The sequence below is a fragment of the Phocoena phocoena genome, chromosome 8, assembly GCF_963924675.1.
Source record: "Phocoena phocoena chromosome 8, mPhoPho1.1, whole genome shotgun sequence".
NCBI classification, from domain to species: Eukaryota; Metazoa; Chordata; class Mammalia; order Artiodactyla; family Phocoenidae; genus Phocoena; species Phocoena phocoena.
Genome location: NC_089226.1, coordinates 31,806,396 through 31,878,484, shown reverse-complemented (window position 1 = coordinate 31,878,484; position 72,089 = coordinate 31,806,396). Strand labels below are relative to the sequence as shown.

The following is a 72,089-nucleotide window of genomic DNA, read 5'->3' as shown; positions in this document are numbered from 1 at the left end:
AAACTAAAGACTTCTTAAATCAAAACACTTTTTAAAGCAACATTAGTAGCAAAATTGGTCATTTCTACATCCTGGAAACAAAGGATAATGCTATCTATTTTTTTTAAAAATTGAAGTATACTTGATTTACAATATTAAATCAAGTTAGTGTTAGTTTCAGGTGTACAGCATAATAATTCAATATTTTTGCCGATTATGCTCCATTGTAGGTTATTACAAGATAATGGCTATAATTCCCTGTGCTATATAGTATATCCTTGTTGCTTATCTATTTTATATATAGTAGTTTGTATCTGGTAATCCCATACTCCTAATTTGTCCCTCCTCCCTTCCCTTTCCTCTTTGGTAACCACAAGTTTGTTTTTTATATCTATGAATATGTTTCAGTTTTGTGTATACATTCATTTGTATTATTTTTTAGATTCCACATATAAGAGATAACATACAGTATTTGTCTTTGTCTGACTTATTTCACTGAGCGTAGTATTCTCTAGGTCCATCCAAGTTGCTGCAAATGGCAGTATTTAATTCTTTTTTATGGCTGAGTAATATTCCATTACATATAAAGTAATATTCCATGTGTATATAACATGTCTTCTTAATCCAGTCATCTGTTGATGGGCTCTTGGGTTGCTTCCATGTCTTGGCTATCATAAATAGCGCTGCTGTGAACATTGGGGTGCAAGTATATTTTCGAATTAGTGTTTTCATTTTTTTCCACATATCTAACCAAGAGTATTTCTACTTTTAGTTTTTTGAGGAACCTCCATACTGTTTGCCATAGTGACTGCATCACTTTACATTCCCACCAACAGTGTATAAGGATTCCCTTTTCTCCACATCCTTCCAACATTTGTTATCTGTAGATTTTTTGATGATAGCCATTGTGACAGGTGTGAGGTGATACCTCATTGTGGTTTTGATTTACATTTCTCTGATAATTAGTGATGTTAAGCATCTTTTCATATGCCTGTTGGCCATCTGTATGTCTCCTTTGGAGAAGTGTCTATTCAGGTCTTCTACTCATTGTTTGACATGGTTGTTTGTTCTTTTGATGTTGAGTTGTAAGAGCTGTTTCAATGTTTTGGATATTAACCCCTTATCAGTCATATTATTTGCAAATATTTTCTCCCATTCCGTAAGTTGTCTTTTCATTTTGTTGATGGTTTCCTTTGCTGTGCAAAAACTTGTAAGTTTAATTAGGTCCTATTTGTTTATTTTTGCTTTTGTTTCCTTTGCTTTAGGAGACAGATCCAGGAACATATTTCTACAATTTATATCAAAGAGTGTTCCATCTATGTTTTCAACCAGCAGTTTTAGGGATTCAGGTCTTACATTTAGGGCTTTAATCCATTTTGAGTTTATTTTTGTATATGGTGTTAGAGAATGTTCTAATTTCATTCTTTTACATGTTGCTGTCCAGTTTCCCCAGCACCACTTATTGAAGAGACTCTCTTTTCTCCATTGTATATTATTACCCCCTTTGTCACAGATTAATGGACCATTAGTATGTGAGTTTATTTCTGGGCCTTCTATTCTGCTCCATTGATCTATGTGTCTATTTTTGTGCCAGTACTGTATTGAATACTGTACACTTTTGTATTCTGTACAAAATTTTGAATACTGTAACTTTGTAGTATAATCTGAAGTCAGGGAGCATGATATCTCCAGCTTTGGTTTTTGTTTGTTTGTTTTCCTCAAGAAAGCTTTTGGAATTCAGGGTCTTTTGTGGTTCCATATAAGTTTTAGGATTATTTGTTCTAGCTCTATGTAAAGTGTAAAGGGTATTTTGATAGGAATTGCATTAAATCTGTAGATTACCTTGGGTAGTATGGTCATTTTAAGAATATTAAGTCTTCCAATACAAGAAAATCTTTCCATCTGTTTTTGTCATCTTCAGTTTCTTTCATCAGTGTCTTACAGTTTTCTGAGTATAGGTCTTTTGCCTCCTTAGGTAGGTTTATTCCTAGGTATTTTATTCTTTTCAATGCAATTGTAAATTGGATTATTTCCTTAATTTCTCTTTCTGATAGTTCATTATTAGTGTATAGATATGCAACAGATTTCTATATATTAATTTTGTATCCTGCAATTTACTGAATTCACTGATGAGCTCTAGTAGTTTTTTAGCAATGTCTTTAGGATTTTCTATGTATAGTATCATGTTATCTGCAAACAGTGACAGTTTTACTTCTGGCTTTCCAGTTTGGAAGTGCTGTTGATTTTTGTACTTTATAATATAATCATAATAGCAAACATTATTATAAAGTTTACCATGTACTCAGCTCTAAGTGTTTTACATATTGTTAAATCCTCAAAACAACTCTGTGGTAGGTACTATTATTATCATCCCCTTTTATTGATGAAGAAACTGAGGTGTAGAGTTTAAGTAACTTACCCAGTATCACGCAGCTATTAAGTGGCAGAAACAGGCAGTCTGTCGTCTTCATCACTGTGTAACACTGCCTGTATCATGGGATGAAATATTGTTTCATAAATTATTTCAAGGTCATTTCCTGCCTCAATAGGACTACAAGGTTCTTGAGAGCAGGAACTTATCTTTTTTTGCTGTATGCTCCACTTTGAGTGTCCTCCAAGTACTTTTCTCTTTTCATATTTGCCTTAAAAAATCTTTTTAGTTTAAAATAATTTTAGATTTGTAGAAAGTTTTCAAAGATGAAACAAGGAGTTCCTAAATACCCTTTACTCAGCTTCCTCTAATATTAACATCTTATATAACCATGATTCATTTATCAAAATGAAATTAACATTGGAATATCACTTAGCTAATTTACAGACTTTATTTAGATTTCATCAGTTTTTGCAGTAATGTTCTTTTCTGTTCCAGGGTCCAATTCTGTATACCAAATTGCATTTGGAGTCCTTTCTTTTCTTTCTTTAAATCAGCAAATAAGCAAGAGAGGAAAGCTGACTATATGAGCCAATTTGATAATGATATCAAATGGCCTAACTCTAAATATTCAGAATTTTTAACCACCAGGTTCTCTTCCTTAGTTTTCAATGATACCAATAATTTTCTGTTTTTTAAATTAGGGCAGTATGACACACAAAATTCAACATTTAAAAATAAGTGGGTTTTTGTTGTATTCAAATAAGGAGAAAATTCAAATTGAGTGTGTAATTCTTGTAATTACATTGAACTCCATTCCCCTAAAAGCTTTGTTATTAATAAAGCTGCTATTTGTTGAGTGTTTATTACTATTTAGTAAGTGCTTTACATGGGATTTTGCTGTTAATCATCACATCAATGCTGAAAGATAATTATAGTGCAAATATGTTACTCTCTGTCTGCTTGGAAATTTTTCCTTTGAACTGTCTCTCCCCAAACTTAAGTAATTCTTCATGTGCTTTCACTGGCCTCCACACCCTTTTCCAAGGTTTGGATACAATGATTAGTCGAATGGGCAGGTATCCCAGAAGTACCAGTGAGAACCTTTTCTGGGTTTGATGCAGACAACTGCTGAGAAAGGGAACATTTTTGTTGTTGTTCTTTTTTTGGAACATGAGCTATATAAACCATGGAAGCTTGGAGCATCTAGCAGCCATCTTGCTACCACGTGGAGAAAAGTTGTCTGAGAATAAAACTAAGCAGAGGTTAGTCTTCAGATTTTCAGTCATATCATTTGATTCCTTGGGTGCAAACAGCTGAAGAGATTTCTACTACTTGAATTTCCCAATTATGCAAGCCAATGAAATTCCCCGTGTATTTGTTTGTTTGTTTTTTATTGTGATTGTTTGGGATGGTTTTCTGATGCTTTCAACCAAGTAATTCAGAAGGTATTATTATTTATATTTTAGCTTCAAAGTTACATGGATATTAAATGGTAGAGCTGGGAATAAAATCCAGGTCCACCTGTCTGTGAAGCCCATAGTACTTTCAATATTCCATGCTGCCTTTCATTCATTAATTTGGACGTTGAGTCATTCATTCTACAGACATATATAGAGTGTTTGTCTCATGCCAGGCACTCTGCTAGGTGCTAGTGCTATAGAAACATATGACAGTTTTTTTATTTTTATATCTTTACTGGAGTATAATTGCTTTACAATGTTGTGTTAGTTTCTGCTGTACAACAAAGTGAATCAGCTATATGTATACATATATCCCCATATCCCCTCCCTCTTGAGCCTCCCTCACACCCTCCCTATCCCACCCCTCTAGGTCATCACAAAGCATCCAGCTGATCTTCCTGTGCTAGGCAGCAGCTTCCCTCTAGCTATCCACTTTACATTTGGTAGTGTATATATGTCGATGCCATGCTCTCACTTCATCCCAGCTTCGCCTTCCGGCCCTGTGTCCTCAAGTCCGTTCTCTATGTCTGCGTCCTTATTCCTGCCTTGCCACTAGGTTTATCAGTACCATTGTTTTAGATTCCATATATGTGTATTAGCATACGGTATTTTTCTCTTTCTGACTTACTTCACTCTGTATGACAGATACTAGGTCCAACCACCTCACTACAAATAACTCAGTTTCGTTCCTTTTTATGGCTAATATTCCACTGTATATATGTGCCACATCTTTATCCATTCATCTGTTGATGCACACTTAGGTTGCTTCCATATCTTGGCTATTGTAAATAATGCTGCAATGAACATTGTGGTATGTGTAACTTTTTGAATTATGGTTTTCTCAGGGTATATGGGCAGTAGTGGGATTGCTGGGTCATATGGTAGTTTTATTTTTAGTTTTTTAAGGACCCTCCATACTGTTCTCCATAGTGGCTGTATCAATTTACATTCCCATCAACAATGCAAGAGGGTTCCCTTTTCTCCACACCCTCTCCAGCATTTATTGTTTGTAGATTTTTTGATGATGGCCATTATGACCGGTGTGAGGTGATACCTCATTGTGGTTTTGATTTGCATTTCTCTAATGATTAGTGATGTTGAGCATCTTTTCATGTGTTTGTTGGCAATCTGTATATCTTCTTTGGAGAAATGTCTGTTTAGGTCTTCTGCCGATTTTTGGATTGGGTTGTTTGTTTTTTTTGATATTGAGCTGCATGAGCTGATTCTATATTTTGGAGATTAATCCTTTATCAGTTGCTTCATTTGCAAATATTTTCTCGCATTCTGAGGGTTGTCTTTTTGTCTTGTTTATGGTTTCTTTTTTTTTTTTTTTAATAAATTTATTTATTCATTTTTGGCTGTGTTGGGTCTTCGCTGCTGCGCACGGGCCCTCTCCAGTCGCGGCGAGCGGGGGCCACTCCCCGTTGCGGTGCTCAGGCTTCTGATTGTGGTGGCTTCCCTTGTTGCGGAGCTCAGGCTCCAGGCACATGGGCTTTAGTAGTCGTGGCTCATGGGCTTCAGCAGTTGTGTTTCATGGGCTCTAGAGCGCAGGCTCAGCAGCTGTGGCTCACGGGCTCAGTTGCTCCACGGCACGTGGGATCCTCCTGACCCAGGTCTCGAACCTGTGTCCCCTGAATTGGCAGGCGGATTCCTAACTACTGTGCCACCAGGGAAGGCCCTTGTTTATGGTTTCTTTTGCTGTGCAAAAGCTTTTAAGTTTCATTGGGTCCAATTTTTTTATTTTTTATTTTATTTCCATTACTCTAGGAAGTGGGTCAAAAAGGAACTTGCTGTGATTTGTCATAGAGTGTTCTGCCTATATTTTCCTCTAAGAGTTTTATAGTGTCTGGCCTTACATTTAGGTCTTTAATCCATTTTGAGTTTATTTTTGTGTATGGTGTTAGGGAGTGTTCTAATTTCATTCTTGTACATGTAGCTGTCCAGTTTTCCCAGCAACACTTATTGAAGAGGCTGTCTTTTTCCATTGTATATTCTTGCCTCCTTTGTCAAAGATAAGGGGACCATATGTGCATGGGTTTATCTCTGGGCTTTCTATCCTGTTCCATTGATCTTATTTCTGTTTTTGTGCCAGTACCATTCTGTCTTGATTACTGTAGCTTTGTAGTTTATTCTGAAGTCAGGGAGCCTGATTCCTCCAGCTCCATTTTTCTTTCTCAAGATTGCTTTAGCTATTTGGGGTCTTTTGTGTTTCCATACAAATTGTGAAATTTTTTGTTCTAGTTCTGTGAAAAATGCCATTGGTAAATTAATAGGGATTGCATTGAATCTGTAGATTGCTTTGGGTAGTATAGTCATTTTCACAGTGTTGATTCTTCCTATCCAAGAACATGATATATCTTTCCATCTGTTTGTATCATCTTTGATTTCTTTCATCAGTGTCATAGTTTTCTGCATACAGGTCTTTTGCCTCCTTAGGTAGGTTTATTCCTAGGTATTTTATTCTTTTTGCTGCAGTGGTAAATGGGAGTGTTTCCTTAATTTGTCTTTCTGATTTTTCATTGTTAGTGTATAGGAATGCAAGAGATTTCTGTGTATTAGTTTTGCATCCTGCTACTTTACCAAATTCATTGATTAGCTATAGTAGTTTCCTGGTGGCATCTTTAGGATTTTCTGTGTATAGTATCAGACCCATGACAGATTTTTAATAGTAGGCTTTTGTGTCATTTTGATAATCATGGTGATTAATAATGAATAAATAATAAAATAGTTTCACCAACCAAATTACTGTCTGGTCTGATTCTCCTTCTACGCTGATCCTAGTATGGTTTTGAAAGGCTACCTAGTCTTTTTTTTTTTTTTTAACATATTTATTGGAGTATAATTGCTTTACAATGTTGTGTTGGTTTCTGCTGTATAACAAAGTGAATCAGCTATATGTATACATATATCCCCATATCCTCTGTCTCTTGCATCTCCCTCCCACCCTCCCTATCCCACCCCTCTAGGTGGTCACAAAGCACCGAGCTGATCTCTCTGTGCTATGCAGCTGCTTCCCACTAACTATCTATTTTACATTTAGACTATCTAATCTTGCTGTGGTGACTCTGACAGGGGCATGCATGCACTAATGGACAAAGGACAGAGGATTCTCTAAACCCACTGCCACTGCCCCAGTTATAGCTCTTAGTACCCCTCATTTGGGTGTCTGCATGAGTTTTTTTAACTTATTCGTTTACTTACCAAATATTTATAAAGCATGTGGTGTATGGTCTGGCCCTGTAATAGGGCTAGGAAACTCATGAAAAATAACACCTAGACTCTGCCATCAAGAAATTGGCAGCTTGGTTGAAATATACACAGAAAATTAGAATGCAGTATGGTTAGTGATAAGGTTTTGCTGAGATATTGAGGAATATGGAGGAGGAATATTTAGCACAGCGTGGTGTTGCTGGCTGATGCACTGAGGGTAATGAAGGCAAACTCATACCTGCAATATCTGATTTAATCAGATATATTGTCTCACGTAACCGGTTGGCCCCCTTGAGGAATGGTACCATATTGAGGGCTCAGATTCAGTCCTTAATACTGACAAGTCAAGTCTGTAGTAGCAGTGGCAGCAGCTAGGTGAACTATAGTTGGGCTCATGAATACCTTCCATGTCCATTACTATGCCATGTTGTTCATAGGCCCATTATGTTCATGGGGTAACTGAGGAGAGAGGCAGGCTGACCTCCATTATATGCATGGTTACATCCACACAGGTGTTCAGTGCTTCCTCCTAGGTAGATGTTCTCCTTCAGGCATTGATGTGAATAAGACACAAAGATCCACACATTTTGTGCTTACTTGTGTAAGTTCATTCAGGCGTTACTTTCCCAGACCTCCTTGTCCTTGGTCTTATAATATTTCTATCTTGTTTGTTCCAGACCCTTGATGAACCAGTCAAGTGACTTGTGATTTCCCAGGAATTTATGTATATTCTTACTTACGATCACTTCCCCCTCCAGGCTGAGTTGATGACTGCTTATCATCAGCAGCATCAATACCAAATGTACTGCTCAATGTTCTGCTTACTGGAATGATCATCCCTCATTCCTGTCTTTCAGAGTCACCCCCTGGGAAGCTAGAGTACACCAGCAGTCTACAGTGAGCTAGGCATGAATTTTTTCCCTGTCATCAACAGTGAAAGGGGAGCAGAATATGCCACCCCAAAATATGCCACTTTGGCATAAGGCTTGTTTTGAGCTGAAGGCAAGTGAGAAAAAACAGAGATAAGAAAAGCTCTCTGCCCTTTCCCTATTTGCCTAAAAGAAGGGCATAAATTTATAAAGTTATCCCCCCTCCCCTGTCTACCAGGAAGGACAGAAGTTAATCACCCAGGTCAACTCTAGACACCTATGAGCTCGGAGACAGCACTAGAAGAATATATTTAACAAACTTTACTCACTAGATCTTCTATTAGTTCCTCCACAATTTGTTGCCCTGGAAACTTAAAGCCCTTTTTCTTATCTTGTCATTTCTCACATTCATCTTCTCCACTGAATTAAACCATCATCTTTATCCTAAATTAAATGATCCTTGTGCACTCTCATGTAAATGTTTCAAGTATCCAGAGACATATAGGTAAGTTAAAAGCAAATAGCTAAACAAAATGTTTAGTATTATTCCATTTACATAAATAAATATATATTTAAATATAAAATATGTGTAATAGTGATTTCTTTTGAGGAGGGGAGAGCAGTGGAATACAGATAAAGGGAGATTTTCACTTTATAACAGGTAATAAAAGCTAACATTTATTGCATGTGGCAGACCCTCTCCTAAAGCTTTACCTGTTTCACTTCATGTACTCATTTCTACCCCAGGAGGAAGATACCAGTGGTTAAGAGTGTAGGCTCTTCTAGTCTACAGACATTTCAGAGTTCATATCTCACCTTACAGACTAGCTGTGTGACTGTGAGCTTTAAACAAGTTATTTAAATGCTCTGTGCCTCAGTTTTTTCATCTGCAAAATGTAAATAAAAGTGGTACCTAAGTAATGGGGTTGCCATGAGGGTTAATTGAGGTATACACGTTAGCTCATTAGAACAGGGTCTTCCCCGGTGGTCCAGTGGTTAAGACTCTGCGCTCCCAATGCAGGGAGCTGCGTTCCATCCCTTGTCGGGGAACTAGATCCCGCATGCCGCAGCTAAGACCTGGTGCAGCCAAATAAGTAAATAAATAAATAAATAAATATATATGTATTTTAAAAAGCTTATTAGATAAGCCCTTGACACGTGGTAAGCACTCATGAAATTATTATCATCATCTCCATTTTATAGATGAGCAAAGTGAGGCACAAAGGTTTTAAGTAACATGTTAGTAAGTGGTAGAGCCAAGTTTTAAATCCAGTCTGTCACCGAAACCTATGCTTCTAATTATTTAGTCAAACTGCCTTCTCAATTCTCCTGTGTTATTGAATTTTTTGTAAGCATGCTTATGAATACATGTGTCACTTATGTATCTTGGAGAAATTAAAAACTATGAAAAGAAATGTGAATGGAAAATAAGTAAATTTTTACAAGATAAAGAGAGAATTTTAAACTATCATCTGTGCAATTTTTAAGAGAGTCTCGAAGATATTAATAGCGTTTTTATAAAAAACAGCTTTATTGGGGTTTAATTTACATACCATAAAATTCATCTGTTAATGGTGGTTGGTTTAGAAAAACAGAAAAGTCTTGGTTAGAGAGTTTTGTTTTAGCTCATGGTAGTATTTTCAAATTCACTGCGGTATTTAGTTTGGTGTCCAATAATTTGGTTCAATTCAAACCCACTCATAATCGTTAAGCACCTACAGAGGAGAAGGCCTTGAGGGATATAGTAATGCATGTGAAAAGTCCCCATCTTCCCTTCAGTATAATAGCTGGTGTTTTTTTTATCATTTGCATTTGATTATTATTTTTGGCCTTTTTTTCTCTTGATGTAAATCATGATTAAATTAGACATGTAGCCACTGTTCTTTGTGTGTGACATTAGGTAACAAATTCAATAATTTTGCTATCAGGATTTTCTTTTGCCTACTTTTTTGTTTTGAAGAAGCTGAATTCATTTATGGTGAAGGAAAGACTTCTGTAATGTTCACTACATCCTTTAGAAGTAATTCTAACATCACGTCTTATTCCAGTCATTCTAAGTCTGAGAATTTCCCAAAGTGTACAGTCAGAAAGATTCCCCTTGGTTATTAGGAAACCCCACCAGTTCTCCTTTCATGGGGTCCTCTTCATTACTGAATTTCCCACATCCCATGTCTAGCCTTCATCACAGACTGGCCTGAATTGACATCATGTCTCTATATATTATAAGCCGAGTTATTTTGTGTAAGGGGTGGTCTTTGTCCTTAGGGACCTGAGTTTGGTGTATGTTATGAGCCAGACAGAGAACATCAGTTGGGGAGGCAGAATGGAGGTTACTGGAGGATTATAGATATTTGGGGTGGGTAATATCATGCTGGAAGGGTTACTGTAGCCCCCACAGAAGACTTGACTACATTTCCAAATCCCTTGATGGGGCAGTGACCAAGTCTGACCCTCTGTTTGTACTGATAGAGATGGTTTGTTGTCTGACAGGCAGGAGGCAATATAGGGTGGTAGAAAGAACACAGACTTTGGAATCAGATACATATCAATACATATTGATTCAAATCCCAGTTTTATCACCTTGGACAGGTTAGTTAACTTCTCTGAGCCCATTTTTTTACCTCTACAAAGAGGTTCTAAAACTCTCTTGTTTCTGGTCCCCTGGGTTTTGGTAATTTTTTTTTGCAGTGCCTCTAATCCAAAAGAAATGTCCAACAGTCCTGTTTTTTAAGTAGCTAGGTCCAAATCAACTTCATAATTATGTCCTAACAACTTAGGAGCTATTTGAAAAAAGAAAACACATAAATTGAAAGAAAAATAATTTATTTCATCCTTAAATAATCACAATTTCTTACTAATGGAATGTATGTGTGCTCCTGGTGGACACTGCACAACTTCTGGATTTTGGGGAAGATCAATCCACACTGATTTTCACACAGTACTTGCTTTTTTATCACAAAACCTGTGGGAAACCCAGTTTTGCAAAGTTTGATGACATCTAAAGGAATGTAGCATGATCTAATATTGAAACTGTGAACTACTTTAAACTACTACTTTGTCCAATTTCCAAGAAACATTAAGCACTGCTGTATTTCCCCTGAAAATTTAAGCTACCCCGTGAGTCCACTTGTGTGTCTGGAAGTTTGGGAACCATGGAGTTGGGAGAATTTAAGTGCAGGGATTTTGGAGGGATGAATGTAATAATGAGTGGGCAGTGCCTCAGTTAACAAGATCTAAATACTGTCCTATCTATAGTTCCTAGTCAGTTCAACGAAGTCAACTAGATCTGTGTAATTTATTTTATTTTATTCACTCTGCTGACGAAGGACAATAGGGTCATTTCCAAATCTTTGTTATTTCAAACAATGCTTTAGAGAACAGCTTTGTATATAGGATTTCTGGGTTGTATTTATGTTCACTTTTAACTTTTTAGGAAAAGCCAGCTTGCCTTCCAGTTTCCACCTCTATTGGCAGCGTGGGAGAGTTCTGGTTTCTCCATATCTTGACCCACTTTTTTATATTGTCAGACCTAATCAAAATGGGCAGAGAATAGCTTCTCTGATTGCTAAGGATCCTGCACATCTTCTTGTAGTTATTGGCCATTTGGATTTCCTCTTTTCTGAGTTCCCTATTCTAAAGCTCTGCCTACTTTTTTTGGTTTGACTATTTTTTGTTCTTGTTATGTAGAAGTTATGTGATATTCAGAATACTAATTCATTGTCTATTTCATGTATGATGACAAACTTCTCCTAGACTGTAATTTCTTTGAATTTTTGATGTCATTGTATTAGTCAGGGTTCTTCAGAGTAATAGAACCCATAGGAGATGTATGTATAGATCTTAGTAGGGGAACTCATTCATTTGGTTATGGAGGCTGAGGAATCCCACGATATGTCAGATGGGCCGTCTGCAAGATGGAGAATGGGGAATATGGTTGGGTCTGGGTTTGAAAGCCTGGGAACCAGGAGTGCCCATGTCAGATGTCCCAAAGCAAGAGAAGACGGATGCGTCTGCTCAAGCAGAGAGTAAATTCACCCTTCCGCTGCTCTTTTGTTGCATTTGGGCTCTCAGTGGTTTGGGTGATCCCAGCTGCAGTGGTGAAGGTGATCTTTACTCTGTCTACTGATGCAAGTGCTAATCTCTTCCCGGAACAGCCATGCACAACACACAGAAGTAATGCTTTACCAGCTATCTGGGCATCTCTTAGCCCAGTCTACATGTGAAATTAACCATTAGAGTCATTAGTTTGGAATCATTTAAATATATCCGACATTCCCATCATGGTGCTTTTGGTTCTCTAAGACATTGTTCCACCCTGAGTTCATAAAGACATTCTGCAATATTTTCTCTTAAAATTCTATGTTGTATCCATCTTTAATGCACCTCAAATTTATTTATGTAAGTGGCATGCGGTCAAGCTCCAATTCTACCCCCCACAATAGTGCCAATGCCACTACCACATATTGAATAGCCCATCCTTGCCCATTGCTTTGGTACACTACCTCCATCATAGGCAGACTCCCACATATCCATGTGTCTATGTCTGGTCTCTCTATTCTGTACGTAGATATATTTGTCCATTGCGGCTCAAATATCACAGTTCGGTGGAGGAGAAGTCACCCCTCTTTGTTCTTCTTTTAAGGAATCATCTTGGAGATTCTTGCTTGAATACTTCCCTACTTACTAGCTCTGTCACCTTGAGCAAGTTTCTTAATATCTCCTTGATGCGGTTTCCTCATATGAGAAACAGGATTCATAGGATTTCCCTTATAGGGTCACTATGAAGATAAGGCATAAATTCTTCTATGCAGAATGCATTGCACAGTGTCTGGCATTAGATAGTCATCATATATTAGTTTTTTTTTTTTTTTTGCGCCGACGCAAGGGGGCCCGGGGGCCATCCTAAGGGCCAGGACGCGATTCGGCCGCCAGGGCTCCACACGGGGTCTCACCGCCAGAGGCCTCCAGCGCAGGGGCTGTCCCGCGGCACCCAGGACGCAAACTGTTCTCCTCGGGCCCCCCCTCCAGGGGCCCCCCTCGCGGGACTCAGGACCACCACCGCCAACACCCACGAGCCGCGGCCGGCCAGCGACAACACTCTCCCGCGCGCACACCGGCCGCCCCACGGGCCCCACTCACACCTCCGCCGGGCCCGACTCCCCCGCCTCGGGAACCGTGAGCACTCCACCCGGGGACGCCGCCAGCCGAGGCGGCCGGGGGGCGACACCCTCACGTGGGCGAGGCCGGCTCGGTCCCAGACAGGGAAGGGGGCGCGGAGGGGTGGGGGCGGGTGAGGGCCGGCGAGAGGTGGCGGCACGCACACACGGCGAGGGCTGCGGGGCAGGGGCGCGGGGCGCTGCCCAGGGAGAGGAAGGGCTGAGACACGACCGGGCCACCAGGAAAACAAGCGCGGGGCCCCACCGCCACACACACGAGTGCGGTCCCACGACGGCTGAGACGCCGGGCGGCCCCAGCCACCCTGGGGCCTCCCACGACCCGGCCCCGCCGCCAGGGCCCGCGTGCGACGGTCCACCGCGTGGCACGGAGGGACCCGTCCACCCAAACTCAACCTCTTCGTCCTCGCCAGATCCGCCTTCATCTAAGTCCGACCCCCGAGGCTCGCGCCCCAGGGAAACGCTCCCGAGCGAGGCGACCCGCACAGTACCCGCACACCGCCACCGGCTGCGACTCGCGGAGAGGGTAGACGCGACGGGCTCCTCGCGGCTGCGGGACTGGGGAGGCGGGACATCCGGGCGTCCACGCCCCCTTGGGCCCGCCACCGGGATCACCGCACGCGCACGCACACGAATACCCGCGGCCCCGCGCCGGACGCAGGCCTGGCGGGACCCTCCCCCGACTCAGAGCGGGGCTGGGGGCATCCCGCGGTAGGCAAAGAGCGGCGCTCGGCCCCACCGCAGGGCCGGCGCAAGCCCTCCCGCGAAGGCGAGGGGCTCTGCCCACGTGGTCTGGCAGTCGCCACCGTGACCACTGCACGCTTGAGAGGGGCAGCGGCTGGGGGTCCGGTACCCCAAGGCTCCCTCTCGGACAGCTAGAGAAGTGAGTGACTCACCGACGACTCTCCCCTTTGGGCCCACGGAGGCGCTCCACGAGCCGCCAAGTCCACGACTGGGCAGGGGGTGGGCGGGGGGTCTGCGGTATGGGTAAGAACACGGCCCACAGGAGCGTTCGCGGCCACAGCCGGGGACACAACCTCTGCCGCCCCCAGGCTATCCATCAGGCTCCCGAAAGAGGGAGCACGCCCGAGAAGCGCGACAGACCCCCTTCTCACAGGCCCCGGCCCAACACGATTATATGGTTGAATATATTACAGCACTGAAACAGAAAAGTCCAGCTGCATGCAAGGGCGTAAGTGATGAAAAACTACACCAAAAATACACTAAAGAACATAAATACAATTGTGTTTCTTCAAGGTTATATAATGTTTTCAAAAATGGACAGAGTTTTAATTTTATAATGTTTACCAAAATTACTATGTGAATAGTTAGGATAAGGTCAGTCCAGGAGGCAGAAGGGGCTGTAATCTGGGCAAAAGAGCACAAGTCAGGCAGCCAGGTGCCTGGCAATGTTGCATTTCTTGACCTGGGTAGTGGCTCCACTTCTGCTCACTCTATAGTTATTTGTTGAAGTGTACATATATGCTTTATAGATTTCTGTGAACACCTTATATTTCATAATCTAAAATATTTTTAAAAGTGCTCTAAAAGATTATGTCACATAGTGGTTCACAGAATCATTTGCTTTATAATGTGCTGTATGGTAGACTGTTTCCAAAACTCAGATTATGTTTCAAATTATTTTCATTCTAATATTGTTTATTGTTTATCAAATGATTTTCATTCTAATATTGTTTATGCCTTCTCCTGTTTGTTTATTGTTTACAATATTATATTTAGTAATACCTAAATTTTTGGGCAGTTTTAGATTTACAAAGCATTGAGCACGTGGATCAGGGAGTATTGACCCGACCCCACTCCCATGTCCCCCATTAGTAACATCTTAATTCCCATGGTATATATATATTTTTTTTTTCCCATGGTATATTGATGACAATTAATGAACCAATGTCAATATGTTATTGTCTACTAAAGGCTACCATGGTTTCAGATTTCCTCACCTTTTACCCAACGTCCTTTTTCTGTTCCAAGATCTCATCTAAAATATCAAATTACATTTAGATTTCATGTCTCCTTAGGTTTCTCTTGGCTGTAACAGATTCTCAGACTTTCCTTGTTTTTGACCAAAAGTTTGTATAGAAACCTGACAGTCTGGGGGAATACTGGTCAGGTATATTGTGGGATGCCCCTCTATTGGAATTTGATGCTTTTCTTATGATTATCTTGGGTTTCTCTGTTTTTTTGGAGGAAGATTACGGAGGGAATTTTGTCACATTTTAATCACATCATATCAAGGACATATACTATCAAAGTAATTTATGGCGTTTTTTTTTTTTTTTTTTTTGGCCACGCCTCGCAGTTCGTGGGATCTTAGTTCCCCGGCCAGGGATCAAACCTGGGCCCTTGGCAGTGAAAGCATGGAGTGCTAACCACTGGACTGCCAGGGAATTCCCAGTTTATGACTCTTGATGTTGACCTGGTTAAAATGGTGTTTGGCAGGGTCCACCTCTATAAAATGACTACCCCTACCTGAGTCCCATCACCACTTGCCACTCTGCACCAGCTTCTCACACGCAGGGAGTACTGTCTTCCTGTAGCCAGGAGTAATATATAATTTATTAACCAGTTCTTTCTTTATTTTATCTTTTAAGTAACAGACTTCTATTTTATTAGTCATTTATATTTTTGTATATGGTTGTTTTCCCTTTTGTTTTTTGAATTGTTTTATCATTTTTATCTTTTTTTTCTTTCAAATAATTCTGAGGTATTTTGGTTTAGTTTTTACTAACTACTTGCAGACAACATAAAAATCAATAGATTTTTAGCTATTATATGGATATTGTTGTAGATGTTATGTGGATATTCATTTTTAAATAAATATGGTGGTGTTCCCTTTTTTCATTATTGACTTTCAATTTTATTTCATGATTGAAATAAAAGATTGATCAAGAGGGTACTCGATACGTAGATTCAGTGGAATTTTTATTGAGATTTATTATGTGGTCTTAGCAGCGGTAAATTTTTGTAAATGTTTTATATGTGTTGAAAAGCATTTTGCTATGTGGTTGCTGCAGGAAATATAATCAAAGTTGTTAACTTTATTGTTTATACTGTTATAACATTATTAATTTTCTTCTCTCCTCATGTATCAGTTTCTGGAAGAATGGTGTTTGAAGAAAGAACCTCACACCATGATTGCAGATATGTCAGTTTTACCTTATAATTCTCAGTCTCTGTGTTCTGTGTCTCAGTGCTGTGTGTCTAGGTGTGTAAAGTGCATCACTGTAATCTTCCCCAGGAGGTTTTCTTTTTCATGACTAAAGTTGCCCTTCTTTTACCTTATAAATACATTCGATATTAATTGATTGTTAACTGGTATATGGGATCTATAGATTTCGTTTGCTAATCAGTGTCCAGAAACTTGATTGAACCCTATATTTCTTTTTTTTTTTAACATCTTTCTTGGAGTATAATTGCTTTAGAATGCTGTGTTAGTTTCTGCTTTATAACAAAGTGAATCAGTTATACATGTGTGCCCATATCTATTCCCTCTTGCAACTGCCTCCCTCCCACCCTCCCTATCCTGCCCCTCTAGGTGGTCACAAAGCACTGAGCTGATCTCCCTGTGCTATGTGGCTGCTGCCCACTAGCTAGCTATTTTATTTTTGGTAGCATATGTATGTCCATGCCACTCTCTCACTTTGTCCCAGGTTACCCTTCCCCCTCCCATATCTTCAAGTCCATTCTCTAGTAGGTCTGCATCTTTATTCCCATCTTGCCCCTAGGTTCTTCAAGACAATTTTTTTTTTTTAGATTCCATATATATGTGCTAGCATACGGTATTTGTATTTCCCTTTCTGACTTACTTCACTCTATATGACAGGCTCTAGGTCCATGCACCTCACTACAAATAACTCAGTTTTGTTCCTTTCTATGGCTGAGTAATATTCCATTGTATATATGTGCCACATCTGCTTTATCCATTCATCCTGTTGATGGACACTTCGGTTGCTTCCATGTCCTGGCTATTGTAAATAGAGATGCAATGAATATTTTGGTACATGACTCTTTGAATTATGGTTTTCTCAGGGTATATGCCCAGTAGTGGGATTGCTGGGTTGTATGATAGTTCTATTTGTAGTTTTTTAAGGAATGTCCATACTGTTTTCCTTAGTGGCTGTATCAATTTACATTCTCACCAACAGTGCAAGAGGGTTCCCTTTTCTCCACACCCTCTCCAGCATTTACTGTTTGTAGATTTTTTGATGATGGCCATTCTGACCGGCGTGAGGTGATATCTCAGTGTAGCTGAGATATGATTTGCATTTCTCTAATGATAAATGATGTTGAGCATTCTTTCATGTGTCTGCTGGCAATCTGTATATCTTCTTTGGAGAAATGTCTGTTTAGGTCTTCTGCCCATTTTTGGAGTGGGTTGTTTGTTTTTATAATGTTGAGCTGCATGAGCTGCTTGTAAATTTTGGAGATTAATCCTTTGTCAATTGCTTCATTTGCAAATATTTTCTCCCATTCTGTGTGAACCCTATATTTCTAATAATTTGTCTGTCAATGCAAATTAATGATTAGATTTTAATGAGAATGTTTCAGGTATTTACACATTAAGGATAATGCTTGTTAAGGATGTGTATATTTGTGTTCTGTACTTTTTTCCTGCTTTTGTTTACATAGGTACTCTTTCTATAATGGTAGATATTTATCTGCATCCCCTGTTTTATTATAACGTAATATGCTTGTACTTCTCTCTTCTGCTTATGGTTTTACACTTTTCATGGTCTACATATTGCATTTTGGTTTCAGTCATCATTTCTATTGGGTGTTATGTTTTCTTTTGTAATTGTTTCAGCTTATTTCATTGTTTTCCTTTCCCTAATTTATCTTTTGGGTTAAGCCACCCAATTTCTTGAGTTGAGTGCTTAACTCCTTTCCTTTCTAGCTTGCTTAATGTCCTTACTGTTCAGTTAAGTTTTAATTCCACTTTTTCTGTCTTATGATTTGTCCTAATCCTTTATTTTTAAATTTCAGCTTGATTGCTGTATAATTGACTTTTAAAATTGTAAAATATTCAGTCACCTTTGTGGTGATTTGCTATACATTGTGAAAGGATTCCCCCCATCTAGTTAATTAACACATTTCCTTCATATGTTTACTTTTTTTGGTAAGAACATTTAAATCCTACTCTTCTGGAAAATTTCAACTATACATTACATTGTTATCAACTATAATCACCATGGTTAACATTGGCTCCTGAGACTTTATTCACTGTGTACCCTTTTACCCTCCCTTCCCTGCCCTCCCCTGCAACCACTTTTCTACTCTGGTTCTGTAAGTTTTACTCTTTTTTTTTTTTTTAAACATTCCACATATAAGTGATACCATGCCATATTTGTCTTTCTCTGTCTTATTTTACTGGACATAATAGCCTCCAACACCATCCATATTGTTGCAAATGACGAAATTTCATTCTTTTTATGGCTGAGTAGTATTCCATTGTATCTGTGTACCACATCTTCTGTATCCATTCAGCCATCGCTGGACATGTTGGTTGTTTCCATATCTTATGCATTGTGAATGTGGGAGGGCAGGTAGCTCCTTGATATTCTGTTTTTATTTCCTTTAGCTATATACCCAGAAGTGAGACTGCAGCATCATATGGTGGTTCTAGTTACAATGTTTGAGGAACCTCCATACTGTTTTCCATAGTATGCACCATAGCTGCACCAGTTTACATGCCTACCAAAAGAGTGTACTTTTTGCCCTTAAATTCAAACTTTGAAATTAAGATTGCTATACGGTTTTCTTTTACTTGATGTTAAATCAGTTTGTTTTGTCATCCACTTATATTCAATATTTTGTACTTTCTTTAGGTTTGGCTTGGAAATTTCCATGAAGAGACTTTCTGCTACAGTGAGGTGAGAAGCCACCCATGCACTCAAGCCTGGGAATCTGGAGAGGTCTCAGGCACTTATACCCCCAACAGAGGAAACTCACAGAGCTGCAGGCTGAGTCAGGACTTGGCTCAGAGAGCCGTCTTCTCTGGGAAATAGTGGATTTCCTTTGGCTCCACAATGCTGACAAGAGTGGAGTCCTTCTGGTGGATTGACAAGCCTGGAGAAGATACCACCTCGTTTGTTTAAAAGTTCAAGTCTCAGTTCCTGCCTCTCAGCTGTAACAAAACTTCTTTAAAAATAAAGGAAGTATAGGGAAGAGGTTACTCCCCAGCATTCTCAGGTATCCAAAGCATACCTAAGAAGCTGGCAGTCCGTTGCTTATTCTGTTGCGGCCATGCACTCTAAGCACTTTGGGAGCCAGAACCCAAGTTGTCAGATTACGATCGTCCACCCAACCATGGAAGAATTTGAAGATTTCAGCAAATATATTGTTTACATGGAGTGGCAAGGTGCACACCGAGCTGGCCTAGCCAAGGTAATTCCACCGAAAGGATGGAAAGCCAGACAGATGTACGATGATACCGATGACATCTTAATAGCCGCTCCCCTCCAGCAGGTGACCACTGGGCAGGCAGGTGTGTTTACTCAGCACCACAAAAAGAAGAAAGCCATGACCGTGAGCGAGTATCGCCGCTTAACAAACAGTGAATGACACCAGACTCCATTCTACTCTGATTTTGAGGATCTGGAGCGAAAATACTGGAAAACACGCCCCTGTGATTCACCAGTATACGGTGGGAACGTCAGTGGTTCCTTATTTGATGAAAACACGAAGCAGTGGAACCTTGGACACCTGGGAACCATTCAGGACCTGCTGGAACAGGAGTGCGGAGTGGTCATCGAAGGCGTCAACACCCCCTGCGTGTACTTCGGCCTGTGGAAGACCGCCTTCGCCTGGCACACGGAGGACATGGACCTTTACAGCATTAACTACCTGCACTTCGGGGAGCCCAAGACTTGGTACGCGGTGCCCCCGGAGCACGGCTGGCGCCTGGAACGCCTGGCCAGGGAGCTTTTCCCAGGCTGCTCGTGGGGCTGTGAGGCCTTCCTGCGGCACAATGTGGCTCTCTTCTCTCCCAAGGTCTTCAAGGACAACGGCGTCCCCTTCGATCGGGTCACTCAGGAGGCTGGAGATTTCATAGTGACGTTTCCCTATGGCTACCACTCTGGCTTCAACTGCGCGGAAGCCATCAATTTTGCCACCCAGCGCTGGATCGATTATGGCAAAGTGGCCTGGGAATAGGGCTCTGCATGACCTTTGGAAAGATCTTCGTCAGAATAAGGGAGATTTCAGGTGAGCACCCTTAGGATATTAAAAATGGATGGTTGGGTGGGGACTCTAAAAGGGACCTATAATTACCAGCTGCGAAGGGAGTTGGATGTTAGAATAGTAACATTAAGACAAGAGCCCTGTAAGGTACTGAAATTGTGTGTGTGTGTGTGTGTGTGTGTGTCTGTGTGTGCGCCTTCTGTTTTCCTGAAGCAATATGGAATGGAGACTTCGTTTTCTTGGAGCAGCAAGGAAATAGGAAGGTGGGGAGGCTTTATCTTCCTATCCAGCCAGGCTTGGAGATGGAACAATAAGATGAGTGTGGGCATGAAGAGGTGAGGAAGATGGGCCGTGTCCCTGGCATGCACTATAGAGAAGAAAGGAGACTTGGGGAGGTCTGCATTGTCACCAGACTGTGAGGCCCCCTTCCCTGGCCCCTCTCCAGAGCTGCAGAAGCTTTCCTTCCTCATCATGGCAGAGAGGGTGACCCCCAGGGGAAGCTGACTGTCCATTATGAAGTTTTGTCCTTGGTATGGGAAATTCCAGAAAGGCTATTACTCTGGATAGTAATAACAATTCTCTATTCAGTTCTCCTTCCCTATCACCTCCCCTGCAGCCTCTTATTTTTCTTTTAATGGTGAAGTAAATAAATGTGATGCTGTTGATGTGGTTTTGTGTTGTCCCTCCAGCCACAAACTCAGTCCATCCATGGACCCACTCTGTATGCGTATGTGCAAAGTTGAATCTGAAGCGTGATGTCTTTCATAAAGGAAACTTTTCGGTAGTCACTGCTTTGAGCTTTCCAGCAGTTTCTTAGAGGGGAGAGCTGGACTTAGAGTCAGCAGAAATGGCATTCAAACCTGCGCTTTGCTACTGTCTAGTCGTGGGAGCTTCAGCCAAAAAATCATTGATTTTCTCTGAGTCAGAGTTACAGTGCGAGAATTTTGTGAAGATACTGGGGATGTAAATGTAACAGGCATGTAAGAGGTGCTCAGTTAATCTGATGTGCATTCATACACTCTCCTGGCCTCTAGGGCCAGCCCAATGCCTCGGACATCCGCTCGCATTCTTTCTGTTATGCTCAGTTCTACTGTTGTGTTCCTCACCACACTCCCAGCCTTACACGTTACTTTTCTTTTAATTATTAGACTTAATTTTTGCAGAGTACTTCGCAACAAAGTTAAGTGGAAAATACAGAGGATTCCAACATACTCATTCCCAGGCTCCTCCACCAGCATCCACACCGGAAAGGGACATTTGTTACAATCGAAGAACCTACACTGACACCTCATTATCACCCAGAGTCCTTAGTTTAATTTATTCACTCTTGGCGTTGTACAGTCTATGGATTTGACCAATGTATAATGACATGTATCTACACTTATAATACCATACAGAATAGATTCATTGCCTAAAATCCTCTGTGCTCTGCCTAATCACCCCCCCTCCCCCCCCGACAACCACTGATCATTTTACTGCTTCCATAGTTTTGTCTTTTCCAGATAACTTCTTTCACATAGTAATATGCGTTTAAGTTTCCTCCACGTTTAGTGGTTTTATAGCTCATTTCCTTGTATTGGTGAATAATATTCCATTGTGTGATGTATGACCCTTTATTTATCCACTCACGTGCTGAAGGACATCTTGGTTGCTTCCAATTTTTTCTGCAATTATGAATACAACTACTATAAACATTTGTGTGCAGGTTTTGGTGTGGCTGTAAGTTTTCAGCTCATCTGAGTGTATACCAAAGGCTGCGACTGCTGGATTGTATGGTGAGACTATATTTAGTTTTGTAAGAAACTGCCAATTTTTTCTTTTTTTTGCTGTACGTGGGCCTCTCACTGCTGTGGCCTCTCCCGTTGCGGAGCACAGGCTCCGGACGCGCAGGCTCAGCGGCCGTGGCTCACGGGCCCAGCCGCTCCGCAGCATGTAGGATCTTCCCGGACCAGGATTCGAACCTGTGTCCCCTGCATTGGCAGGTGGATTCTCAACCAGTGCGCCACCAGGGAAGACCTGCTAATTATTTTTACTGGTAGAAAACTGATGTTTTTTTGCTCATGATCTACCGCATGTTTGCACAAAAGGTCACACATACCCATTTACAAATTCCACTCCTTGTCGTATTTGTCCTTGTTGCAGTGTTACAAAGGCAAGGTAAAGATTTCACAGTCAGTCAAGAGCCAGAGGACCCAGCCTGTATTCAGACTCCTACACCAGCTTGTTTAGTAGTCTTTCACCAAATCAGGTTTTGATGGCTCTCCACTTGCCAGTTTAAGCAAAATGAGCTCTTAGCCACATTGCTCGTCTGTTAGAGTTTGCACATAACTAGTTTAGATCAGGGCAAACATAATTTGTGCTAAATAAAAATTACCTATTACCATTATTACTTATGAGCCCAAAGTTGTAAGATGGACATTAGAACCTGTACTTAAACATAACTCGTAGAGGTTGGAGTTCGGGTCTTGGGACTCCTCTAAGATTTGTATAAAGGGTCAGTTATGGATCTGTCTGACTACCTGGCCACAATGAATTATTCGTAGAGATTAACCATTACACCAATTCAGTTTCCGTGTGTATAAGGATTCCTTTCCAGATATTTGGAAATAACTTTATCATGGTATTTATGTCGTTAGATTGTTACCGTATATGGGTCTTGAAGTTGCTTTCCCCCCAATGTTTGTGTTACCTTTATCACTTTAAATAGGAAAGCACAAACAGTTGGTAGGAATTGGCTACCGAGATAAGTGGAATGGACAGTGATGTGAGTTGAACAAATCCTGGTGAGGAGCAGCCCTTGCCCATCCCGCTCTGCTCACCAGCCGCTCAAAGTGAAATGCCTCCCAAGCTCCTTGTCATTGACCTGCAGTGATTACAGGGTAATAGTGAGACCCTTCTGACGGTTCCTCAGCAAGTGGTGGGTGTTAGGGGGATACGCAATTTCAGGGAGGACAGAGGAAGGGCAGAACTGAGCCCTGTTGGGCATGGGTAACATGTTGGAGGTACCGCTCAATGAAAATACAACATTTGTGTGGCTGGGTTTCTGGATATTTCTAGGATCCTGGCATCCAGTATCCTCGTGCCCTAAATGTTCAGGCCCCTCTACCTAACAAAGAGCTACGTCCAGTCCTGTAGACCTCAGAGAGCATCTTTTCTTTGTCCCATCTCTCAGAGAGCCTTTTCTGAAAGGCTTCACATGGTGTCTATATATTTCAGTGCCCGTTCACTCACTCTCTTATTAATTCATTCAGCACATGTATGCTAAGCACTTACCGTGTACCAGGCACTGTTTGTGGAATTGGGGACACAACAGTGAAAAAGGCAAAGTTTCAGTTCTCCTGGAGCTTATATTCTCATTATAAAGAGAGACGTAACAAGTCAAGCAGCCACAAGGGCTAGGAGAAAAAATAAAGCAGAGTAAGGGGTTAGAGAGTGACAGGACTGCTGTGTCGGAGAGGGTGGCCTCTTGGGAGTGTGGTCTTCGAATGCGCGCTGTGGACAAGGGAGTGAGAGCATCACTCTAGGCAGAGGGACAACACATGGAAATACCTGCGGTGGGGGCACCCTTAAGGGGCTCACAGATTAGCAGAGTGGCTGGAGAGCAGGAGAGAGGCGGCGGGAGCTGTGGCAGGGGGAAGGCATAAAATGTCATAACTCAGTGAATGCCAACTCCTCCCACTGTGTGATTGAGGCCATTGGTGTTTTAGGTGACCTGGGGATGGAGAAATTTGGGGGCCACAGAGTCTTTGAAAGCACGGATAATTCACAGCTATCCCTGGAAATGGCTCTGTCGTTCCTACCAGATGCAAATCCTGAGAGCAGAATGTCTGTATGTTCTCATTTCCTGCTGTACCAGCTGACATGTCACGTTTCTGATTTGTATTGCATTAGGTGGGACTTTAACAGAGCCAGCAGATCACTGACATTCGCTAAGGTGAAAACAGCCATCTCAGCTATGTATGAGCAGCAGCAAATCAATGCAGTCAGTATTTTGGAATTGTGCTGAGGCCCATATTCACATAATGCGGAGGGCAGTGAAGGCATCTCCTCAGGAGACTTCAGGAGAAATCCTCTGGAGAAACAGCTACCAGGTGAGAGATCAGGTGTGAGAATTGAACGGCCTATAGGTTTAGAATTTGAGGCTATGCATGGGAAATCCTGGCGCCAGAGACGGATAATTTTTAGGAAAGAGCTAGGATTAAGAATTTGCAAAGAAAGAGCTCAGGATCCATTGCCTGGGAATGCCAAGGGTCTATTGCATAAGTTTCTTTTTCCTGAGAAACTCCTGAGTAACCAGGTGACCTAACCTCAGCTCTCCTCTGGTATATCACCTTGACTGTACTAACACACGACCCTCTAGGACCCTGAGTACTTTATTACCCTATGGTTTAGCTCATGGATTGAACCAGATTAAAAGAGTTGATAATTATCTTTCTTGGCTTTCTCTGTTTAGTGAGGACTCAGTGAATATTGTCGTTTGAGTGAATGACTTCAAACCACCAATAGAAATGAAAAAAAGAGCTAGTATCATAAGAAACACCTAAAATAAATAAATAATTCCTATTACAGCATAATTGCTTTCATGTTAATTGTTTTTTAAAATAAGATACCCAGTTCTAAGCTGGGGTTTGAAATAACTTACAGAACCAGAGAATATACTCTGTTTCTCTTATTCCAATATGAGACCTTCATTCATTGACTCCACAAATATTAAGCACCCTCACCGTGCCAGGCTAGTCGTACATGCTAAGGAAACATAGTATGACGTTTATGATCTGCTTGGAGACAGACAGGCAGTTAGGCAGTTTCACCACACCACAGCTTCTTCCCAGCTACCATAACCGTAGCCAGGCTCTCCCCCAAACTGCTGGTTTTAGAGCCTCTGAAGAAAGGTATCTTTTACTGGGAACAGTCAGCCTCAAGTTCAGGGCCAAAGCCTCTTGGGGCTCTCAGAGCTGTTTCAGTCTGTTCTCAGGCTCATGGCAGCTCTCTTGTTCACTTTTCTCAATCGTACCTGACAAATGGGCACAGGTCACCTTTTGGGAGAATGATGGCTACTCCGGGCATTCCTTTCTCACCAGGTGTGCAGGGGGATGGGACTGGCTTTGAATGCTCCCACTGGCTGCTTCACTCTAGGAAGTGAGTGTGGCTTACTGTCAAATCCCTCCCTTCCTCCACTTATGACATTGACATTCGTTGGCTCCTTTAGGGAGCCTGGTCATTTCAATTCCATTTCCTGTGTTCCATTCTGTTTTCCCACGATCTCCCCCCTTGCTATGGACCGAATGTGTCCTCCTAAAATTCATATGTTGACACCTTAATCTCCAGTTAGGGATTTGCAGGTGGGGCCATTGGGAAGTAATTAGATCATGAGGGTGGAGCCCTCATGAATGAGATTAATGCCCTTCTAAAAAGAGAGGCGATTATCCTCTTCAGCATGTGAGGATGCAGCAAGGTGGCTGTCTGTAAACCAGGAAGAGAACCCCCACCAAGAACCTGACCATGCTGGCACCCTAGTCTTGGACTTCCTGCCTACAAAACTGTGAAAAGAAAATGGTGCTCAATCCCCCCACTTTATGGTAAAGAATGTTGACCTAAAGAGGCATCAGACTTTTACCTGTACAAGGCATCCACATCTCAGTAGGTCTCAGTTATATCACCTTTCTGAGATCTTGGCTAAGGTAAAGGGATGGGTACCAGATGCTGCCACCAGCTCCAGGCCAAGTACTAAGAGCAGCTTCTCTCTTTCCTGGGAAATGGGTCAGTCATGGTATCGTTTGCCATTGCTATCTTGGACATTGGTTTAAAAATGAGCTATATAGTTTGGCTCTGATGAAGTTAGAAGAGCTATATATATTTTATATCTCTATTAAATATTCATTTAGTACTGTTTATATGCTGTGTATTTTTCTGAGCTCTTTGTATCCTGAATTTCATCACATCTAAGATGCCATTGATTATAAGCTACACCATTATTTTTCCTACCACTGAGGCAACTAAACTCTGCTGTGCTATCGACTGTAAATTGCACCTCAATTTCAGACATGTTAAAATGTGAAAAATGCATGGCTTAGAATTAATGAAACATGGTATATTAATGCATGTTGTCTTAATTAAAACAACTCTAGGAGGTAGGTTCTATCACTATCCTGATTTGGTAGATGAGGAAACTGAGGCATAGATAGGTTCCACAATATGCCCAGGAGCACACTGCATTTGCACCCAGACAGTCTTAACTCCAGGGCCCAGCTCATAACCACTACACTGTTCTCCCTGCAGATAAGGAAAGTGGAAAAAAAAAAAGTTTCACGAAAGTTCTTTTAAATATTTCTCTGCATGAGGAGACTCAAAGTTATTCCTGTCTGCAGTTGTCCCCTAACATCTGGATCTATATCCAAAAGCTGAGCAATCCGGAAGTGCTCAGGAGTTCTATGGACCATATGTCCAATTTAGTGCAAGGTCATGGGGTGAGAGTGTGCATGTGGGCACATGGCTGCTTCTGTGAGGACTGAGGTTGTCTAGTATTACTTCTAGACATCATCCAAGGTTTAGCTTTGCCAGAAAGAAGACACTTCTGCCCACAGTTTCAGGAGAGCGTGATTCAGCCTCCTGTTGGCTTGGGTGTCAACCACCACTTTTGACTCTGAGGCCTTCTGCTTCTCACTTGAGGGTTGAGCCTGATGTCCTTTCTTAGGTTTAGTCATGATTAGGAATATAAATCAGGCATCCTCACCCAAATAGCACCTACTCCTCAGCCTCCTTGCCTCTCATCATAATGCAAATGTGGTTAGTTTCCTCACTACCTGTCAATTTCATACAAGAGTTTGACAATCAACAGAGATGAGTGACAAAGAAGTAGCTTCAAGTACCTAGAAATTTAATCATTATTCTAGTTTACAAGCAACAGTTTCAACATATCTCATCATTAAGTATGATTTTACACCATTGCTACTGTTTATTCAGAGCTACTTCTCCCCAGATTAGCTTCAGTGACCTTTCTCTGCCCTTATAGCACATAGCTCTCTTAAACAGCACTTCTCACACTGTATGGGAACTCCTTGTATGTCTGTCTGTCTGGCTTCCTTACCTACTTCAAGTTCTGTGGTACAAAGTTCTGTATCTGTCTTGCCCTGGGCTAGAGGTGACACAGCATGAAGTCTATGTTACAGAACTCACTGGTGGTGTGAAAATTCCCCAGCGTTGTCCTTCCCTGTCTCAGGCAGAGCATCAGTTAACCTCTGCTTTCTTTTCTGGTTACCCATGGAGCCCTGAGAGGTGCTGGCATGAGAGCAGGGACCAGATCTAAGCTCGTTCCTCCCTGGATACTCGGCATCTAGCCAGTGCTCATGGTAGATGTTTTAAAAACATTTTGAAAATGAATGAATGGACTAGAGCCAAGAGACTCCAAGTGAAATTTCATGGAAGGGTTTTTCTCCCTTTCTTTTATTCCTTTCTTTAATCCCTGTATTGAATACTTACTGTATAGCAGGCACTATGTATATATATGAGGGGGAAGGTAGCAGTTAGATACAGGGGAAATACTGGGATTAATAGACACAATCAGGGAGTTCCCTGGTGGTCCTGTGATTAGGACTCTGTGCTTCCACGGTAGGGGCCTGGGTTCGATCCCTGGTCAGGGAACTAAGGTCCCACAAGCTGCAAAAAAAAAAAAAAAAAGGCACAATCAGAAAGGGCCCTTAACATCACGTAGGGCAGGAGGAGAGCAAGAGGTGAGTGAGGACATGCTTGTTAGGAAGATGGATGTGTTGAGGACCTAATGTTTGGCTGCATTGTGTTTAAGAAAAAAGGAGAAATAAGGTAAATGAAAGAGTTGAAGGGATGGGAATACAAGGTGAGAATTCCAGGCCAAGGGAAGTCTTTTATGATGTAAAGTTTCAGGACAAGAGAGAGCACTGTCTGTGGTAGAAACTGCAAGAAGTTGAATAGTACTGCTCAGAGCAAAGACGGCCAGGTGGCACAGGCCAGACGTGAGGCCCAAGAGGAAGGGATCAGATCTTAGTGGTGTTGGGGGTCAGGTAGGTAGCAGGGTTTCATCCTAAGGCACATGGAGAGCGATTGACGGGCTGTAAGAGTAGGATGATGTCATCAGATTTATTTTAGGAAGTCACTCCAGCTGCACAATGGATTGGCGGGGATGAAGAGATTCAAAACTGGGTATGAGAGAAGAGGTCATGAGGACTGCAGGGCTGGCGAAGGGTCTAGTTTGACTCATGTCTTCAAACAGCTTGGAAAAGAATCAACCAAACCACTGAAATGCAAGTACAATGTCATTTTATTCCACATCAGCCATTCTTCTTCCCCTTCAGGTCTTTGCTGACAGCTATTGACAGATGTTGGATTGGCATGGGTGTGAGTGCTGAGGCCTAAGAGGATCTGGTTAGAAACCTCGTCCCCAGGAGAAGAGAGTCAGTGGCAAAGAAAAGGGACCAGAGGTGACCAAATGGAGACAGTGAATTATGGCTCATGAAGATGCTGGGAAAGACAGGCTTCCCCTAGAATGAGCTGTCAGTAAAAACTTTAATTAGATCAAGGTACTCCCATGACATACTGTGTTCTAGAATCTTGGGGTGAGGGCATTTGTAATTTGCAAAAGTAAACTCAATATCATCATATAATTTCCCTTTGGAAAGCAGGGAAACAAAAAGAAGCTTTCTTGTTTGTACTATAAATTAAAAGGAACTAAAGTAGACAAAATCAGCCTGGCTGTGGGATGTGCAAATGTTCTGTGTTATGTGCGTGTTGGTCACTGACGGGTCTGGGGAAAAAGTAGAATTTGCCGAAGGGGGTGGAGGAGTAGTGGCAGAGATAGTTATGCTAATCAAAGGGGGGGGGGGCAGGGATCAAGGATGTTTGAAGAACAGTGAATTAAAATCATATAAGTGCTTTAGTCATAAAAACTGAGAATTTATTTATATATTCTGCATGTTTTCAAACACAACATAATTATCAAATTTGACATCTATTACTGCAGACTCTGTGGTAGCCAATGGGACCCAGAGACTAAGAAGGGACCACCCTGTTCCCCAAAGTACATAATCTAGTAGAGAAGACAGAGGAACGATTAATACCCTTACATGACAAGTAGCATAATAGAGCATGTATAAAGAACATGAGAAAGAGAGGGATTGATTTCTAGTTGTTTGTGTTTAGAGTTGACAACATGAATCGACATTGGGCAACATGTATAATCCTAGATAGTAATATAAATATTTAAAAATCCCATGAAAACCCTAATCCTCACAGTGTCGCATGGAGGACACGGCCGAGGTGTACAAGGGTAAGGATGACCTGGCTGAAGAACACGTACCACATGACCAGGGTCATCAACTCCACATTAAAGGGGACTCCAAGTCAGGTTGTTACTGTGACATTACACTGTATGTGTCTTTTTTTGTTTTTTTAATTAAGAAATAAATTTAGGTTTCATTTCAGGGGCCAAACATAATCAACCTTTTCAGGTATTGAAGCCTCCAAGGAATTGGTTCTTAAGCTCCAAAATGTGCTCTTCTGACAATTTCTCTCCTATTTTATAGGCTCACCTCATGGATTTGCTGTGACTTAGAGGAAAGGCCAAGCTTAGGAAGCAGACGGGCCTGGCTCAAATCTGGCTCAGGACTCACTGATTATGCCATCTTGGACAAGCATCTGAACGCTTTGGTCCAGTTCTCCACGTGGCACACTGAGGAAGTAAGATTAAATAATAAGATGTGAGTGAAGGCAGCCTAGTAGGCACTCTGCTTCTGTCTCTACCACCACTGCAGTAAAAGTACCATCTCTCAACTGGATCTTTATCAATTTTTGTCTTCATTTATTCTGGGCCACTCCAGTCTGTCCATTTCTGCACAGAAAACAAATGTGATTGTGTCTCTGACATTGAAAGATCAAACGCCTCACATGATTTATATAATATTTCTTTCCAAACTGCAGGACATGAGCCATTAGTGGGTCATAGAAACAACTTTGTGGGTTAGCAGCAGCATATTTTTTAAACGGGAACAAAATAGAACACAGCAGAAATACTAGATTGCAATGTCTAAGCATAAGGATTGTTACATGAAGCTTGTTTTCACAATATGGGTCCAGGTTTTAGTATTTTCTGAGAGAAGAAATAAGTGCACCTGTGAAATAAAAATAGGACAATGGTGGGGGGCAGTTAAGGAAGCTATGTACACTTGATAAAGCTATGGGGGCAGAAATGAGCTGTTGAATATTAAAAGTTTGATAGAAATGAAAAAGACAATAGAAGTAGGTTTACAAGATAAGGATGAGAGAAAATTTCAGAAGATAAAGCATAGTGATAAGGGGATAGAAAATTGGAAGAAGAAAAGACACAAGAATTGGAGGTCCAGTCCATGAGGTCTGATATCCAAATACAGGAGAAAATGTACAGAGGGAAAAACTAGAGGAAGTTGTCAAAGAAGGAACTAAAAAGTTTTCATAAAACTAAACAACCAGCATTTTGAGACGGAAGAAATTTAAGAGCACTGGGACAAAGGAAAGCTCCTATAAACTAATAGGAAGACAACAAACTAGGACTAGGAATCATACTTACATCTCCCTTATTCCTCATACCGTACTCGCAAAACAATAAGAAAAGTTAATAAAACAAACCCCAAAACCCCAGTTAGAATTAAAAGTATAACTAAAATCCAAATTAAAAGTACAACTACCATAGAAAGAGGAAAAACCCCATAAGATAATATATATCTGTCTCTGGATGGGCAAATAAGGTTCTAACTTTCTAAACATAAAGACCATGAGAGGCATTACAAAGGAAAAGACCCACTCAACATTTGAATGTACTAAACTGAAATATGTGCCAAAACCATTTAAAATTAAAATTAAATGTAAATTGAAGAAATGGCAAAGTGGGAAAAAACTATGAACACATTAAACAAAGGGTTTAACATGTAAAGTATTCACATGAGCAATTTGTAAAATGTTCATATACTTGTAAAATATGCGAAATAGTCACATAATATATGAAGTATTCTTGTAAGTAGATGAGAAAAAACACTAGAACCATATTAGAGAAAAATGGGCAAAGGATATGAACCAATACAAATGGCTAGATTCACTGAAGATGAAAAAGTCAATCTTAGTTGTAATTTAAGAAGTATAAATTAAAACTTGGGCTACAGTTTTTCACCAAACTTTTTCACAATACTTTTGTTAACAAATTATTAAAGATTGTTTTTCAGAGTAAAGTTAATGGTGAGGATGTAAAGTGATATGTTTCCGGAAAGGTTTGGCAATACATTATAAGTATTTTTAATGTTTAAATCTTGCAATGCAGTAATTCCATTTCTAGATATCTAATCCAAGGCATTTCATTTTTTAATGTTTTACCAAATATACTGATCTAGGTATTTAAGTATAGGATATTTATAGGGGAATAGCAATACTTGTGGAAAAGTAAAAAACATAATAACTGTCCAATAATAGGGGGAACGTTGAGTCACTTATCTCCATCAAATAGAATTTATTTCGCCATCAAATAATATGGGTATAATTATTTTCAATAAACGGTAAGTAGACTTTCTAACTTGAGAGGAAATTTATTAAACACAGCATTTAGATATTGGCTGTCAGCAGAAACAATGGCTAAGGTCTGAGGCATTCTGCCAACAATCCTCATTTGAAATAATAGCTTTGAAATATGCACGGAAGGTAAAGGACAAGAAGGCTTTCCTGCTGTCCTGAAATTGTTGAGCAATCTGTACAATAAGCAAACTGGACAATGGCCACAGTGAGAGGATTTATTAAACTGACTTCACTTCTTACCTTCCCCAGTTTAAAACACACACACACACACACACACACACACACACACACACACACACACCAGGAAACCTTGGAGGAATTATTTTTGAAAGACTCCGAATTTCCAGTTGTCCATCAAGTCTAATCATTCTGCTAAAAATACTTTTCTTCAATTGTCAGAATTGTCAAGTTTCCTTAGATGAAGAATTTCTGTGTTACTGGGGATACCATGAATAAGGGTAAAATGGAAGAGTAACTGAAACGAAAGGGTACTTATTCTCAACTAGTACCTGCGGCTCCAATTGAAAGAAACATGGAGGCGGTTTCACAGTAAAAGCAACCATCTGAGACCCATAGAGAAGACGTTTGTCTGGATCACTGAAGGATCACCGGAATTGTACGTGGCAAATTCTGAGAAGTTTTGATTTGAGCACAGAGTTACACTTACAGAATCAGAGTGTTTCCTTTGGATGCTCAATATCTGAAGACTAATGTGTATCTAGATTATTTATTTTATAAACATGGTAGCCCGGCATCATTCCTCCTAGGATCCTTAGAAATGTAAAAAGGAAATAATTTAGTTTATAAAACAAATACAGGGCACTTCCTTTGCAGTCCAGTGGTTAGTACTCATTGCTTCCACTGCAGGGGGACGAGTTTGATCCCTGGTCAGGGAAATATCGCACATACCACGTGCAAAACCAAAAAATAAGAAAAACAAAAACTCAACTCAAGGCTTGTTTTAGTTATCTATTAATAATTCAATAAGAAATGAGGGGCTGTTTGTTATTTGTAATCAGCATTTTATTGTTTATTAGAGGAAAAACCCTTAGCATGGTATTTAAATTTTTGACATTAATTTTCCTTATGAATTGTTTCACTCTTTTCACTTCTTTAGAGGAAGTTTTCATATAGAATGAAAAATTTGGTTATATTTTTATATAGTTTTAAATAAAATCATTGTAGAAGAATTGTTAAGATTATAAATTAGGGTGAGATGGGGAGATTATCACATGATACAAATAAGCAATACTTGTAGATCCTCAGGGTCTAGCTTGAGTGGTGACAGCTATAAGTAGAAAAGGAAGGCAAGCTGGATCCTTGGCTTCTTATATAAGGAAGGAGAGCACAGGAAGCCTCCCTGCAGTATACAGATGACCCTGGGGTATACAGATGTCCCTGGGACCTCACTGTGGACTGTCGTGGGATCCCCCAACATCACCGACTCTATGTCTAGGGAGAGGGAGATGTAATAGTCAGTGGTAACTAGGATACTATATTACCATCCTTAGAAAAGAAGATTTCTAAAGGAGGAAGTCAATTTCAGGAGAAAGATGATCACTTTATACTAAACAAGTTGATTTTCAAGGGCCCAGTGGCCGGTCAAGAAGGAAAAGCAAATCAGAAGCGCAGGAGAAAGTCAGTGCTATTAGAGAAAGCTATGGCACTAAATAATATGTTTAAAGAGAGAGAGAGTGTGATACTAAAGAATGCCGTGAACATAAAAAGGAAATTTAAGGGGAAAAATAAAAAGAGTTAAAAGAGAGATGAGAATTGAGCTTTGAAATAAGACTGCATTTGTGTAGTAGAAAAAGAAGTGGAACCAAGGAGAAAGAAAAGAACTGGAGAAGACTATCAGTGCCCTGGAGGTCAGAGACATTTTAGGAGGAAGGAGGTGCCCCATGAATCAGTGATGTAGAGAGATAAAGTCTAACCCACGGAGCAGCACTTGGGAGACAACGTGATGCTTTACAGAGATGAATTTCAGTGGAGAAGTGGGGTCAGAATCAGAAAACAAGTGAGATGAGGAAATGTTTTTGTAAAGGTGGATTCTTTTTGCTTATGTTTTGACATGTTGGGTATTGAAATGAAGGTAAGAGAATGGATGCAGCTTAAATCAGGAAACAGACTGATGACTGATGATTTAACTCTTTACAGAGGTGATAGTGATCATTTAATTGACCATAGTTTTGGAATGCATGGGAGGTGTCTATTTAAGGAGTTTAAGTGGCAAGATTAGGTCTGGAGGGGGGGAGTATCTTCTCTTCCCCTGAGACAGGAGGGTAGGAAGAAAGATGGGGTGTAACCAAGAGGAGAGAGACTGCAGCGTGTGCCAAATGATTTTCGTTACTTATTTTTTTAATAAACGTTTTTAGAGTGTGCACTATATGAAGTACCAAGATCCCTTGGAAAATATGATGATTAAAAAGGCCTAGACAATGCTCTCAAAGTAGTTTTATATGGAAGATAAGTCAAGTACAAAAATAACTCTAGGGATTGAGAACACAAGCTATTCACTTAAATATAAATTTTTCTACACCTCAGTTTCTTCCTCCATAAAATGGGAATAATGATAGTACCACCTATGTTTCAAGCATTCCATTCTCTTGCTAGCTTACATTTCCGAGTGTTCTAATAGAAATATTTGACCTAATGGAGATATTCAGCCCGTGAATCAAACACTGTTTCATTCTCCATCATTGCCCTCATGTTCTCATTTCCTTTTTTACCCAGGATAAATTTACTGGCCCATCATTTTAATCTCTCTTATCCCTCCATCCAATCCATCAAGACACTTGTTCCTCTCTCCTTGAGATACACATGGCTGGAAAACCCTAACCCTGATGAAACCTTACTATTTGCTTTCTTCCCATCTTTTGAGTCCCCTTCTGCATGGAGGAAAATTCCACAAAATCATACAATATGAGTTCAGGAAACACATCAGGACCAAGGCACACATAGGCTCTACATTTCTTCAGCATCTACATGGAGAGGCATCCCATGTTGAGGAGGGCTTTGTTGTAGTGGAGGCCCCTTCCCATTGCTATTCCTTCATATAGAGCTTTGATGACAGCCACGTTATTAGGAAAGGGACCTTCAGACTGCTTGGGGAAGTATGCTGCCTAGATATCATGCCAGCCATTTACAGGAGCTGTCTGGGAAAGCCAGCAGCCCTGTACGTTAGGAGGCACCTGGGGACCTACGGCCCTTTTGGATGCTATAGCCGTCCAGTCATGGAAGGAGTCTAGGCTAGCCTACTGTTCAGGCATCCTAGGATGAAAATATAGGGTCATTTTTGAACAATGCTTCTCCTTCATAACAATCTATCCCCAAGACCCTTGAGTGCTCCTCAGGTGTTTCTGGAATAGGAAGAGAGACATTATTTGACTTCCACCCACTTTTTAGAGGCTAAGTTAACTGCATTTGTCACACTCCCTCAGGGATGTGCTAGATTGTCAACCACTTATCCTCCCCACCATTTATTACCAATACATTCTATAGAGACCTCAAGATTGTTTCTTTTATCCTTTGACATTAAAGTTAGAAAAGGAGAAGAGTGCATTGATCCTCCATTACCTATCTTCTGCATATTCCATGGTGCATGAGGCTCCAGGGCAGAGGTACTGAGAGCTACTACTGCTCACTCAGGGGGCCCCTGCCATCAGTATTCCGGTCTGCAGCAAACATTCGTTTGATGCACTCTTCAAAAGCTACCAGCAGGGGTCACATAGAGCAAGCCCTTCCTTGGTTATATTTTTTGTCCCTGATCCCAGATGCAAAGGATAAAGGTTTTATGTTTAAGCCAAATTGTGGTGACCTCTTTGGAGAGAGGGGTATTAGAGGATTGGGCCCCAGCCCCAGCTTCCTCTTGCCTTGAATGGACCCCAGATAACATATAGGGACCTCTGGCACCTCTTGCAGACCATAGGAGATGTGGTCTATTACTTGGAACAATGGCAGGCCAGCTGATCTATTCTTAGCCTTATTGGGGAGACTACAGGGTGAGGAAGGTTCAATGCCTTTGTTCTCTAAAGGCAGTTGAGCTCTTCCTCACCGATTTCTTTAGCGTGGTTTTCTTCTCCTCTCCCTGGTTCTTGTGCTGACCAGACACTAGTGGTGTTTAATGCCCTGACCACTGTGCTAGCTCTACCCATTCTGGCAGCTTTCCCAGGGAAAACTCTCTGTACCTAAAAGGACCCTGAAATTTGTATAACCTTTAGATGCCATATATTTTCTTGTAAGAAATCTTAAAGGAAAAATTTCAGACAAAATACCTGTGTTTTGTGGGCTGATAACATTAAAAATGAGGCCTTTTACTAGACAGTTGGAAGAGCTGATTGCATTCAATTGTGTGGAATAAGGAATGATGCAGTTAGGATGGGGCTGATTTGAGTAGAATCTGGAGGAGATACATGGGTACTGACCATCAGTTCAAGTTTCATTTGGAAATCTTTTCTTGAGAGAGTACCTGTTTTCTTGGAAGGAAAATTGTCTCTTCTTTTATCCAAAGCAAGAAGATCAGAGGAGACTTCACTGAGAAGTTGATGTTTGGGCTGAGGCTTGAGAGATGCCTGGGTGCAAAGACCATCAGACAAGAGTATACCGGCCATTTTTGAGACACAGCCAGGAATGTGTTTGGAATGAGAGAGCAAGGAGCAGGGTAGAAAGGGGTGAGATCAAGAGGTGATGGTGGGCAAGATCACTTAGGGACTTTTAGGACATTCAAAGGATTCTAAGAGGGGTGGAATAGGTGTGCTTGAAGTTTGAAGACAGGGGAAACTGAAAGAATATTTGAACGGTGGAAATGAGGGGGGCTTAAGAGGATTAGGAAACAGTATTAAGGGAGCACCTGAAATTGGGTTAATGAGATAGTTTGCTTTGTTTGTTTTTTCTTTTATTATTTGTACACATATTTTCTGTCCTAAAATTATTACTATTACATATGCTCCATAGAGTTCAAGTTGAACATGGAGTATACATAGTGAAATTTATTTTTGACATTGTTTTCAATATGTTTTTGTTTTCACACACACACACTGTAGTTTATTTTTACAAGAGATAAATAAACTGACAGAAAGCATTGTAAATGGATGATCACAAGAAGACCAACAATGATTGCAATTACCAAAAATGAAACACACTAGTACTATGTCATAATAGTGACATTCAGTCCAGTAATCTTCCGCTGTAACTGCTCCTTTACTTTGCAGTGAAAATTGACTTGTATATTTTTTGCCTCTGAGTCCTTGTGGGATTTTTTTTTTCAAACAGAAAGTCACAAAAATTATAATCATCCTCATCAGTTCTCTCATTCACATGTAATTAATTTTTTTTCTTCTTGATATTTTATAAGGCACTTTTATGAATTCATCAGTTTGCTATTAGAGTTCTGAAAATGCTTATTCGTTCAGTTCCACAGTATAGTCAGTTACCAAAAACCTGTACTTGTCAGAGTGTTTTCCATCAATTCCTTGAAGATGAAACCCTTTTATAGGAACATTTTTGCAAAAGCATCACAGTACATGCAGTACTCTTTGTAAATGACAAAAGACTTAAAAATGACCACGGTTAAAGATTTGATGAAAGTTCATAATAATGCAATTGACAAGGAAATTTAGTTATTTCTGAGATATACATTTTAAAGTAATAACTAGTATTATGACTTAATAACATTATACCAGAACATGTAAGATATTTAGAAGTTTCGTGTAATGTCTGAAACATTTATTTTAATGTATTTCCATACAAATAACCTAAAGAAAGTTCAGTATTAGCTTTTTTTTTTTATATATACTGCAGGTTATTAGTCATCAATTTTATACACATCGGTGTATACATGTCAATCCCAATCGCCCAATTCAGCACACCACCATCCCCACCCCACCGCAGTTTTCCCCACTTGGTGTCCATACATTTGTTCTCTACATCTGTGTCTGAACTTCTGCCCTGCAAAGCGTTTCATCTGCACCATTTTTCTAGGTTCCTCATACATCTGTTAATATACGATATTTGTTTTTCTCTTTCAACTAACTTCACTCTGTATGACAGTCTCTAGATCCACCCACGTCTCAACAAATGACGCAATTTCGGTCTTTTTTATGGCTCACTAATATTCCATTGTTTATATGTACCATGATTTCTTTATCCATTCGTCTGTCAGTGGGCATTTAGGTTGCTTCCATGACCTGGTTATTGTAAATAGTGTTGCAGTGAACATTGGGGTGCATGGGTCTTTTAGAATTATGGTTTCTCTGGGTATATGCTCAGTTGTGGGATTGCTGGATCATATAGTAATTCTATTTTTAGTTTTTAAGGAACCTCCATACTGTTCTCCATAGTGGCTCTATCAACTTACATTCCCACCAACAGCGCAAGAGGGTTCCCTTTTCTCCACACCCTCTCTAGCATTTGTTTGTAGATTTTCTGATGATGCCCATTCTAACTGGTGTGAGGTGATACCTCATTGTAGTTTTGATTTGCATTTTTCTAATAATTAGTGATGTTGAGAAGCTTTTCATGTGGGTGCATCTCTTTTTCCTAACTTTAATGAGAATGTTACTTTTGTTTCACTGTTAAGAATGATCCTTGCTATTTTTTACCTTGAAATTCTTTATCTTACAAAACAAGTTTCTCTTGATGCTTTGCAAGTAAGAATTGTAAAATCATGAATGGATTTTGCATTTCATCAAATGCTTTTTTGGTACCTATAAGATGATGGCAGTTTTCATTTACTTTCTTAATATTCTGAATTATATCATTAAATTTTCCAATGTTGAATCATCCTTCCTATTTGGTCATGATGTATTATTCTTTTATTATATTGCTGTATTTTGTTGGATAACATCCATTTTATGTTTTCATCTATGCTTATAAACAAAGATGGCCTGTAGCTTTATTTTATTATTGTCCTTTTTTCGTTTTACTATCAGAGATCAGAATAGCCTCATCTGAGTAGCTTCCCAACTTCTTCTATACTCTGAGACAATTTGCACAATAAGAGTTAACTATTTCTTGCAACTTTTCTAGATTCACATATAAAATGATGTATCTCCTGGACTTTCAGGGGTCATACTTTCAAACTGCTTCTTATACTGGGATATTATTCAATTTTTGTGGTGTTTCTTGGATTCATTTTGGATATGTTTCCTCTCCAGAAAATTATTCTTTTCTCTTATCTTTTGAAAATCTTGCTGTCACGTTTCTCCTAACATTCTCTTTTGAGATTTTAAAAATTCTTTTGTGCACTATTTCATTCCTAGTGGTTTATTTTCCCCTTCTTTCTTAGGCTCAGTTATGCCCATGTTTTATTGCTATCATTAATTTCTTCCAAGAATACTTTTGGTCATCAGTGTTTGGTGTTGTATGTGTTTTCTTTCATTAACGTTGTCTTTACTCTTTGTTATTTTTTACTCCTACCCCTTCTTTCTCTTCTTCTATTTTGTAGCTTCTTCAATTGAATGTTTAGTTCATATATTTTCAATCACCCTTCCTTTTCCTTTTGGTACAATGAAAGATATCTGTCTCCTTTAATACTTTTCACCCTAAACTATATTTTAAAATGTATTTAAATAATTTAAATAAATTAAAAAAAATATTTCACAGAAATTTGTAAATATCATCATAACTTGATGATTTATGACAATGAGCCATTCTGATGGCTGTGTAACCAGCACCTGCCTTCAGGATAGAATATTCACATTATTCTAGAGACTTCCTCACACCCCCACTCACAACCTCTCTCTCTCACAAAGGTAACCACTGCTCTGACTTCTAACATAGATTACATTGCCTCCTTTTTCTCTTTATAAAAATGGAAGCAAAGAATAGGTATTCTTTTGGGTCTGGATAATTTTGCTCAGTATTCTGTTTATAGAATTATTCTTATATTTTCATGTAGTTCTTGTTTATCTTCATTGCTGTATTGTATTCCCTTGTATGAATATACTACAGTGTACTTAACCATTCTAATGTTGACTGGCATTTGAGTTGTTTCCAGTGTTTGGCTACTGAAATAGTGTTGTTCTGAACATTCTTGGACTTGACTTTCATTGCACAGACATACACATATCCTAGGCATGAAACATAGCACATGGGTAAGTTCAATTTTAGTGGATACTGTCCAAATAGTTTTTCAAAGTGAATGTAATGATTTCCATTCTCCTTACTAGAGTACAGGAATTTCCGCTGTTCACAACAACACCATTTCTTGTACTGTGAATCTTATGAAATTTTAGCCTTTCTTTGAATATGCAATTATATTCCATGGTGGTATTTTATTTGTAGTTCCCTAGTAACTATCTCCAAACATTAGTTTTCAACCTGTCTCTATTGTATTTTTTCTTAGCTTTTGTTTCCAATACTGCCCTGAAGACACTACATTTGGGATACCCACCCAGGCCTCGGTGGTCACTCACTAGACCTCAAGAGGCTAGAGCCAAGTGCCAACTAAGGACATCACAGACTTGCAGGCTCAGCCAGCATCAATCCTGAGCAAGGCTTCTGCCCAGCATGGAGTCCCCTGCAGAATCAGCAAGCCTAAGAAATATTATCAACTCATTGCACTAAAGTCTACTGGGGGTTCCTGCTGATATACTCCAACCCATTTTTGAAAAAGTAGTGTTTTCCAGCATCCTCACCTATCCAGAACATAAAAACTTGGGAGTTTCTTGCTTATTAATGAAAGCTATGAAGTCTGCTATGAAGTCTAAGTCCAACTGGGCCCAGAACCCAAGTTGTAGCATAATGGTATTTCATCCAACCAAAGAAGAGTTTAATGATTTCAATAAATACACTGCTTATATGGAATCCAAGCAGGCCTGGCTAAGATCATTCCACCCCAGGACTGGAAAGCCAGAAAGACCTATGATGACATCGATGACATCTTAATAGCCGCTCCCCTCCAGCAGGTGATTTCTGGGCACGCAGGTGTGTTTACTCAGCACCACAAAAAGAAGAAAGCCACGACCGTGCGTGAGTATCGCCGTTTAACAAACAGTGAAACACACCAGACTCCATTCTACTCTGATTTTGAGGATCTGGAGCGAAAATATTGGAAAACACACCCCTGTGATTCACCAGTACATGGTGCGGACGTCAGCGGCTCCTTATTCGATGAAAACATGAAGCAGTGGAACACTGGACACCTGGGAACCATTCAGGACCTGCTGGAACAGGAGTGCAGAGTGGTCATCAAGGGTATTAACACCCCCTACCTTTACTTTGGCATGTGGAAGACCACCTTCGCCTGGCACACAGAGGACATGGACCTTTACAGCATCAACTATCTGCACTTCGGGGAGCCCAAGACTTGGTACGCGGTTCCCCTGGTGCATGGCCGGCGCCTGGAACACCTAGCCAGGGAGCCTTTCCCGGGCAGCTTGCGGGACTGTGAGGCCTTCCTGCGGCACAAGGTGGCTCTCACCTCGCCCACGGTCCTCAAGGACAACGGCATCCCCTTTGGTCGGGTCACTCAGGAGGCTGGAGAGTTCATGGTGACGTTTCCCTATGGCTACCACTCTGGCTTCAACCACGGCTTTAACTGTGCGGAAGCCATCAATTTCGCCTCCCCGCGCTGGATCGATTATGGCAAAGTGGCATCGCAGTGAAGCTGCGGGGGGGCCCAGGTCGCCTTCTCCATGGACGCCTTCGTGCACATCCTGCAACTGGAGCGCTACGAGCTGTGGAAACGCGGGCAGGACCGGACCGTGGTGGACCACACGCAGCCCACGGAGCCCAGCAGCCAGTTCCTGAACGCCTGGAGGGAGGTCCGCGCTCCTGGGGGACCCGCGGTCCGCCGGAGGCACTGTCCGTCCCGCAGCGCCTCGCACCGCCATCCGCCCGTGGCCACCTGCCATGGGACCCGCTGTCGAGCCCCTGTGGATCCTGCGTCCCCGCCCCCCTCACCGGCCCGGGGTTCTTGCTCTGCTGCCCAGTTTGGGGCTGCGGCTGCCTACAGCTCCACGGAGCCCGGCCTGACTCCGCCACTGACCGCAGGTCCATCTGCTGCGGATCTCCACCTACGTGGACAATACGGTCCTCGTCGTCATCCTCGGGAAGAGGGGACTCAGGATCCGACTGTCCGGGCCCGGACTAGGAGGCGCCTGTCCTTAGACACAACACACCCATCATGTCTGGACTTGGAAGCTCAGCTCCCGTTTGCTGGCGATCTCTTGATGGACAGCCCTGCATTGCTGAGCCCATGGCTGCAGCATCCTTCTAAGCCTTCCGGGTGCTGTTGCGCCCCTGACCTTCAACCCTTGGGTCCTCCATTGGATTCCCGAAAATCCGATGCACCCTGACCCATGCCTGCCATCTCTGAAGGGTATTACATCCAGTGTCCTTGATAGCCTCCCTTTGATTCCTCCCTACACATCCCTGGGACTGTGAGAGTGTTTCCCAGGAACGATGCTGGGAACTGCAGGGACCCCGTGAACTTCTGTGAGGATTTAAGTTTCGACCAATTTTATGCATCTAAGAGTCTTGTCCCAGCTGCAGGGACCAGTCTCCCGCACACCCTTGACTGTGATCCCCTGGGGCTAAAGCTAGAGGCACCTGCATCTCTTTTGAGTCCTGAGAGGAATTCCTCACCAATGCATGGTATTCAATCTGTGAGCCCATGACTACTGAAGAATTTGCTAAATGTGACTTTATCTGATCCTCCACCCCAGAAACTACAGAAGCTCCCAGCCAAGCAACAATCTGGGCTGGGCCTGTCCTCAGTGGAGATGCTTTATCTCCTAGAAAGAACACATCTCTCAAGCTGCCATATGCTTTCTCCTACCATGACAACCAGGGCTCCTAACAGCCTCTGAAGTGGACCTTCCCACAAGGACAGCTGCCATAGAATGTTGTACCTCTCAGGTATTCTCATCCCACTGCTGAACTTTGATGGGTCTTTGGCTTCTGCCTTGGCTTGGATGGTATGGACACTGCTTGCTTCTGATGGCAGGGAATGGTCCAAACGTGGGGCTGCCTGGGCCCCTGGACACCAGCCGTGTACCTTGTTGCTTCATCTTCTGGGCCCTGCAAACTAAGGACACTGCATAGTGCCCATCTTGCACCCCTCCTAAGGCACTGTAGCTGTATGGGCAAAAGAGCCTGCATTTTCCACCACTTCTTTCTCTTCACCACAGACCATAAAAAGCTATAGTAGCAAGTTCACAGTGTGCTTCCAGCATTATGCATTCCAGTAAGATTTTTTCTCTTAATTGCCCATCTTCGTACAGCCTAAAAATATCATCTTTTTTTTTTTAAATGTATTTATTTTCGGTTGCATTGGGTCTTTGTTGCTGCGCGTGGTCATTCTATAGTTGTGGCGAGCGGGGAAGCTACTCTTCATTGTGGTGCGTGGGCTTATTGCAGTGGCTTCTCTTGTTGCAGAGCATGAGCTCTAGGCACACAGGCTTCGGTAGTTGTGGCACGGGGGCTTAGTAGTTGTGGCTCGCGGGCTCTAGATCGCAGGCTCAGTAGTTGTGGTGCATGGGCTTAGGTGCTCCGTGGCATGTGGGATCTTCCCAGACCAGGGATCGAACCCATGTCCCCTTAACTGGCAGGCGGATTCCCAACCACTGCACCACCAGGGAAGCCGTGGAACGTGCATTTTCAGACGCAGAAGACTGACTGATTGACATCTGTAAAACAAACAGACACAGAAGGCACATGAGAGGCAGTGCAACACGACCAAAGCAGGATATTCCTTGTTTTTGATAAAGCAACCCTTTAGAATAGGAACTTTCTGGAGACACTGTGAAATGAATTTTCCTTGTAAAATTATCATCCATCTTCCACACGTTTGATAAATATGTGCAGTCTATCTACGATTCCCAGATATGACGGCTCCATCAGAAAAAAAATAAAAAATAACGGTACCAGGTACCATTCCTGGGCCTTGTCCCAAGGCAGCCAGTGGAAGAGTCTATTTTATTCTCTTCTCCCCTCATTAAACAATAACAGCGGCAGAGGAGAGCATTTGGATTTGAACAAATGGCATTCAATACCTAACATGCGAAGCAACTCTTTCAAGCGTTAGATCCTAAGTGTCTGATGGTCCCAAAGATCAGGAGGGCTTATTTTTCTGAAGACGGTTGGCAGAAAAAAAAAAAGACGGTTGGCAGCAGGATCCCCTGTCGTCACCGTCCCAACGCTTACGAGAATGCGTCATTATCCAGTCAGCAACTGGGGGGGGGGTCCTCTCAGCTGGGTTCTTCATCACCGCCTGGCGGAAGCTGTTATCCACATAGGACACCATCTGCCCCCGCGGCCCGGGCCAGGGTGTCTGTGCGCCCTCGGCCGCCGCCTCCGGCCTGCGCGCTCCGCCCGCCCGCCTCGGCCCAACCAGCCAAACCTCAGCGGCAGCGGCTCGGCGGGGCGACGGTCGCGCGGCGCCCGGTGTCCGGAAGCTCCTGCTTCTTCCGCCAACTTCGCTCCGCGCGGCCGGGAAGGCTCCCTCCGGACCCTGGCTCTACACGCCTCCCCGGCTGCTCTCGGGGACTGCGGCTGCGGCTCCTCCCGGCCCCAGCGGGCCGGAGTTATTTTTAGAGAGTTCGGTGAGAAGGTATGATGCGGGGGCGGGAGGCTAGTGCCCCCCGCTCCTCTGCGCGCAGGACCGCCCCCTCCTCTCCGGGACTCGCGCCGCCGCCCAGGACCCCCGGGAAGCAGTCAGGCACCGCGGCTGCCGTCTGAGGACCGGCTCAGGTCCGGGCGCCGCGAAGTCGGGTCGCCTCGGCCGCCGTTCCCGCCGCGCCGAGGCTACGTCTACTGCGTTCGGCCAAGCCCTCCAACCGCTGCTGCCTCCCCTCGGGCCGCGCCGCCGCCTCCGCCAAGCGGCGCGCGCAGAGAGGCCAGAGCGCCGCCCCGCTGCGCCCTCGGCCCGCTGTTGCTCGGCAACTTTGTTCCCGGGCTGCAGGTGCGGGAGAGAAACGGCCGAGGGCAGCCGGGTCCGGACTCCCGGCGGCGGGCGTCGCGCACAGCCCCCCGAAGAGTGTTTGGGAAGCGGCGACTCCCCTCCTATTACCCGCCTGTTTCTCCTCCTGCGCCTCTGTGCATCCCCGCCGCTCCTCGGGGAGCACATCAGTGATGTTTTATGATGTTTCATACATTAAAATATTTAGGTCCTTATAGCACGTGGAACCATACCGAATATTTTGTAATAACCTATAAGGGAAAAAATATGAAAAATTATATATATATATATATATATATATGGCTGAATCACTTTGCTGTACACCTGAAACTAACACTGACATTGTAAATCGCCTATACTTCAAGTAAAAAAAAAAAAAAAAATTCTTTCACAATACAGTTGACCATACCAAAAAACATTTAGATCCTTCAGAATTCAAAGATACATCTTGATGGTCATGTGTACACGTCAAACTTCTCACATTGTCAAACAGCTAGATATTGTGATTGCTTATTTCTTTACTGAAGGAAATTGTCTCTGTGGGAGAAAAGAATATTCCAGTCAAAATCAGTTTTTAAATTCCTATAAAGATTTCCTAACCAAGAGTCATCCACCTCTCCAACAGTTTTCCTTCTGTATATAAGAAAATCAGTTTTGTTGTGGTGTTAGTTTCTTCCAAATAGCTTGGACATCTGGAGTTTCATTCAGTTTATAACTCCAGGCAGTGTGTCCTAATTGGTCTGAAAAATCAATCAGTAATAGTACCAGCCAGTGATTGACTTAACAAAGGGTAGTTAATTAAGCTTTTCTACTTTCATTATTTCATTTAAGTGTCACAACCATTCTATCAGGATTTCTTGTTCAAAATTACCCTGCTGGTAAATGTGGGAGCCAGAAATCACACTTTTGACCAAATTAAAATCCACAAGTCATAGGTTTCCAAGCTGAGACAAAATGCAAGCAACATGTTCTCTAAGTATGTTAATTGAGTCAGCAAGCATTTTCTGGTAAATTTACAGTTCAAGGAACAATCTATCAGCTTGGGGATGTAATGGCTAATAAAACAACATCCTTATAAGAGATAATAAATAATTTAAAAAAGAAAACACGGTTGTAAAAATGAAGAAGTGTACACAATGCCACTTCGTCTGTCCCTCACCCATGATCTAGAAAATGCCTTGATTGCAACTCACTGATTAAAATGCATGAAAATGTGCATATACAAGACACACTCACAAACTAAATATTCTCCTTTGATATCCTTTATCTCAAACAGAAATCACCATTAAAAATCAATTTCTGAATATATGAGTTAATAGGATTAATCTTTGGAAAAGTGGGTCGGATTTCAGTCTTCTTATATGAGTATAGTAAGTTTTTAAATTTGCCCTCCTACCTTTATTATTGACACCCTTGTATTTAAAAACAAAACGTTAAGGAGAAGGGATTATTCTAAGTTCTTTGGAACTATTATCAAGAACTCCTTCCCATTGTGAAATGATGTAACTCTCATGTAATGACAATCAACACCAGAAAACAAATAATGCTTTTAAACTTTTATTTTGTAAAAACATTTATTTGATCTGAATTTCTATACCACATGAGTGGTCACTCTAATTTCTGATACTTATGCACAATTACAAATGTCACTTTTCTGTAGACACATTCATTATTGCTTGCTCTGTCAGAGGTTTCTGAAGAGTCATTTACCAACACTCAAAAACAATTTTTTTCTCAGATAATTTACTGCATTATCTACTTATCTTTTGCCAAATATTCTCTAACGTACACACATATTACCACTTGTAACACATTTATATGAGTAGAACAAGATGCTCCTAACCCATTCTTAGGATCTACACTAAGTAAAAAATTACCCGATCCCTGGAAACTACTTTCTGAGTCCTTATAATCTATATAAACAACCAAGGAATTCATAGATAATAGACCTAAAATTAATCATCAGATTATTCCAAAAATATATAGCAAGGCAAGATGGCAAAATAATTCATAAAAATGGTTGAAAGAATGTAGTAATTTTAAAAATTTGACAAATGAGAGCATTGCATACAAACTACCTCAGTTTGCTGATAAATTAAGATTATTATATTATTGTTTGTTTTGGAAAAGTTGCATGGACTCCTCTTATGTAAACTGTGTATTTACCTAAGGAATATATATATGTAGTCTTTTTTTTTTTTTTTTTTTCGGTACGCAGGCCTCTCACTGTTGTGGCCTCTCCCGTCGCGGAGCACAGGCTCCGGACGCGCAGGCTCAGCGGCATGGCTCACGGGCCCAGCTGCTCCGCGGCATGTGGGATCTTCCCAGACCAGGGCACGAACCCGCATCCCCTGCATCGGCAGGCGGACTCTCAACCGCTGCGCCACCAGGGAAGCCCTATATGTAGTCTTATCAATGCCTGCTGGGGAAGTAATAATGTGAAGTCAGCCCAAGATCAAGGCTTCCAAGTTTGGTAATGGAAGCTTTCAGAAGTCACTGTAGTCGGTGAGCTCCAAACACTATCACTCTGTTCTGAAGAAGAATGAATTTGGCTCCTTGAATCTCCTTATATTGAGTCTTTGAAGACCACACCCACTTCTTTCAAGTGAGTGCATTTCAGGGGTCTTTGGATGGGTGTTAATATGGGTAATTAGATCTCTTAAAATCCAAGGGAAAGATCTATTTAACACCCTGGCTAATCTTCATAAACACAGCTCCACAAACATCATCTCATCAAGAGACACAGATTTTACAACAAACCCACCCATGAATGCCACCTGTATATCTAAATTTCTGGACATCAAGGACTTTTACAACTTACAAAAAAGCTAGAACACATTATTTCATCAGTTAGTGACTTTATAAAACCTGTTGGAAAATTCGGAGGTTTTCGAATGAGGTTTGTTTATATTCTGTATTGGAGGATGTGCTTTATTGATTGATTTATTTTTGTATTTCAGTGTAAGACTTTAATGTAACAGCATTTTTGGCCGCTAGAATGGAGATTTCTCCTGTCCCTCACACTCCATATCAAGTCTCCCAAGGCCTCCCAGCGAGAGCAGAACTGGAGATTCTCTGCCTGGCGCTCCTTATGCCAGCTAAGGGGGAACAGTAGAGAAAGGATGAGATGCCCCAGTTCAGCGACCCTCTGGGCCAAGGGAAGGGAAGAGGAGTTGTACTCATGTATGGATTTTATATCGACTTATGTCTCAGTCCATTTAGTTCTCTGTTTATGGGGGGAGTTATTTGCCACCTTGAGCAAACCTCCATCCTAGTTACCACTGGTTCCGAATATTCTTCGTGCAGTCACGGAAAACCAAACTGTGGATTCTGAAGAATCAGCTCAGAGCTTGGCACAGCGTTCTTAGAGCACTGCCTTGGCTATGCAGAAACACTTGGGTCCAGCAACAGTCTGAGATGGATGAGAGATGGAGGGAGGGAGCCCCATTTTCCAGGATGTCCCACTTTGTGCATATGCATGATTCCCCTAAGAGGTCACCATTCCTCTGCTTCCTTTGAGTTCTGGGAGTTTCCCTGGGTTTAGCTATTAAGGGATAGGGCAGGAGGTGCCTTTTGGTTCTGGAGCCATAGGACAGGGCCTCAGCTGGAGGAGACCCAGCTGAGCAGGTAACTATTCATGGGGCAGAGTGTGGGCAAAATGGATTGTTAGCTTTTGGAAGCAGCAAGTCCCCCAGTTCTCCTGACCTTCCAACATCACTGCATGGAGTCAGTAAAATGCGGAAGGTGTGGACTATGGGAATTCGGAAGGAAGGGATGTGAGAGCCTAGTAGTTGTGGGGATGGGGGCAGAGCACTTTTTCTGCCAAGGTCGCTGAACAGAACATTCTTCCCTCTATTTTTTTTTTTTTATATATATATTTATTTATTTATTTGCTGCGCCGGGTCTTAGTTGCAGCATGTGAGATCTAGTTCCCTGACCAGGGATCCAACCTGGTGCCCCTGCATTGGGAGTGTGGAGTCTTGGCCACTGGACCACCAAGGAAGTCCTCCCCTCTTAAATTCAGAGAAAAAAAGCAGTGATGGGTGGAAGAGTTTCCTGTGTCCTGGGCAGTAGAGCATTTCTCTGGTGTTCTCCAGATATACCCAATCCAATCCTACAGGTAGAGGAGTTTGCACATTTTTTTACCTCCTAGGATTTCTCCTATCAGGAACTCCCAAATTCCCCACCTGAACCGGGGGCTGCTGAGCTTTTTCTCCCTGGATTGCTTCTCCCCTAGGTGAACCATGTCAGCACCATGCAAGGTCCAACAACTATAAATATCAACCAGCCTTCCATGTCTCTATGAAGTTAAATATTTGCCAAAGTGTGAGGATAAGAATATTTATTAGCAGTTTGCTAGCTGTAGTTAGACATTTTAAATATTTGACATGTGGTATGTGGACCTCAATTTGTACTCTTGCTCTGACCTCATAAATATTTTTATTTTTTAAAAAGTATTTTGTATTTTAAAAAATCTTGGTAAAGTATGACCATCAGAGTAACCAGCTGGGGGCGCCCTGTACAAGTCGTCAAGTGAAGCTTTCCTTTGACACCCACCTCTTCCCATTCTAGTGCCTGCTCCCTGTCCAGCTTCTCTGAAAATTGCTTTTGTCCTCTGTAACTACTGATGAAATAAACTTTATATTTTAAGGCAGGACAAGAGAAATTAAACATAAATTTCCCTTTCGATGTCTGTCTAGGCCTCCTCTCTCCACAATGTGCCGTGTGCATCTGCATTACACATTAACCAGAGCTTCTGATGCTTCTTACTCAGCTCTTCATAATTTTAATGTGATCATTTAAGATTAGAGGGTAGTGAATTCATAATTTTCAGGAAGTGAAGATCTAAAATTTTGCCTATGGTGGTAATAGGATGTGTTCCTAGTACATCTGAACTTATCACTTGATGTGGTTCAGTGCAGGCCACCCCAAAATGTGCCACTTTGACATATTGGTTATACTTAAGAGACAACCAAGGAGGACACTCTGAACCTTCATTGTCCCCCTGAAAGCAGGAAATAAATCTCCCATACAAAAGGTATCCTCCTGTTAACAGAATGTAGAGAGATATTCTAACCACCAAAGATAGGAAACTGAAAGCTAAGAAAGCTGCATAAACAAACTTTGTTATTTTACTAATTTAATACCCTAAGACAAAACTTCTTTGTTTTGTCAATTTTTCACAAATGTATTTTTTCTTTGTCTAAAAGGTATAAAAGCTGCCTACTTGGGTCACTTCTCTGAGTCTCATTTTTCTATGAGCTCCCATACATACGAATTAAATTTGTTTTTCTCCAGTTGATCTGCCATATGTCCATTTAATTATTAGAGCAGCCAAAGAATCTAGAAGAGAAGAAAAAAATTTTTTTCCTCCCCACACACCCATTAACAAGATAAGTGATGAATTAACTATGAGTTGAGTCTGCTATGCTGTGAAGTAATTCCCGGGGCACATAAAGCCTGATCATCACTGAGGTAGAGCAAAGGGAAGAAAGAAACACATGGTAAGTGCTCATGCCTGATCATTCAAATCCTCCACCTTGAGGTGAGTAGGGGATGTGTGAAGAATTTTAAACCACTGATTCTCAAACTTGCCGGAGCGTTGGAATCATCTGAGGAGTTTTGGAAAACGGCGATGCCTCTGTCCCATCAGAGAAGTTCTGATGTGATGTTCCGGGGCAAAGCCTAAAATTGGGGAGTTTTAGAAACTCCCCAGGTGGTTCTAACGTGCAGTCAAGTTTGAGAACCATTGTCCAGATTTAAACCTAAAATGTTCCTCCGTTTCTATATGTACATTCACCATTCCACAGTTTTTGAAATTACATTATGCAGAACTTGATATATTGATAGATAATATGTTATTGATTAAACAGAGTTCCATATATACCTATATATGGCATGGTCTGGCACAATATTTCCTTGATTATACATCTAATTTCACCTGGCACACATATGCATTATTCTTTTTGAGTTGAAAATGTGGCCCCGTCCTGCCTGTGTTGCCAGATTGGCATTGACAGTAGTGTGTCTATGAAAGCTCTCTAACTTTCATGTACTGGGATCCTGACTCATTAAAATCAATAATTTTCATGACTCTCAGAGAGAGGGCTAGGTAGCATTGGTGCTTAAATCTTTGTCCTACCACCTGAGAAGCAGATTTTGCTGTCTGAGAGTAGGATACTGGTCACTGTAAACTTTGCTAAATATCCAATTTAACCTTAATTTTTAAAGTGTACTTATGTTGAAATGTGCTGAATAAAATGAGAATTCTATCAGAATATAAGGCAACTGCTTCTAAGTTTCATCCCATTCCTGCTATGTCCCCTTACTGAATTAAGTAATTTAGTTGACCTCCATTGTCTATTGAAGGCCAAGTATGTGCCCAGGATACCATATGTTTCTCTCCACTTCTCTCATCAAATTGGTGGATGCTTAGATGCTTGGATACTACGAGACTGAAAATACTAAGAAGGTAAGGACAGTATTTTTTTAATTACTATATTCCCACTATCTTACACATGCTTAAAACGTAGAATACTATAAAAATGTGAATGAATGGATAAATAAATGAAAGCGAATATAAACAATATTTTTCTGGCATTAACAAAGTTTTCCAAAATACAGGTAACATAATAGGACTGAAAATAATAAATCATAATGTCAACAAAATGTAAGAAATAAACTGATTTCCAGATTCATAGGCCGAGGAAATTCTATTTATTTTGAGATTTGAAATGACTATACTGTAATTTTATTCTATAGGTTGGATTTTGAGATTTCCTCAGGATGGCAAATATATATTAGTGGAAGATAAATATTCCTAGTGATGGGAAACAGAAAACAAGCCTTAGAATGAGACAGTCAGGATTTATTTCTATTGATTTACTTTCATTTTTAAAATTTTTATAGGAGTACAGTTGATTTACAATGTTGTGTTAGTGTCAGGTGTACAGCAAAGTGAATCAGTTATGCATATACATATATCCACTCTTCTTTAGATTCTTTTCCCATATAGGCCGTTACAGAGTATTGAGTAGAGTTCCCCGTGCTGCACAGTAGGCCCTCATTAGTTATCTATGTTTTATATAGTAGTGTGTATATGTCAATCCCAATCTGCCAATTTATCCCTCCGCCACACTTATCCTCTGGCAACCATAAGTTTGTTTTCTACATCTGTAACTCTATTTCTGTTCTGTAGATAAGTTCATTTGTACCGTTTTTTTAGATTCCACATATATGCGGTATCATATGATATTTGTCTTTCATGAGACAGGATTTAAATAGGCATATATATAAAATCACTTAACATTAGGTGATATAAACATCATGCACTGACAAAAACAGAACAGGTTTGTACTTGAAAGAGTAATACACACGATTGAGAATTCACATATCTAGAAATAGAATGATAAATATACCCTGTAAGAAAGAAGAAAAAGAAACTGAATAAAGAAGGAAACAAAGAAAAGAAAGAAACCAAGAAAGAAAAACAAAGAAAATACCTTGGTGTATGGTCATGGGATAAATGATGACTGAAATGTGAAAACATTGCATAAACTATAATGTGCTAAATTCCATGAAACTGAGAGTTCACTTCTTTCAGATACTCAGGGCAAGTGAAAATCTCTCAAATGAGTTAGGGGGCAGGCTGATTTGCTCTAACAAAGACTGTGACTCTGAGGCTGGTTTTCTTTTTTCTTTCTTTTTTTTAGCGGGGGCTGCCCTGAGTGGGATGCGGGATCTTAGTACCCTGACCAAGGATGGAATACTGAAGTGGAAGAGGACCGCCAGGGAAGTCCCCAGAGGCTGTTTTTCTTTCACGTGTCCGTTCATATATAACAGGTAATCAAGAGGAAGATTGATATCTTCAATAACTGGCTTTTTTCTAAGTGCACAAAAAAGAGCTTATTGATGCCATCTCTTAGCCATACTGAGAAAATATCCTGAGCAAGGGGATCTAAGTGTAAGAAAATAATGTACTGTGTTCCAAAGCAGCTGTGTTTCCACCCTGTTGGGTCAAGATGAGGCACATGACACACCAAGCTTCAAAACTTATCTGGAAGTGCTGGACGCACATTAAAAGCTTTTGTTTGTTTTGGTTTGGTTTAGAAGACAAAAAATCAATGACAGGAACAGCAGAAGAAATATACATGAGGTTATGTTCCATGAAAATAAACTGATCTTCAACAAGAATGATGTCATAGTGTTCTGGGTTAGAACCAGGAATGAGTTCTCCAGAAGAGTAAACTCTGCTTTTCACCATCGTCAAGATGTCGAGTGTTTACCTTTTCAGCATCTGGCTCCTAAGGGTCATGGACAAGGAATATCTACTTATCTTTGAATCTCTGAAATGGAAGACTAAGTCAGAATTGATTCTCCAAATTTTGAAATACTTATCAGAAATGTGCCCTTATTCTGTTCATCTATATTACCTAGCTATCATAGAACACGTTCTCTCTACTCTTGTCCCGTTTCATGTAGCCCTTCATTAACTAACAAATTTCTTTATCAGCTTCTTTTGACAAACTGCATCTCTCCAGGTGATCTCAGATTGTATAATTTTACTTTATTTGCCTTCAACTCATCACTTCTTTCCATTTCCACCTAAAATTCCTGAGTGCTTTCTGTTGACACTCAAATTTCAGTGAGCAACAGTCATTACACCTTGAATTTCATAAGCTTAATTTTGCCCCTTTTCAAAGAAAGTTTTATAGCTAATATTCTTCTTATTTAGTTTGCATTTAGTTGTACATACTGGCAGAATTAGCTACTATGGGCCTTTGGACTTGTCTTTGATTGGAAGGTGAGGAAAATGTGTACTGGATACGTTTTCTTAGTTATAATATCAAGAATTTCTTATTCTAAAGATGTTTCTACATCTTTCAGTTTTGATGACCTTTATTAGAATTAATGTCATCTGGGTCATATTTACAATTGAGTAATGCAATCAAGGTGAGACCACTGGGAACATTGCCAGTTAAACCCATCATGTGAGTCTTCTCATCCCCAGAAGAGGTTATTTATTTATTTAGCTGGTCACTTTTTTTTGTTTTTTGGTGTGAGAGGTTTTTCAAAAGAAGATTCTTCAAAAAAAAAAAATTCTTCAGAGAAGATTATCGATAGAAATAAAAAAACGGATACAGAAAATTCAGCATATGTGTAGTTTAAAAAGGGAGATAAACATGTAAAACAGAGAATGTATAAAGTGAGAAGAGAACACGGCCCATGATAAATTCCTGGGAAAGCTATAATTTTAAAGAAACATTAAGGAAAATGAGAGGAATAATGGCAAAATAAAGGAAATAAATGGTACGTTGAAAGCATAAACTGAGTGCTTACCATGTGACCTCGATTTTACCAGCACCATATAGTTGACTTTTATCACTGCCGCTAAAGATACTAAGAATTAGCGGAGATGACTGCCCAGGTTCTCCTCCTGTTGGCTTTCCTTTGATTCCTTGCTAGTGACTAAGGATTCAAGATTATGTTAAATATAGTTACTATTATTAGATAATGAAAAATGCAGAAAATATGATTTTTGTCCCCAGCTCAACTCCTGATGTGTGATTCTGGTCCAATTTCCTCATATCTCTTTGATATTTTATTACACTTTTAATAGAATAATTTTTTAAACATTTTATCTCTTAATTTTCTATCTTTTTTATAGGATTTAATTTCTGTTCACCTAAAACATTTGCCTTTTAGAGCATGAAAACTTTCAAACTTCGGGGGGCTCTGAATTGTACAAGCATGCCACTGTTTTAAAGGGAAGGGCTTAAATTTATTGTTTTCTTACTAGAGAAAATTATAAGGAAGTACCTTTTTTTGAAAAGATAGGAAGAAAATCTACAAAAAATTGGAAGAAGAGAGACTTGTTGCTATGTGGAAAGGAGATTAGTAGCAACTGTTTCCTTCAATCCCATTTTAGGAAAAGCATCATTCACTGTGTGTTACTTTATCTGCAGCCACGAGGAATTCTTCCTATGTGAGTCTCTCCCCTCACCGATGGTTCATTTCCAAGCTACCTGGGAAACATCCACAACTAACCTGCATTAACATAATCCTTTTAAGTAGAAAAATCACATTTACTGAAAGGAAGCAGCCTGTGAAAATCAAAAAAGGATGATGAAGAAAAATTTGTCTGATTTGTAGAGCCTTGTGCTTGGAAGATCAGCACAGTTTCTAGAGTTAGAGTCCAGGGAAGCTTCTCATATGGAGTGAAGGAAGCATTGCCTCAGTAAATGTTCAGACTAATCTGACATCATTTCTCAACAATTCTGTAGTAACATTGTTCCTCATCAACCAGGTAAAAACACACCATAGAGTCTATTATTCCCCTCAACATCCTATCCTTGAGCGCAAATCTGTAATTCTGTATATATCAAAAAGTGTGTCTTTTTTTAGGAAATATGTGGCCGGACTGTAGAACTATTTTTTTTTTTTTTGTATTTCTCTTCCATATTATTATTTATTTGTTTATATGTTTATATTCTTATAAGCAAGTTTTCCACTATCCTCTGTGTTACTGCCTTACATGCTCTAGATTTTATATATAACTTTAGGAATCAGTTAGCATATCTATATAAACTATTTTATGGATCTTGTTGTCAATGAAAATTCAGTTAACAATCAAGGTAAGGGAAAAAAAGAGCATTTTACCAAGCCAAACTGAGGAGTATAACCCAGGAGACAGACCCTCCGGGGCTCTGAGAACTATTCCACCTGTTAGAAATGGAAGGAACAGTCACATAAATTTTCAGGGCAAAGGGATCATACATCAAAATGACATATTGATATTTTATATAAAGTTCACCAAAGATATACAGTCCAGGTAACTCACACAAAGTTAGCAGCAAGTCGTTATGATCCCTTACAGAGTTGAGAAAGAATGCTCTTCTTCAAGAAGTTACATTGCCAACATTAGAGGAAAGGGAAGAAAACGATCGTTATGCTGGAGTGGGCACCCCCATGTTTGAGGAGGTCTAGTTAGTGTGGAATGCAGGTGCACACTGCACATGAGGGAGGGACAGAGGAGGCCCAGACAAACACAGGAAGAGAATTTTATGTTTAAATTTTCTTGTCATACCTAAAAATACCAATATTATTTCATCATTATCAATGTCTCATCTACTTTTTTCCATCAACTAGTGCAGTGGATTCAAATGGGGGTGATATTTTCTTTCCGTAGGCAATTGTTGATATGTGGAAAAATTTGGGGTTGTCACAATTGGAAGTTACCATTGATATTTCATAGGTAGAGACCAAGGATTCTGCTAAACATCCTACAAGGCAGACCTACAAGAAAGAAAAAACCAGTCCCAACTGTCAATTGCTCTGATGTTGAAGAAGCCCTGAACTAGAAAATCTTAATAAAGATGAATAGTAAGACTTTTAATTAGCCAGTAACAGGAGAGAACAGGCAGGAATAAATGGAAAGCTAAGAATGAAAATAAAATGTTGTCAGTCTAAGATTTATATGGGATTCCCTGCAATCACTCTAGATGATTAAATTCATATCTACTAGCAAACAATATTTTGACTTGGAATTTTGTCACTGTGATTTAAGACTTTCTGCCTTTCAATCTGTAAACATATTTTCAATACTGTGAATAGTACATCTGAATACATTCCTTGATTATTTTGTTGCTTATTTATTAACACTTGTTTTAGGTACTGAGGAGTAGCCATGAACAAGAGAGACATCATGCCTACCCTTATGAAGGCTATAGTCAGGGAGCAAGAAATTGAATAAATGCTACAGGAATTGTAGTTAAAATTTGGGTCAGTGTATGAAAGGGCAAAAAAGGGAGTACATTAAAGGAATATAAAATGAAGTATAAACTTAGACTAGTGTAAGGGAGTGGCATTTGAAGACAGACTTGAAGGGTAAATAGGGTGGGGTAGGTGGAGATCCTGAGGTGGGAACGAGGTCAGGTACAGGACCTAGAGGAAGACTAGAAGGACCGGAACAGATCACCACATTCCCCTATTCTTCCTCACTATGGATCAGTTTTAGAAGATTCCACACTACAGAACCACACACCATCAGGGAATCTTAGATCTAGGGAAAGGAACAGGATTTTCTTGAGCATGGCTAATTTTCAGGTAGCTTGGCATCTTGCATCAGAATTTGGATGTAGTGATGCTTGCTGTCCGCTAATTCCAATATACTGTATCTTCCTTCTTTGTCCAGAGTCAGGAAACCTGTATCCAATGGAAAAGATTTTTTGCACTTGTAGATTTTAGAGACAAAGACTCCTTCTCAAAATGAAGGCTTTATAGAGCCTTGATCATAATAATGTATCACCCAAAGAATTTCAATTAACTTTATCACCCAGCCATTGGATACAAGTCCCATAAAGGCAGGTATGCTGCAGGATTTTCTTCATAGCTCTGTCACTGCTAACTCGGTCTGTACCTGGCACTCAGTAAAGAGAGGGTTTAATCATCATTATGATCAAATATCCTTTTTTAAAAAATATTTAATTTACTTATTTCGTTGTGACAGGTCTTAGTTGTGGTTCGCTGGCTCCTTAGTTCTGGCATGTGCACTCTTTGCATGCATGTGGGATCTAGTTCTTTGACCAGGGATTGAACCTGGGCCCCCTTTATTGGGAGCATGGAGCCTTAACCACTGTGCCACCAGGGAAGTCCTGATTGTAATATCCTTTTAATCTCTTGGCTGTACCATCCTCCAGCTCTCTACGTGCTCGCACAGACATCACTCACCCAGTATTCCTCAGCAGCCTCTTCAGTGGAACGGTGTCTGTGAGCCCTGTGCTCCTGACCTTGAGAGCAGATCAAACAGAGCAAGCTCTTGTTGGCTTCACAGAAGATCTTCTTTGTCTCCTTATGGGTCCCACACATATGTCCCTCAGAGTTCAGGAACCGCCCGAGATTTGCTTTTCTGGCAATGGACACCAGATTCTTCAGAAGAAAATTGGTTTTGAGGTTTGTCTGCTCTGATCGTTGTCTGCACACTGGGCAACTGGCAGGATCTTCAGCTTGCCCCCAGAAAAGACAGAGACAGGACCTACAGAAGCTGTGTCCACAGCCTATGGTGACTGGGTCTAGAAGGTAATTCAGGCACACGAGGCAGGTGAGCTCTTTCTGGAAGGCTTCTGGGATATCTGAGTTCATTTTTTCTGAGGCAAGGAAATCAGGAGTTTATTCCTCTTCCCCAAAGACAAAAGAGGCCCAAGGACCAAGAGGACTTGGTGTCAGCCTGCGACCTCCTGGGTGTGGAGGCTGGGAACACTCCGGGTAGTGGGATCTGAGTACACACGGCCACTGGTCCTGCTCAGCAAAGGGATGCTGCAGCTGACGGAGCGTAAGTTGCAGGAAGTCCACCCATTGCTGACTCTCTGTGGACAGATAGTTGAGAACTGGCATGGGAACCCCATCCAGAAGGAGTCTCTGTGTGTCTTCTTCCTGGTGCTCCAGGTTACCCACTACCTGGGTGCTGGTCAGGTAAAGCACGTGAAGCGGTGCCCGAAGCAGCTGTCGCAGTGCATCCACACCATCTCCATACTGCACATGAGAAGACAGTGCCCAGCAACCACGCCAACCTCTTCCACTGGCTGCCCAAGGAGCACATGTGCTTGCTTGTCTACCTGGTGACTGTGATGCGCTCCATGCAAGCCGGCTACTTAGAGAAAGTGCAGAAGTCCACAGACAAGGCCCTCATGTAGCTGGAGAAGCTCCAGGTGCTCTACTGCAGCCCCATCCTGTCCTCCTTCCAAGTAATCCTGCTTGAGCACATCATCACGTGCAGGCTCGTGACAGGACATAAGGCCACTGCACTGCAGGAGATCTCCCAGGTCTGTCAGCTGTGCCAGCAACACCCCTGGCTCTGCTCCAACCACTCAGCATACACTGCCGGGCTTGTATTGTGTCTCTGTCAACTGCATGGACAGCGCTAAAGCCCAGTTCACCACAGCTTTGCGGCTCACCAGTCACCAGGAGCTGTGGGCCTTCATGGTGACCAACCTGGTGAGTGTGTATATAAGGGAAGGAAGTAGACACCAAGAGGTACTATTCAGTTTGTCGGAGAGGATCAGTGCAGACCACAGCTTCCCTGTCAGCTCGCACTGCCTGCTAACGGCAGCTTTCCAAGTGCTTAGGCTCTTCATCTTCCAGGGACGCTATGAGGAGGCCAGTCGCACTTTACATCATGTTTGTCTCTGCGTATTTCTTGAAGCCTTTCTTTGCTTCTAGGGCATTTTGTACATAGAACAGTTGAAAGAAGAACCTCAAAACTTACCATCTGTCCTGATGTTAAGGTGCTTTTAGTGACCACTCTGTTATCTATGTATATGTAAAGTTAAGGATAAGTTCTTAAGTGTACAGTTAAAAATTCAGTACTTGATATTTAATATTCCACTCTAGCTTTATGGAAGCCAACCCGTGTGTACGTGCATGCATGTGTGTGTGCGGGCTTTGAGCCTCCCCTTCACTGCAGCATCTTTCCATTACATAAAGCTGTTGTAAATACCTTCCTGTGAGTCCAAATTCAGAGCCTCACAGTTTCTCAATCATAAGAACTTAAGACAGCCAGCAAGGAAGGCCCCAGGGAGACATTACAGCTAGTGTTATGCAGCTAAGTGTTTAGAAAAAACAGATAAATAAAAGTCCAAACTTTAAGCACACAGGGGTGCGAGGGAGTAGCAGAAAGATTCCTGTTGGCAGGTAAATTATTGAAAGCTGGTCAGACCCCACGTGTGCACCTCCCACTTCGTCCTATCGGCAGTGGGGCCCTCAGGGTCTAAGGTTCTGGAGGCGCTGGTCCAGGGGTTCCAGGTTCCCTCACAGACGCATAGCTGCCTTCCCTTGTTGGGTCCTCACAGTTGCCCGTGGGTGAGGCCAGGGTCCTCACCCTGGGGTAAGCACACCCAGTTCCAGTTATTGGGAACGCAGGCAGGGAAATCGGAAAGGGCCACTGGGCACAGTGAGTAAATTTGTTGGTTGTGTTGTCTTTGTTTCCTTAAAGGGTTTTTAATAAGCATGTTTGGCATACTTCTTTTAATGGGTTTGTAATGTCCTATATATATATATATATATATATATACATATATTGTGTGTGTGTGTGGTACGTGGGCCTCTCACTGTTGTGGCCTCTCCTGTTGCGGAGCACAGGCTCTGGACGCGCAGGCTCAGCGGCCATGGCTCACGGGCCCAGCCGCTCCACGGCACGTGGGATCTTCCTGGACCGGGGCGCGAACCCGAGTCCCCTGCATCAGCAGGCGGACTCTCAACCACTGTGCCACCAGGGAAGCCCTAGGATGCAGTAAGTTTTATAACGTAAGCTGGATAGTAAATTTGATTAACCAGTATTGATAAACTTATCATAATATATTCAGGAAGTAGATTTAGTGGTGGAATTACAATGGTGAATATACAATTCAGTGTGGGGCAGCAACATTTAAATAAAAAAACCAATGCTCTATTGTATGATGGTAAAATGGGAACAGACAATGTTCCCTGTCCTAACATCTCATCCTTCGTGGCCTAGGTGATGATCCTAAGTTAAATTAAAATAATATAAAACAATAACATAAGACCACCATGATTGCAATAAACACAATCACCCTCACACTTCTAGTATCTATACTAACAGAGCCTCCAACACACAGATGCACTTTTCCGAGATAATTAAAAATCAACTGGGCTCAAGCTCAATGTGTGTAATCTAATCAGTTTTTGACATCCACCTTCAAATCCTGAAAATTTAAACTTTTAGATTCTAGTCCCTAAGTTTTATTGCAAATCTCCTTTCCAATAAGATAATTGTTTTCTCTATTTATTAATTTATTCAGGCAAAGATTTGTTCAGTGCCCCTCATGAGGCACTTCCTTTCTTTAGGTCTTTTCCCTTATATTATTGTAAAAGAAAAGGACCTGCAAATTCTGGGTTCTCTAAGAAAAGAAGACTTACCCCGTCTCCAGGGTCAGTGGAGATTTCTCTGTCAAATCGGTTTTCACCCTGAGGGTGAATTGATGTGTAGGACAGAGTAGATCATGAGGAAGGAGGAGAAAGTTGGGGGCTGACGTGGGTCTGGTTGGTGACCACGTCTGTCCATGCTGTGTAAGCCCTGGGTTCCTGTACTGGTATCAGGAAGTGGGAAGCACACGCCCACACTTCGGTGAGTTGAGCAAGCTCACAACACAGGTGAACAGCCACTTCACATATTCCAGACAAATGTCTGTAAGGCAAGCTTTTTTGTCAGGAAGATGGAAGACACAAACAAAATTTGCATTTGACACGGTCTTTATAACAAATAGCAATAAAAGGAGGTTCCATTGCAGTAGAAAGAGCCTAAAGACAATGAAGTTACCTTGATTTGCTGCAGCTGAGAAGGGTTCCCTCAGAGAAGGAGTCCTGAGCATTCAGTCCAGGTCCTGACTTAGCCCTGCTCACGTGTGGCCAGTGCAAATGAAAGGCCTGACAGGGAAAGTGAACAAGCCATCCTCGTACCTCCAAAGGAGGGAGCGCCTGGCAACGTCCACAAAACCCATACTCCCGCTGTCAAAATCAAGGAACACGCCAACCCTGCCCTGAGGTTTCTCTATGTACAGAGGAGTGTTCGGGATGGTGGTCCAGAGACGGTAATGATGACCCTCCTTCACACACACAAGGAGAAAGTTGTCCCTGTTGGATTCCTTCAGTATGCTGTCATCCTTCCTTGTCCAGGAATCCTTACACACGCCTACAGCCCAGTCCCAAGAGCTGTCCACATCCACCTCCCAGTACTGTTTGCCAGAGGTGAAGCCCCGGGATCCCCATGCAGCAAAATACTGCGATGTTCTGCCATCCAAAGACACATAGAGGCTGTCACGCTCATACTTCAAACTTCTTGCATCATCAAACAGCCTGATGTATTGGCTGCTTACTTCATTATGGAATGAAATTGTTACTGTGGAGAGATGAGAGAATACTCCAGTCAAAATCAATGTTAAAAATAAAATTATGTCTATGAGAGAAGAAGGTCCACCTAGGGTCTCACTGGGAGAAAAAAAAACACAAAAAAAACTCCTTAAGATTATAAGAAGTGCAGTTCTAACTGGAAACATTGGATTCAAATCTTGCCGGGATATCTGCTGAGGAAACGGATAACTAGTTACCATGGAAAACACTTCCTAAAAATTCAGAGATTATACAGGATAGGGAGGTCATGGCTACTTCTGGCTGGGTACTTTTCCTGACAGCTAAAAGACTGGACACCGGGCACTGATCACCTCCAAGACCATGACAATATAACTCACCTCCACCTCCACTACCACTGCTCAGGGAAAAAAAAATACATTGTAGAGTAGAGAACTGGTGATTATTCTAGCATCTCAGTTAAGTTAGCAAATGGACACTGCAGAAACAAAGCCTAAGGATGGCTTCTTAAAAGTGGTTTCCTTGTAGGAATTTCCGCCTTTGATATGTGGTTCCAACGTGGGGCCTAGTCTTCCACTTCCTGCTACGTTATCCTCCAGAGTTAGGTTGATCGTGAAGCTCTATGTGGCTCATCAACCACCGATTTGGTTCCTTGTTGTTGTTCACAAATCCTGGTTTCTGCATCTAATTTTGTGGCTTATATATTTTTTTCTGATTATGTCAATGGAAAAAAACACATCATACATTCAATTGCCAAGAAACTTTCAAGCAAAAATGTTTTTGACCTCTAAGTAACTGCACTTAGACCCTGAAATTGGAATATCCTGGATTAATAACCCGTTTTCTAGAATTCAGTGAACAACTGACATTGTATGTGATGCTATTTCTAGGGCTCAAGGAGCCATTTTTGGAGCATGCCCTTTTTTTCATTATAGAAATTATTTATCAAATTTATAAGTAAGTTATAAGGCCTGAATCACATCTATCCCTGCACCAGCCTGCATGTATCTTGTAAGGATTTTAATGACTCTGTGACTACACATGTCTATACATGCCTATTTGCAGACTGTTCTGTACAAGGTGAGAGATGAAGAGGGAAAGATTGTCTGTGGAAACGTTATTGAAGAACCTTGCAGGGTGGACACACCGATGGGGTGACACTCACCTCGGAAGCGGTTGAGCCAGTCCATCAGCCCAGTGATGGGTCGTGCACGGAGTTCCGGCAGCAGAGGCTGAGGCATGTGCAGCTGTGCTGACTCGCTCCTGTCAGGAGGAAGACGCGGTTAAACTTTCTGCTGGCCAGGACTTCTTAACCACAGCCTTTAAGAAAAAGTCAGCATCCTTCAGCTCAACTCACTTATCAAAATCCTTTTCTCCACAATCATGGGATGGGATCATGCCTTTCTTAGGAAATTTTTTCTTACTTTAATTCACGACGTGATTTCACCCCCATTTATCAGAGACACTTGCCTCTCTCACCTAATGCCTGGGAAGTACTAGTCCTTGCACTTCAGTGTGTTTATGATTTTGAAATTTAAATCAGAAAAAAACTGGCCTTTTAGAAACTTCTGCATTGAGCTCTACAGCACATACATCTCTAAGCCACAGGAGCAAACTTCTGATGCTCAGTTCTGATTCAAACGGAACAGGAAATCATACTCAGCAAAACAGGCACCACACAAGCACACACAAGCAATGTAGTATTATCTAGTAAGTTATGTGTTCCCTTTGTTAAATGCAGCTTGATCTCTTTCACAGCGCCCTGGTCAGCATCACAAGATTAGACTTACCATTTCAGTTTGTCTCCCAATTCCTGTCAAAAATAAAATGAAAAAATATAAGATTAGACTTCTTCATAAATAGCCAACCAGGATTTGGTTTGGGGAAAACATCAGAAGACATCTAATCGCCACCACAAGAAAACAGTCTGGAAAATCCATTTTCCTTTTTCTCCCTAAAGAAAATTCTGGCACGATGTGTTGCAAGAATCTAAATTCTTAATAAATTAACAAACCTGAGGGTGAAAGAGAAAGAGCGAGCGAGCAAGAGAGAGCGAGAGAGAGAGTGAGAGAGAGAGAAGGGACAAAGGTAGTGATTGTGCATTGCTGCAACCCTCAGTTCTCTGTAAATTCGTCTTTCCTAGGGCTTGTCCAAAAGGGTAATATGCCCCTCCAAAAAGGCAACTCCAAACCTAGGATATCCCAACAAGAGGTGGAAATATATGAGCTTTTGCCAAGTTTCTCCCATTGCCCAGCTGGAGATCAAAAAACGGAATGACACTACATAAGTTGTTCCTTTCTGGTTTTGACAGAAGCAAGCTACAAAAGGAGATTTTGAGAAGGGAATATTCCTGGGGAGTCTCCATAATAACAATTCTGTAAAGCTTGCTCAATCATGGTTTGGATGAGTTGCATTTCATCTATAATATTTCCAACTAGGAGAGACTCCCACCTTAGGATGCAAGAGATGAATAAATATCCCCCTGGTACCATTTAATGGTCATTGAAGGTGTGAGCTTCAGAGAAAATATTTTCAGTCCTCAGTTCTTACCTGGAGCAGCTCCACATCTGGTTTATGGGACATTTTAATGAGCTCTTTGTATATTACTTTGAGGTCTGTCTTCTTTCCACTCATTTCCGCTTGTCTTTTTCTGATTTGCTTACAAATCTTTTGGCTTTCTTTTATAATACTCCCTAAGTAGTAATTTTCTTCCTCCTGAAGAAATGGAGTTACCATCTGATAAGTTTTCCTAATCATGTCTCCATATCGATACACGTAGAACTGTTGTGAGATGGATTTCAACCGCATTTAGTTTGCTCTGATTCATGTTCTCTCCCAAGAAGCTACATCCATCCCAAATTCGTATCTTCTAAGAAATCAATTTACTCCTCTTTCCTTCACTTATTTTTCATTGTTTTTAACTACATCAAGTGCCAAACCCACCCTTTCCTCAAACCACTTTCATCAAATTCATGGGTTCCTGAAACATCTGGAGAAAATCTTTTCATGGATCATTTCTTTCATAAGCCTGCTTTCCAATCTGAAAGACCCCATGCAAGCAATTGAAATGTATGGGTGATTCCTACATCATATGCAATATCCTCATCTCAATGTTAATAAGTAAATTCGTTTCTCATCTCAATCCTCCCAAACTCCACAGCCTGAGTTTCTCTCTGAGCAGCCATGTTCCATTTTACTCTCAGGGTTAGTATCCTCAGGAAAGATCTTCCTAAGAATCTCACCTACTGCCATCAAACAGGTGCCAATGCCCATAGCCCTTTCTTTCTGCCCTCCTTTTTTGTATAAACAGGTTCTGTCCTCCCTCTGAGGCCACAGCCTCCTCCCCATATTGTTTGGAAGGTCATTCATCCTCATTCCATTGCATATTCCCTCTCAGTATTAATGGATTGACTTTCTCACTCTCCATCTCTGTCTTTCTCCTTGTTTCTTTTCTCCCTGACGTCTTTCTTTAACATGTCACATTTTCTCCTACTTGAATTAATATCACTCTCTAGCTAGTGAGCTGTCGCTTTTCACGATGACAGGCACACCCCTTAAATTCCTGTTCATGTCTCCTTTGTATCACCTGGGCTCATGTACTAATCAGACTGAAGTACTTGTGGTTCCCAATGATATGCCCTTTACTTTCTGGAATGTATGACTTACAGAAATCTGTGCCTGAACTAACCCACGGATTTTTAAGCACCCACTTGATCTTCAGACGTGGGATTGATCTTAAACATGAGAAATTTTCCCTGGGATCCCGAATCATGGGCGTGGAATCGTCCACATCACTCCATGTGCCTCCACATCACTCCATGTGCCTCCACCTTAGCACTTGTGGCACATTCTTCTAGTGGATTTTTGTTGTGGTTACTGATCCATTAGATTCTAAAAATCCCAAGAGGCAGGTTTTGTGGGTTCAAATGGTACATAGACAACGTTTTGAAATGGTGCTCAACCCATTCTCAGAATTTCATGGCCCATGATGATTTCACCTCAAGTTATTCAGGGACAGGTTTCTAGCATGTCTGCCTCAACTTGTTTCAAAGAGAAATACATTCTCATACTTACCATCCAAGGGTCAGTTCCTCTGCCATTTTTCTTGAGATTTCTTTCAATTTCTTGGATCTTTTCCCATAAAGATCTCATTTCGTTTGCCAGCTTCTCCTGTAAAATAATTGAATCTTAACACCAGAAAAGCAAATAGATTGAGGTTTCAGAACCCAAACGATGGAGTGTACCCAGGGATGTCAGGTACAGGACCTAGAGGAAGACTGGAAGGACTGTAACAGATCACCACATTCCCCTATTCCGCCTCACTATGGATCAGTTTTAGAAGATTCCACACTACAGAACCACACACCATCAGGGAATCTTAGATCTAGGGAAAGGAACAGGATTTTCTTGAGCATGGCTAATTTTCAGGTAGCTTGGCATCTTGCATCAGAATTTGGATGTAGTGATGCTCGCTGCCTGCTGATTCCAATGTACTGCATCTTCCTTCTTTGTCCAGAGTCAGGAAACCTGTATCCAATGGAAAAGACTTTTTGCACTTGTAGATATTAGAGCCAAAGACTCTTTCTCAAAGTGACAGCTTTATAGAGCCTTGATCATAATAATGTATCACCCAAAGAATTTCAATTAACTTTATCACCCAGCCATTGGATACAAGTTCCATAAAGGCAGGTAAGCTGCAACATTTTCTTCATAGCTCTGTCACTGCTAACTCGGTCCGTACCTGGCACTCAGTAAAGAGAGTGTTTAATCATCCTTATGATCATAATATCCTTTTTAAAAAAATATTTATTTAATTTATTTATTTCATTGCACCAGGTCTCAGTTGCGGCTCGCTGCCTCCTTAGTTCTGGCATATACATTCTTTGCATGCATGTGGGATCTAGTTCCCTGACCAGGGATCGAAGCTGGGCCCCCTTCATTGGGAGCATGGAGTCTTAACCACTGTGCCACCAGGGAAGTCCTGATTGTAATATCCTTTTAATCTCTTGGCTGTACCATCCTCCAGCTCTCTACGTGCTCGCACAGACATCACTCACCCAGTATTCCTCAGCAGCCTCTTCCGTGGAACGGTGTCTGTGAGCCCTGTGCTCCTGACTTTGAGAGCAGACCAAACACAGCAAGCTCTTGTTGGCTTCACAGAAGATCTTCTTTGTCTCCTTATGGGTCCCACACATATGTCCCTCAGAGTTCAGGAATTGCCCGAGATTTGCTTTTCTGGCAATGGACACCAGATTCTTCAGAAGAAAATTGGTTTTGAGGTTTGTCTGCTCTGATCGTTGCCTGCACAGTGGGCAACTGGCAGGGTCTTCAGCTTGCTCCCAGAAAAGACAGAGACAGGACCTACAGAAGCTGTGTCCACAGCCTATGGTGACTGGGTCTAGAAGGTAATTCAGGCACACGAGGCAGGTGAGCTCTTTCTGGAAGGCTTCTGGGATGTCTGAGTCCATTTTTCTGAGGGAAGGAAATCAGGAGTTTATTACTGTACCCCAAAGACAAAAAAGGCCCAAGGAATATCAGACACAGATTGTCACTGAATAATACACTGCTTTAGGAAGGATTTTTCATTTGACAGAAATGGAAAACTGAGACACAAAGAGAACTCTCAAGAGCTGCAGAAAATTTTCTCAGCTGCCATACCAACACAACTTCTTGCCCTCCTTTCCCTACGTAAAGGAGAACCTCAGGTTTGTTGAGATCTTATTTTCCTCTAGATAACATGAGCCGAGGAGTTTGGCCTAATTTATAGCTGTGTGGTGGGTCCTGATTGCCCTCAACCATCAGTCATGATGCTCAACGCCAGTCATTGATTTAGCGCCGCATGCTTGACTAAGCTTGTATTTTTATTATTTCGTAGAATTGTCAGGCAGTTTTCTTTGGATGTCCTTTTTTATCTCATTCTAAATCTAGATCCACAAACACTGTTTTTCTTTGCAAAACACTTTCTGAATAATTCAGAGATAATGAAGAGGACCCTAAACATTGTCAGATTGGATCCTATTCTAACCAGAAGCAGCTTACATGGATATACTAATCGGTTAAGTATGCCTTCCTGTCTTATCTGTGCCAAACTCATCAATCAAACCAAAAATGAAAGAGAATGGTTATATCTTCTTAGTCTTTAAAAGTGTTATCAAGGGGCTTCCCTGGTGGCGCAGTGGTTGAGAGTCCGCCTGCAGATGCAGGGGACACGGGTTCGTGGCCCGGTCCGGGAAGATCCCACATGCCACGGAGCGGCTGGGCCCGTGAGCCATGGCCGCGGAGCCTGGGCGTCCAGAGCCTGCACGTCCGGAGCCTGCGCTCCACAACGGGAGAGGCCACAACAGTGAGAGGCTCGCATAAGGCAAAAAAAAAGAAGAATGATATCAAGCATCCCTTTCATCTTGTGGTAAGATGCAGTTTGCATGTAATGGTAATAATCAGCGCCAAAAAACAAATCATGCTTTTTAAAACTGATTTTGCTAAAATATTGGGTGCTAGTGTCTGTAATCGTTAAGTACAGAGGTTCCTCAACTTTCTTATATTTCTGCATGTACACAAGTGTCACTTTTCTCTTGCCCAATCATTTCTTAGTTTCTTTAAAATTTCAGTCAGAATAACCCACATTTCTGAAGAGACAAAGTTTGCTTCACTTTAAAACAATATTTTCTCCCAAATTATTGCATGCATTACCTAGTTCTGTTGTGTAGAATATTATGTCTGCTGTGTATACAGGCACACTCCACTTTTAAAGTAGACTGTAATAGGTACTGCACATGAAGTCAAATAGTCCTAAAAATTATTTTTAGGCTCTACATCAAACACAAACAGATAAGATATCAGAGAACCACTTTCTGAGTCTTTGTAATGCATAGGAATAACTAAGAGATGAACAAAATCAGGTAACTAAAACTAATCACCATATTAATTCCAACATGTATGCCAAGACAAGATGGCAATACAGTCATTTCACTAAGTTGGCACACAAGATTATTTCAATGAAACAGCCTCAGTTTTCTGTTAACATTAGGAAATTGTGTTTTTTTCCCCTCAGGAGAGTCCCATAAACTGCTCTATGGTAAATTGTGTACTCACTGAAAGTGCTGTAGAAACAATCCTCGCTGGAGAAGTAATAAGACAATGTCAGCTCGGGGATCAAGGCTTCCAAGGGTGGTGGTGGTAGCTCTCAGAAGTCTCCAGAGCCAGCTGAGCTCCAAACACTGGCTCTCAGTTCTGGAGAAGAATGAGTTTGGCTCCTTTAGTGTCCTTACATTGAGCTCTGAGCCACACCCAATTATTCCATGTGATTGCATTTCACCAGTCTTCTAATAGGGTTAATATGGATGATGAGATTTCCTGAAACCTAGGACAAGACTGCTTTAACACCTTGGATAATCTTCATAAACCCATCTCTGCAAACATCTTCTCACCAAGAACCACTGATTATACCACAAAGCCACCCTTAAATGGGCCTTCATATGTGTTTCTAGATACCATGGATTTTTATTTTTAACTTACCAAAGAAGTTGGAAAGATGATTTCATCACTTAGAGAGTTTAGCAAATGTCTTGGAAAACTTGGAAATCTGTTTCTTGAGGTTTGTTTAAATATGTTCTGTCATGGAGGAAGCGCTTTATTTTGTTGACTGATTGGTTTTAAAAATTTTAAATAGGACTTTAGTGTAAGAACATCTGTGGCGACAACTTCAGAATGGAAATTTCTCTTGCCCCTCACCGTCACACTCCAGATCAAGCCCCCCAGTGTCTCCCAGCAACAACAGGACAGGAGATTCTCTGCCTGGAGCTCCCCAACCCAGCTCAGGGGGGACAGTAGAGAAAGGCCCCAGCACAGAGACCCCTTTGGGACAATGTGACTTATAGGTTGCTTTGGAACAAAACAGAAACAACAATAACCACAATGGGAAAACTAGGACAAAGAAACATTTTGAAGAAATAACCCATACCCTTCCCTTCCTTTCCTGATATATTTCTCACTGAACAATCAACTTGAGAATGCAGAGTTTTGGAAGGAGTGAGAATCATGACCCTGTCTTGAAGTCTTCCAAGATACATGTACCGTATATGTATGTTTCCAGTGGTTGATGCTCCTAAATGTTTATGAACATGATTTAAAAATGACCTTGAACTGCAAAAGCACAACCTCTCTCTCATGGGGGACCACAATTGTTACAAGCATTCCCAAGGTCATTATTTTTCAATTCTTAACCAATTTCCCTAGCACCCTTCTCTTCTAAGTGAAGTATGGCAGTATAGGTTAATTACTACAATAATAATTTGTGTTCACATTTAGTCATAAAGTGGTTTTGGGAATGCTGACATGAAAGTGATTTTATTTTATTTCTCTGTTTTTCTATATTTTACATATGGCAGCAGTCACTAAAATCAGAGCACCGGATGCAAATGTACAGTTTCCTCTTCAGGAGACACTGACACTCTGGACCTCCTCAGTGGAAGAGGTTGAAGACAGCACTAGCCCAGAGTTCCCTGGAGAGGATGACATTGGGCCTGTAAGTGTGTGTTTAATTAGGAGCCTGCCCCTCAAGCAGCAGCTAGGAAGACACATAAGTGTAAGCCCTCTAGTTTAAAATCACGATAAAAGACTTGACTTATGTCTGCAAGACTGCTTCATGGTATCACTTGGATTAGTTCAGTGCCTGATTGAATAATCAGAGGTGTGTGCATGCTAAAACATGCTGCTGCCCTCACTTCCCCCTTTGTAGTCTAGCCCGGCCAAGTTGGCATGTCAAGAAGCCATCATGGGGCTTCCCTGGTGGCGCGGTGGTTGAGAGTCCGCCTGCCGATGCGGGGGACGCGGGTTCGTGCCCTGGTCCGGGTGGATCCCACGTGCCGCGAAGCGGCTGGGCCCGTGAGCCACGGCCGCTGGGCCTGTGCGTCCGGACCCTGTGCTCCGCAACGGGAGAGACCACAGCGGTGAGAGGCCCGCGTACCGTAAAAAAAAAAAAAAAAAAAAAAAAAGAAGCCTTCATGAGGTTATATGCTGCAAAAGTTATCAAACATAACAATAAGTCTCCTTGGTCTATTTTATTATTCAAGACCACCCACAGAATGAATGCCCTAGATATATTGATACATTCTGGAACTCAATAAGTTGATCATATTACTACACATTTCCTATTGCAAAGGTAAGAAACTAACATTTTGGCTTCTAAGTTTACTGTCTGTGAGCTTGACTGACATCAGTGAATTTCTATTTTTAATTTTATATCATTCAGTATTGTGAATTGTTTTGCAGTGTTATTTTGTTGTCATGTGGAATCAGCTCTTTTAGAATATTAATAAAAATCCATTGGTTGAAAACATACAAGAGATCATAGACTAAGTCAGTAATTACCAGCTATTGTCACTGACGTAACAGGTTAATAATATGTAGTATATTTTGTTCAGTGATATCCAGCATTTCAGAAATTTTGACTGATTTCTAGTTATTGATTTAGCTATTGAAAATGCAGCATAATACATTCTTTTGTACATATATCCTTGTTTGTGAGAATTTCTAATGGAAAGAATGCTCAAGATGATGTTGCTGAGTTAAAAGGATATGTGGATATAAGCTTTTTTTTTTTTCTTTTTTTCGGTACGCAGGCCTCTCACTGTTGTGGCCTCTCCCATTGCGGAGCACAGGTGCCAGCCGTGCAGGCTCAGCGGCCATGGCATGGCATGTGGGATATTCCGGGACCAGGGCACGAACCCGTGTCCCCTGCATCGGCAGGCGGACTCTCAACCACTGTGCCACCAGGGAAGTCCGACTTTAGTGATTTCTAAAAGAAAGAAAAAAGTCACAGCTGAAGAACCTCTTTTTGATTTAACACTCCCAAGTAGATTAACTCACAGGCCAGGAACATGGTAGCAAGGCTGCAGAGGCAGGGAGGAAAATCGGGTAGGTATTCATCAACTTTCTATATAATTCTCCCAGCTCATCATGAAATTTGTGGCTTTTGTTTAAGCATGATAATTACCTCTATCCCCCTAATGCCTGATGCATGTCTCGTGTAAGAATACCGCCTCGTTTCTTATATTGCACCCTACTTTATTATATCACACGTGCATATTAAAACACTGACCAAAGTGAGGCTATTTATAAAATTTGCCATCTGCAGCCCTCAAATTCATCAAATGAGGGACAGAAGTTACAAGAACAATTCCAATGGGTCTTCTGCACACTTTGGAAATTTGTGGCAAGGAGCTAATATTTTACCTAAATTAATAGGTAAAATAAACTTGATCTAACATTTAGATATGCTAACCACCCAAAGTTAGATGTCACAGGTTAGTTTCCCTGGGAAGCAGATTAACTTGCTAAATGTTTAGTAAAAAGTACCCTTGGGATCCACACCTATGGGCCTGTGGAAGGAAGGAGATGGAAACAGGATGGGGTGGGGAGTAACGGATGTACAAGGTAAGCTTAACAACAGTCTCAGCTGACCCCATGGGGAACTCT

The 72,089-nt window shown here is 41.4% G+C and overlaps 1 protein-coding gene and 3 pseudogenes across 1 annotated transcript; 3 read left to right on the top strand and 1 right to left on the bottom strand.

The window, feature by feature from the left end:
* Nucleotides 1-19,330: 19,330 nt before the first annotated feature.
* On the top strand, nucleotides 19,331-20,239 carry LOC136126898 (lysine-specific demethylase 4D-like; annotated as a pseudogene).
* Nucleotides 20,240-40,528: 20,289 nt separating this feature from the next.
* On the top strand, nucleotides 40,529-42,129 carry LOC136126897 (lysine-specific demethylase 4D-like; annotated as a pseudogene).
* Nucleotides 42,130-57,645: 15,516 nt separating this feature from the next.
* LOC136126896 (MAU2 chromatid cohesion factor homolog pseudogene) lies at nucleotides 57,646-58,949 on the top strand (annotated as a pseudogene).
* A 547-nt stretch (nucleotides 58,950-59,496) lies between these two features.
* Nucleotides 59,497-67,081, bottom strand: LOC136126895 (tripartite motif-containing protein 43-like). Its single transcript, XM_065882358.1, has 7 exons — nucleotides 66,671-67,081; nucleotides 65,688-65,783; nucleotides 64,164-64,394; nucleotides 63,404-63,426; nucleotides 62,779-62,876; nucleotides 61,149-61,644; nucleotides 59,497-59,608 (listed from the first exon to the last, which is right to left on the bottom strand). Exons 1-7 carry the CDS (start codon nucleotides 67,079-67,081, stop codon nucleotides 59,497-59,499), a joined length of 1,467 nt encoding a protein of 488 aa, XP_065738430.1.
* Between the last annotated feature and the right edge of the window lie 5,008 nt (nucleotides 67,082-72,089).

Coding starts and splice junctions, on each gene's coding strand:
- LOC136126895 (XM_065882358.1), bottom strand. CDS start 67,081: ATGGACTCAGACATCCCAGAAGCCTTCCAGAAAGAGCTCACCTGCCTC. Junction 65,784..66,670: donor AGGCTGCTGAGGAATACTGG/GTGAGTGATGTC, acceptor ATTATTTTACAG/GAGAAGCTGGCAAACGAAAT. Junction 63,427..64,163: donor CAGATGTGGAGCTGCTCCAG/GTAAGAACTGAG, acceptor TATTTTTGACAG/GAATTGGGAGACAAACTGAA.